General features: G+C 38.6%; 1 protein-coding gene across 1 annotated transcript; it reads right to left on the bottom strand.

The window, feature by feature from the left end:
• Positions 1-15,568: 15,568 nt before the first annotated feature.
• On the bottom strand, positions 15,569-53,462 carry si:dkey-245p14.4 (uncharacterized protein LOC563576 homolog). The gene is made up of 3 exons (XM_039752757.1): positions 53,342-53,462; positions 51,490-51,620; positions 15,569-15,829 (listed from the first exon to the last, which is right to left on the bottom strand). The coding sequence occupies exons 1-3, from the start codon at positions 53,460-53,462 to the stop codon at positions 15,569-15,571; spliced, it is 513 nt and encodes a 170-aa protein (XP_039608691.1).
• Positions 53,463-58,179: the final 4,717 nt, after the last annotated feature.

Genomic DNA, 58,179 nt, shown 5'->3' with positions numbered 1-58,179 from the left:
TTCCAAATATCCTAACATATATTTTTGAATGTAGAATAAGAGACGAAAAAGACTAATTGAACAATTTTATAATTTAGAAGCGAGGTTGAAATATGTATTCTTTTTTACTCTGCTCTACCAAATATTAATTTCATTAGTTACTCCTTTCTAACATGTTGCAAGTCAGCCCAAGCATACAGGGAACCTCCATTGTGCTTCACTTTTGGCTGTAGACATTTATCCATCTACCATTCTCCAGTCCTTTAGTGGACAAACTACATTCTGTTAGAGCCAAACATTTTGTACTGTGACTCATCAGTTTACAGCACCTGCTGACGTTTTTCCACAGTGCAATTCTTTTTTTGGAATTTATTTCCACCTCAGATTAAAGGCTTTTTGGTTGTAACTCTTCCATAAAGACCACTTCTGATAAGACTAATAAGAATTTCTTACACTGTAGATCGGTGTTCCAGGCAGTCATGTTCAAAGAAGTGACAACCATCCAACCAACCATCCAAGTGGTAGGTGAGGCGACAATGATTTTTTTGGCAAGTGTACTTTCAGTTGTGTGTGGTAGGTGACTTGTTATGTCACTCCAATAAAATGTCACTCCTTTAATACAGTATTTATGTCACTCCTTTGTTATGTCACTCCTATGAAGTGTCACTGCTTCGATACAGACCCGTTCCAGGATATCAGTAATTTCTTCCTATTCTCAGCTGATAGTGTTGCTGGACAATGTGTGATTTCAAGAGGAAGGAAGGCTGATATAATTCTTATTTGCTGCACTCAGTTTCCATGGTTAAACACCACATGCATAGTCCTCAATCTTGTCCATTTGTTTGTGCCTTTGTGAAAAAGCTTGGCAAGCATGTCTGGAAATACTGTCTGCTATGAAATTTCTACTCAGGAGAGATCTTGATGATGCAGGATGGCCACCTTGTGTCTTTTTGAAGGGCTGGGAAAGCCAATTTGGAAACACCAGACTGATGATGCAGAATTGCCACCTCCTGTCTTGTTGAAGGGCTTGGACAGCATATCCAGAAACATCATTCTGCCATTTCTACTTATGGGAGACTTTGATGATGCAGGATGACCACCTTGTGTGTCATTGATTTGCTCATTTGTACCAAGGTGTAATATTTGTAGGTTAAACCACCACATCTACTGCAACCTCACCTTCTTTGTATGCTGTTCCTTTTTTTACACAGCAGCTTCCGCTTCAGTTAACCACTCTGTTTCAACTTACATTTTATGTCATTGATCATTAGCACTCTTTTGTAATATTTGCTTAATCAAGCACTGAGTTATATGTCTGCAGAGATCTTGATTTTTAATTGAAGAGTGTTTTCTTATTGTGCTTGTTTCTTTCTTCAACATTTTGACAAATATCTTATTGTATTACTTCACATTTTGGAAATGGGATGTCTGGAATTCTAAAATAATCTCTTTTCTATTGATATACTAATCCAGAAGACATAAAATAGCCATCTAAAATAAATATTTTTGTGAGCTATCTAAAGTGCCTAGGACCTCAGAAAAGTACTATAGCATCTTTCACTTCGTGTACACTTATAGCGCTACTGCAGATTTACACATATAATAAAGCAATACTAAAATGCATAACTATATACAATGTTTACACATATAAACAAACAAAGCTAGTAAAATGAAAAAATACAGAGCCTTGGTTTAAAGTTTAGTTGAACTTTTTCTAACAGATGTTAATTGAATTAGTAAATGTTTTAAGGGGTTCTCTGTGAGAACACAGGAGACTAGAGGAAGGAAAACCTCATTGTCTGTAACAGTGCGGTCTCAAAGAAGTGATGATGTCACTTCTGCTGCTGCTGCCCAACTCCACGTCTTCTGGATTTAACAGTATATAACCATGGCATCAATCAGAAGAGGTCATCATTTGATTGACCGCCTTAACAGAGGCAACAACCATCTAGTCAAATCACCAGTTAAAAATGGTGCAGTGGAAATTTAAACATACATCTTTACTTTTGGCCCTGTGGCAAATAAATGGGGTCTCTACGTGAAAGTCCAGCTCTTTAATGTTGTTGTTTATATTCTTTTACAATGGATAGTTAACAACAAAAGAGAAGAGAGCAAAACTGCACTTGGCTCATTCTTGGAGAAAATAAAGCTCTGGGTATTTTAGAATAAGCAAAGTCATAATTGTGCTGACATGACATTAATATTGATGTAAATTGATGACCTGTTGTTGTGTCAGTAGCCATTAACGCCCAGTACCTTCAGTCATTGTTATGATCTCATTTCATGTCCAAAAATAGTAACTTGATCCGAGTATCTCAGCAGGATAGCTGGAATTAAGATAGAATAAAAAAAGATCATTAAACTTTTTTTTTCTATATTTTAGAATAAACAACAAATGTGATCAGTGTGTGCTAGACCAGTGTTTCTCAACTCAGCCTGTGAGTCACAATCCAAATATGGGTTGCTGGACATCCTGGATGGATCCCAGGGAGGCAGGGCCTCCCAGTTTTGCGGCTGAGGAACTGTTCCTGCTGTATAAAAGCAGTAGCTCGAGACTGAACTGAATCTTTAGCATTGTGTCTTTGTGTTGACTCCTCTGTTTGATTTTTGTTTCTGTTTGTTATTTACTGGCTTTGACCCAGGATTTGGATTTAAGTTACTTGGAGGTGTTTGCTTTAGCCTTTACCTTTTAGGCAAAACCTATTCTTTGTTAATTTTTCCAGCCTTGCTATTTTGTGCTTCCTTTTTGAATCTCCCTTAATAAATTTTTAAATATTAAATTAATTTTGATTAGTGTTCTTGGGCCAGAGGTTTTTAACAGTTTCTCACTTTTTAAGTTAGAGACTTAAAAGACTTTGCCACATTGTTGGGCTTAAGTTTGGTGTTAGGCTGTTTGGAAGTGGTGAAGCAAACTATTTTGGTGCAGACGTGTGGAGAAGCAATCTAATAAACTCAGTAACCAATCGTTTTAAGGTACAACAAACATGAATTTTAAAATCAACTAAAATCAGTATTTTATCAGACTTAGTCATCATCAATGAGAAAAAAATCTGAAAAATTCCTCAATAAAAGTTTTACATAATTTAAGAGGTCTGTATACGAGAGTGATGAATAGTGGGCTTCTGAATTTGATTTTTAACAATTGTACCTCAAAAGTAGAATATATTTAAGTAGGAAGTGCACAACATTTAAAACCACTTTTACAAGCAACCCTCCCTCTCTGTAATTTTTGACATGCTAACAAAGCTAAAGGCAGCAGGAGAAAGTGCTTAAAGTGGACTTGACTCACCAACTTCCAACCAGGTCCAATCCACGAGACATTCTTTATATTAAAGGTCACTTAAAAATAAAAGCCTTGTTTTTAAGTGATCTCACATTAAATAAAGCAATGAAAGGATGGCATCCCAGCCAGTATGATTGCTTGCTCCATTTCCAGGTTGAGAAACTGGTATAACAGAATGACAGAAGAAGAATGCATCCTGGCATCCTGTGTTCCAGCATCCCTAAAGAAACTGTTGTTTGGACACCAACATTAGTACATGGGAGTTAAAGTACTGGAGGGAAGCCCTTTTGGAGTGCTGGGGGCTGCTATGGGGAGCTTCTGGGAGAAATCTTCCCTTCAGTGGGAGGTTCCACCTGTCTAAAAGGAGTTTCCAGTCTATGGCACTGACGTGGGCCCTCTGCCACACCCAGGAGACGAGAGAAGGTGGATGAAACATGCCAGGAAAAGGAGGAGATAAAAATGGAAGAAACAAATGCATATTGGTGTTGGTTGTATTAACAGAATTGTTCTGGACTATAGGGACTTATGTAAAGGTACTATACTATATTTGAGAGCAGGATCATGCTGAGCACATGTAACAGATATGAAAGAGTCAGGAGACGACATAGTTAATGTTATGCATCCTGCAACATAGAATAACTGATTTGGTAGTGGGTCAGTGTTGGTCTGGGGAGGCATACCTTGGAGGGTCGCACAGACTTCCACATGCTAGACAACTGTACCTTGACTGCTGTTAAGTACTGGGATGAAATCCACAGAGCCATTGTCAGACCTCACACTAGTCAGTGAGTCTTGGGTTCTTCCTAGTGCAGGACAATAAGTATCCATAGCATACATATCCATTATTGAATACTCAGAAGTTTTGTATCGTTGTGTGTGATTTTGAAGGGCAGATCCTACTTTGTCAGAATATATATAGTTGGTAAAGAAATTATACTGTGTATCCATATTACAACATCAAAAGTTGCAAAACTCAAAATCAAGCTTACAAATAAAATCTGAAATATAGAAAGTGTTAAACATAGTAAATGGAATGTGGAATCATTTGAAAGCTGAAACACCTGTCTCATTTAGCAGATAACAGTCTATCCATGTAATTGTATTTAATTGAACTGGCACATTCAGAAAAGCTATGGTGTTGTCAGGGTGGGCGTGAGGAGGTGTTGCTGTGATGTCCTGTCCTGATGATGCAGTTTGGTCATCATTCAGAGAAGAAAGAGAAACGTTGCAACATGGTATTGGGGTATGCAGTGCAGAATTTTAATACAAAGCAATGTACTTTAAGGGGCAGCATGGTGGTGCAGTGGGTAGCGCTGCTGCCTCGCAGTTAGGAGACCTGGGTTCGCTTCCCAGGTCCTCCCTGTGAGGAGTTTGCATGTTCTTCCCGTGTCTGCGTGGGTTTCCTCCCGGTACTCTGGTTTCTGTCCAAAGACATGCAGGTTAGGTACATTGGTGATTCTAAATTGTCCCTAATGTGTGCGCTGTGCGGTTGGTTGGTGCCCTGTCTGGGATTTGTTTCCTGTGTTGGCTGGGATTGGGTCCAGCAGACCCCTGTGACCTTGTAGTTAGGATATAGCAGGTTGGATAATGGATGGATGGATGTACTTTAATCATAGTAGTGATTAAATGAATCATTTTATGCAGCTTTTTAAAATTTTCATTATTATTTGGTTCCTTCAGAGGGTCTTAAACAAAGGAGCTGAGTTTAAGGGGTTAAGAACAAAACATTTTTCAGCCTTGGCTTTATTTTCACCTGTTCAGGCCAGATTCTCAAACCTGGGGCCAGACAGATTTTAGTTTTAGGCCTGGGAAATCAAAGAAGGAAGCAAGCATGTCCTGTGAAGAAGAGGTACCCACCTATTAAGGATTACTTCATACTTTACAGTCAGCACTGACAAGGTGGACTCTAACCTTGGCTGACACAGTATTAGAATAAGTGGCCTAGAGAAATGAATTAACTTTTAGTATTACTGTTATCAAATACTTGAACAACCAGAGCTGTGTATACAGTATACAAAAAATATATTTTTATTGTGTATAAAGACATATGAAATCACAATAGTAAGTTGTTTATTGTTAAAGGCTGTAGTGACTACAGCTTTTAATAGAGAATGTTTGTTTTGTGATACTACACTCATCCATATGAAAACAGCAATGATCAGCAGCCAAAGAAAATTATCTTGAATTTCTTTATTGTCCTGGAGGTCAAAAAAAAAAGTAATCAATAAAAGGTGTTGTGTCATGCTAAAATTAGTGTCCACTTAGAGAGAAACTCAAGATACATCAGGCATTTCCCAATCTGTGTGGAGCTGTATATTCCTGAATATCCTAAGTGGCATTTCAAGATTAATATCTGAATAATTATATGGCAGATAAACAGACAGAAATCAGGCAAGGTACTGTATCAGTGATAACGCTGGGCTCCCAAGCAGCAAAAGGTGCAACTGATTAGAAACAAGTTTGATTCAAAATCACTTCATGTACTGTGTTTGCACGTAACAGCTGTGATAACTTTATACATTGAAAGCTTACTTTGATACCATTTTCAGCATCTGAATATCGTTTCCCTTATCCAGATTATACACATAATTTGCTTAATATTAGATAGAAGTTTATTTGTCCATTAGTTACAGACATTTGACTATATTGTAAACTATTTCATTAACATAAGAAAATATTTTTTCCTTCCTCAGAGGGTTCAGAATTCAAGAAATAGATCATCAGATAGTGTAGCTGAAGCAGCTAATTTTTTGGAAACTTAAAAAAAGGAAATGACAAGCTATGTTTAGTCTCTTATTAAAACTGTTCATTCTGGTTGAAGTGTTTTCTCTTGAAACCACATAGGGGTGCCACCGAGCACCAAACCACAGGCACAATATTTATTACTTAATACAACTTTGGGTTCAAATAAAAGGCTTTTATTTACCACTACCAGTTTTCTAATTAAATGAAAGCTAAATACACAAGTATACACAGATTCTTTTCCTCCTTTTCATCCTCCTGATGAGTGTTGCCCAATACCTCCTAACTGACTCCCCGTGGTGAGGGATTAGTCATCCAGAGCACTTCAGTTAGTCCCTCTCCATCTCCCAGCGACAACACCTTCTGGCAGCACGCAAAGATCCTGTAAGGGTTGTACTTCATGTCTGCTGCGGGTGTCTCAACTAGGTTCAGCCTGGAGGAGCATTGACACCTGCCACGTGGGGGAATGAACTGTGCCTGGCATGCCCTCATTTATTGCACCAGGATGAACAATGTAAGGTGTTTCCATATGGGCAAAAAATTATCCTCCATCTCAGCTGGGATGTCTGTCCTTCCTCTCTGGCACTTACACCATATGATTTATTTTCTTCTTTGCATTCAATTTTAAATCATATGACTTATCCATGGCAGCATAATACACAGCTGTTAACATTTTATTACAGGCAGAGTTGTGTTCTCTGTGAAGTTTCCATGTTCTCACCATGCTGTTACATGATCAGCAAATCTAATTTTCAACTGCTATGAGTCAGGGTGTCTATGTGAGTAGCCCTTACTCACTGGATGAATGTGCTAGTGTATTATCCTTTTCTCAAATTAAATTTAATTGAAGCCTGACACATGGTGACTAACACTCCTGAAAAGAACATGCCTATTTTTCCTACTACTGTTTTTAGTGCTTCAGATTCAGTCTCTGCGGTATAATTTTCTTTTCTGTTTATTTTTCCTATGGTTATTTTTGAACATGTACAATTATTTTCTTTAGTGTCACCTACACAATATGTTTGAATTTCAATTACCCCTGACTTTACATAATCTAAGGTCAGATGTTTTTGGTTGGGTATTTAAAGAGTTAAAAGACATATACGTATGAGCATTTTATAAATAAGGACCAGTGTGCTTTTAACATTAGAACTGGTATTATATTTTTACATTTTTTAATATTTCCTCTCTGTGCATGTCATTTGCCTGTTCCTCATTGATGTTTCCTAATTTGCAGCACTGCAAATGGCCATGTTATTGTAACTCTGAAATTCTGTTCAGAAAATGTGATTGATTGACATTTTTTTCTTTGTTTTTTACATGAAAGACTCCCTGTTATTGCCACAATTGACACCATTGAATGCTGGCACCCTGGTGTGAATTGCTGACTATCTCCGACATGCACTTGACAACATTTGGATATTCCTTTCACTTTGAAAAATTCTATCAAGCTATCTTTATTGAGGTTATTGTATATTGTATCCAAAAGTGACTTTACAATAATGACCCAAAATGACTATACAATAATTACAAAAACAATATGTTTATGTATAATATGCTACCGTGGCTGTTTGTTTGTCTGTCCAGGATTTTAAATCACCTGTAGCTCCAAGGTTATTCCTCTTTTTATTTTTATTTCATTTTATTGTAGAATAAACTCTCGGCAGCGGCCTGCAGGGCGGCTGTGTGGCACATGCGTACGAGTGCTGTTCTCATCCCTACCAGCTTTACTGTCACTTCCCCTAACTCTTCAAATCTTAAATCATTCTTGAGGCAGATTGAAGACTTAAGTGCCAGCTTAAATAAAAAGTTAAAGAAAACATACTAAATAAATGCAACACAAACAATGACTTAATTAGTTTTAATGCGAAAAGATGCTGACGAAAGAAGAGAAGAAGCGGGCCACTAGGGTGGAGAAAAGAAGAGCTGCTCAAGAAGCAGCAAGTGCATCAACCTCTGAGAAAACGAATAGTAAATGTACAGAGAAAGAGGATGAAAACTAGGAATGCTCAAGTCAAGTGTATTCACTGCACGTTATCATGCAGTATGTCGTTACTGGTCACTTATAATCATTCACATTTTTCAGTACATGCAATACAAAAAGATTAGGCTAATCTAAAAACTGACAGTACTCTAGTTATTTCAGTTATCTACAAAAAAGTATATGCACTCACCTGAAACTGAATAGCAATGCTTTCACAGAACTTGAAATACAAAATACAGTACATCACCAACATCAATGTGAGACGTGGAAAGGAGAACACATGAGATAGCCCATTGTGGACCTGCAGTCAGCAAGTGAATATAGCTAACTCACCATGTTTTCACATACATGGCAAACCTGACAATGCATGCAAATGCAAAAATGAACACTGGGCTATCTTTGTGAAAATAAATGAGGTGTCTTTTAGAAATAAAAAATATGGCGAGTACATTTATTGAAATACTGGTGCATGTACTGAATCACATACAAAAATAGTTTTATGGCACATATGTACAGAAGCAAAGAAATCCAACTGTTTATTCCTTCCATTTGCATACATTGTTGGATATTCAGTGTCTGTAGCAACATGAGACTGTCACTTTCCGGTGCTGTGCTTCTCATATGCCATTGTGCCATCCACAATGTGCCACCTCACATGTAATGTTTTCACACAACTTGAACTACAAAGGATTTAGACACTATCATAGTGTGCCAAGTGTCTGAGAGCAGCAAAGCAGTCAGGATACAAAGTAAATACTTTAGCCACCACCAATGTGATATGGGGGAAAGGTGAACATGCAAGATGGCATATTGTGGACAGAGCACGTCGCATGAAAGTAGCACAATACACATCAAATTGATGCTGGTTGCATACTTTTTATTCCAAGGTGTGTGAAAGCATTACAACGCATAGACACTAAAGACATTGCCAAGAATGCAGTGTCTGTAAAAATATTTTGAATGAGCTGCATTAACCCACGGATCACTCCATCCAAAATGTGCCACCTCACACATTAGATTGATGCTGGCCATGTACTTTACATTCCCAGTTCTTTAAAAGGATTACAGCTGTTTTTTAGCTAAATTAAATAAATGGAGTTTTCAGATTAGCATATGATCTTTTTTATTACATGTGCTGAAAAAATATGATGTGATTATAAGCAATATTTTTTCTGTGATTATCGTATAATTGTCTGGAGGAGATTGAGACAGTAATTCACATTTGTGTAGCAATATACAATATGTGCATGTGTGTTTATGTGACAGTATATGCACCAGTATTTCAGTACAGCTGTATTAGGGTTTTGGCTTCTGTATTCATATGTATGTGTTTTCGCATTGATTTCTAAAATTATAAATTCATTTTAGGGGTTTTGATGCTCCTTATTATGAATATGTTGTTTTGTTCCTTATTTTGCATTTCTTATAATTACCACTATGTTTTGTTCCCGTCAGCAAGACCATTTTACACATTGCTAGGGTGTGCCCTTTGAGATTTTGATCTTCGTGTCATGATGCAATGGGATAAAAAGTCATCTTGGCATTTAATTCCTTATCTGAGTTGTGAACACAAAACCCTTTTTCATATTACTTTTTATAAAAGAATTTCTGTATTCTTTTTCCTAGTTCTGTCTTTATTGCCCTATATTTTTCTCTTGATTTGGCCTTGGCACTTATGTCCTCGATCTTCCTGTTTTGACCCTTTTCTGTTACTCAGTAATTCTCCCAGTCATTTCTCAGATCTAGTCAGTTCATCAACATAACAGTAACTCAGATCTTAAAATGAGTGAAAACCCGAGAAGAGATACGTTTATAGAGAGATAAGGAAATTGCAGGGGCAAGTAAATGAATTAGAAGAACAAAAAACTTTTTAATTTTAATTGTGTCTGGGTAAGCTTTTTTAACTAATTGAAATAGCTGCAGCAATAGCTAGACAACTGACTGGACAGTTTTATAATCAGTTTTTCATGATACTTGCCCTTTACCTACATATTTCATTAAATAGCCTATGCATGTATGGCTGTAATTTTCATAATCTATTTATATGAGTTTGATTGTGTTTTTAATGACAACTGAGAAGGTAAGCATTGAATTACCTGAATTAAACATCTCCCTTATTCTAGCAACAATAATCATCTTATTCTTAATGTGAAGTGAAAGTTGCACCAAAGAATATGCAGGTAAGTATAAAAAGACTGAATAATAAAACACATGAAATTCTAAAATGAACTGATTTATTGCATTTTCACTAGACTCTTCATTATAAATTTGAAATTCCTTTTTGCCTTAAGTTTATAACACTTTACATGTAACACTCAGTTAACTTATGTTTAAGGGTAATTAATGTATTGATGCCCTTAGGCTTGTTTTTGTGTTTTTTATTCCCTCAGGCATTTCCATACAGATCCAGTAAGTATTTTCCTTGTAAGAAATACTTTTTGCTTTTCTTTTATGTGACAGAACAAAACATCAATGCTTATATGACTTGTGTGTTCTTCAAAATCACATCCAACAAAATAATTGAGATATGCAAATCAATCACTAATTAGGAGCTCTAAAGAATTGGTTTTCAAGTAGTGTTCTGCGACAGCAAAGACTATGCAATGGATGATGGTGTGGCATTCCAGGCAAGGCTGACATTCATTAAAAAAATCTAATTAAATATCCTAACATAATTTTTAAATAAACATAAAGGTAATTCAAATAGAGCAGTAGTCCTTAACTCATGCAGTATGCAAGCAGCTGTCAGGTGGTACAGTAGGGAATACAAAAAATGGAATTGGGGAGTAAGGGTGAAAAGTGGAACCATTGGTTACACAGCGGCCAGTCCCATGTCCCCATGTGTCTCAGGCAAGTGCTCACCATCTCATCCCCTCCACTCTATGCACTGCACTAGCGTTCCCCCTTATGTCTGGTTAACTACATTTACAAGATTTACAAAACTTGTTTTGTTTACCATTATTTTCAAAACAGTTTTAGAATTTGGCAGACTAAGGCAGAAGGATATACAATGAGGAATAGCTTTAGTGTTGAAATTTTCATTTAAGTGTTAGTATTATTAATCAGCAGTGGAAAGTAGAGTTCCAATGTTCATTAAAATCCATCCTTTCATAAAAAAATAAATAAAGGAATAGGCCGCAAGTAAAAGAAGAACTGTGCTTGCTTAAAGTTATCAAAACTGGGACCCTACATTGAAAACAATGACCCTATTAAGCATAAAGACACTTGAAGCCATGAAGGAGGCTCAGCCTCCACCATTGACCTTGAACTATTTTTCTATCTTTTTTTGACCTGAAGTCATATGGAACTTGAGCGATACTTCCGAAAAGTTGACAAAACACAAATATGAATTGTCTGTGTTTCCATTGAGTGATTTCATGCAAAAAAGTTTGTTTTATCACCTGAAATGAAAAACGTCAACTGATATGATGAATGTTGGTTCTGTTATTTCAACTTTGTCTATAATCGCCATATTCATTTTTAATCGTAGGCGACGAGAGTGAGTGAATACAAAAAAGGGAAGGTGAACTCCCATACTTGGCAGAAGCCAATTTCGTATTAGGGATTTCTTTGAGAATTGCCTGCAGTGATTTTACCGAGGAGCTGTGGGTACAAAATTTTAGGATGAGCAACTCAACATTCTTGGAATTATGCAGAGACATGAGATAATTTCTCTTGCTGTAGCATACATGAGGGAGCGAGTCCCGACTGAGAAGTGCATAGCCATCACGCTTTATAAACTGGCTATCTATGTGGAGGATTGTCGCTGAGATATTTGGTGTGAGTAAAACAATCGTTCATAGATGTGTATATGGGGTGTGTCAGGCCATATGTTCCAAACTAATGAGGCAATACATCACTTTACCTGATGTGGAAGAGGCACAGCATTTTTTGTAGCTCAATTCTGATGCACACAAAATACCTCATGTGTATGGTGCAATCGATGGCTCACATATTATTATTCATGCACCAAGTGATGGGTATTGGGATTATGTTAACAGTAAAGGCTGGACATCTATTGTTCTGCAGGTGGTTGTTGACAAAAGATTAATTATTTAGGGACATTTGTGTTGGGTTACCTGGTAATGCTCCATTCAATGCTTACATGGACTGGGTGTTGGGCAAGGTTGTGGGGTCCAGCGACTGTGGGCCATCTGTTGGTGAAGAAAGATTCATTGATCTTGACTTTGCTGACGATGCTGTGATCTTCACAGAGTCAATGGATGCTCTGATTGGCGCCGTTGAGAGACTGAGCGAGGAATCTGAGTGTCTAAGCTAAAAACCAAGATCCAGGCCTTTAATGACCTCTTAGACACAGCCACCAGCAGTGTGTCTGTCTACGGAGAGAGTGTCGAGCTTGTTGAGAGCTTTACTTACCTTGGCAGTGACATTCACATCTCTGGTGACTCTTCCTATGAAGTCAGTAGATGGATTGGGAGAGCATGAGGAGTTATGAGGTCGCTGGAAAGGGGTGTTTGGAGCTCACAATATCTATGCAAAAGGACAAAGGTTTTTAGAGTCCTGGTGCTTCCTGTTTTGCTAAGTAGTTGTGAGACATGGACCCTATCCAGTGAGCTGAGACAAAAGACTGCACTCCTCCAGTAATGTGTTTCTTTGGAGAATCCTTGGATACCGCTGGTTTGACTTTGTGTCGAAAGAGCGGCTGTTCATGGAGTCCCAAATGAGGCACATTACCCGCATTGTGAAGGAGCATCAGTTATGGCACTTAGGCCATGTGGCGCGATTCCCCAAGGGTGATCTGGCTCGCAGGATCCTCATTGTCGAGGACCCGAGTGGCTGAACCACGGCCAAGGGGACACCCATGTAACACTTGGCTGTGGCAGATAGAGAGTCATTACCAGAGGGTGGGACTGGACTGTGTGTCTGCCTGGGGGGTTGCCAAATCCCGAGCTGTTTTGTCATGTGGTGGGTGCTGCAACACATTGTACCAGTGCATGCTCCCTGGTAGTGCTCATTTTGCACAGGGATTTGAAAATGTATGTCCTGAAAAAAGGGTTTCAATTGCAGTTTTGCAAATTATTGTAAATTATTGTCTGAAAAAGCATATAAATATATATTAGTAACATTTAACCTTAAATTTTGTTGATAAAGGCAAACTCTATGATTTATACCTTACATAAGCACCAGGGTCAGATTTGGACAGGGTGATTGTGGTGCTGGACTATAAAATAAAATCAGTGCTACTCAGTCTTATGGGTGCAGGCGTGTGCTTCTGGAAAGCCGTGCAGCTGTGGGGTGTTCAATGGTAAAACACTTGCTAGCCTGAAGGCACGATCAACTTGGCTTATTGACACTCCACAGTTCGTTAAGCAAAGCACCTATGCCCATAAAATATAAAAGGGTCTTGAGTAGAGAGACAGAATAATTGCAAATGGAAAAGATAGAAAGAAGGGAGTAAAAATCAGGAGAACGGTTGGGAAAAGAGCAGAGAATGGATAGGGACTGCAAGCCAGTGCATTGGCTTGAAGGCAAGTCAGTTGGCAGCATGGGGAACAGCGTTCCAGGGGTGGGTCACTTCTGCTCAGCAATCCGTAGGAGCAGGAGCAATCGATTGCTCCAGGGCCTCTGCTGTACCAAAGGCAGGTGGCAGAACAGTGGCTCAGAGTGACCAACTGAGTGGGAATCATGCTTGCCAGTGCTTCCTCCCCACTGTGAAGATCTGATGGGTGAGTGGAGAGAAAGAGAGAAAGAGAGAAAGAGGGAGAGAGAGAGAAAGGCACTGGGACTCAGAACAGGAGAAGAAGAGAAACTGATTTTAATCTATGGGATTTTTAAACTTGATTTTAACTTTTGTTTGTATTATGTCTTTATTTATTTATGGATTGTTTTTAACTCTGGCTGACAGCGCTTATTTTTGTCATGGATTTTTTTTCTTGGTTATTTATTCAAAGTGGTGGAACTGCACTGTCTTTATTTGGACACTGCATAAATAAAATGCACAAAGCACTTTGATGCACCAATCTTGCTTGCTTCTTTGTCCCCATTGCCATAGTTTATCCCAGCCATGATTATTGATGATCCGGGTTCAAGAAGGTGTCAAGGCTGTGGGCAACTAGGCATCACAGTGACCTTAAATGATAAGTATGGTATTTTTAAAGTTGAAGTTATATCTTCACAATCATGGTATATATTAAGTTGCCAATAAATTGCATTCTACAGTGAAGCATTTTTATAAATAAAAAAAAAAAACCTTGTCTGTTCTTGCAGCTTATAATGGGGATAAAGTGAGCACTGGTCCATGGATAAAGGCAAATACCTTAAAAAGGTATATACTGTATGTTCACTTTGAAACAGCAAAGTTTTCAGTTTAAGAAAACATATCTTTTGCATTTATGAAGCATCCTTGTAGTAATGAAAAGGAAACTAGAAATAATTATTTTAAAGCTTTGAGGGAACAGCAGTTCAGTTTCTAAATGCAACAGTGCTCACTTTGTTGATTGTATGTGCAAAGTTCTCTTCATTTTTCTGTTTAAGGAAATATAAAACATTATATTTTATTGTTATGAATTGTTGCACAAGTGGTTCATTGTCTAGTGCCTATGAGAGTCTACTGTCTTCATTTTATTGTCAGGTGTGCACATCAGAGGGTCACCTTCTGGGCTCATCAGAGGTAAGCACTACCACCCTGGGACACCACAGTGTGTGATCACTGACACTGACACTCCCATCTCTTGGAGAAGACATCCATTGAGGGAAACTGACCCCGTCCCTTCCGGTTCAAGAGCTATAAAAACAAGGCGCTCCCAAAAGAAGCAACATTTGGATTTTGTCTCTTTATCACACCATTGAGTGCCTGTTATTTTCAGTTACTTTATTATTTGAGTAAATGGGGTGGGCTGGTTAGCATTCCTCTTGACTCCTGTCATACACTTGACCAACAACTCTATGTAAATAATTATTTAAACTGTAGAACCTAATAATTTATGTTTTTAATGAAAATATTTTTGAGCTGATATCCTTATTATTTATCATATATTGTTTTATTTAGTGTCAAATTTTATTCTGTCCCATTTCTATAATACAGATTACTGATAGTACACAAAATAATAAAATATGTTTTATATAAATATATTCAAATTTAGTTTGGGAATTTAGCCATTTAATTAAGAAAAACAGACAAATCATGAAGAATAGGGACACATGCAGTTGGTGATAAATTAACTTCTCCAATATGGCTCCACTGATAGCTACCCTATGTATTTCTATTAAAGGCTAATTTTTTATACAAAATTAATAGCTTTATTTTGGCAAACACTTTGGAGAAGCTCAGCATTGTCATTGATGCTAAACTGAATGACATCTCCACAAGACATCATCAAAATCCCAAGCACTTGGAGATCTTCAGAGAGGAGGGCAGAGAAAAGGCATCAAGAAGCATATTTCAATTGAATGAGAAAAGCCTTCACCTTTCTTTAAAACCTGGGCTGGAAAAAAAGATCATTCTTTGCAGATCCATCTTCTGTGAGCACAAATCCAAACTTGTTAGAATTAGTAAAAGAGGAGTGAAAAACTGTGAAATGTTTTCAAGTGTTTGTAAAGGTGCAACATTGTAATGCTTTCTAGGGTACAGGGCAGAGAGACAAACACACAAGATTGAAAGCATAGAAGCAAATCTGCATCAAGAACATACAGTCACCTCTGTTTGAGGAGATGGATGTGGGTTTAATGTACGTAATGTCAAAGTTTGCAATTTTAAGGTCCTTCTTCTGAACCTTTCCACTCAGCTGTACCAAACACCGAGCAAAGGCATACTTTGAAGCACAGCTCATGGCCTCCAGTGTATACACTTTCTCAAAATGCATGTCAAAGAATGAGTTATCCTGCAAGAACAGAAGAAGAGACATGGTTAGGAAAAAACATCTTAATATATACTCTGTTTTAACCCACTAAGAAGATTTAAGTGGTCAAATGCATTAGCGTGCAATTATAAAAGAAGAGATTACAAGAAGCAGACATGGCAGACTTTCTGATTTCTTGGGAAATGCTGGACATCTACTCCATCCATAAAGGGTGATATTACTTTAGTCTGACCACAAAAAGGCTTTCTTCTTCATAAATTCTGCATTAGAAGTAAATGGATAAGCATCCCTTCATGTCTTTAAAGTTGGTTACTTTCTTACTTCTTCACAAGGCACTGTTTAAAAATATATACAGGGCATGCTGAAATAGAGACAGAGAAGAAAGGTATAGTAGCAAAGAATTTTTATTGATAAAAATTCATATAAAGGTAAGTGAAATAAAGTACCATCCATGGCGTATGTTTTAATAATGCGGCACTAACTACTTGTCTCATCCGGAAAAAAAGTAGAGATTCTGGAGCACTACTGAACCCTGACCTACATCCATCTTGTACGTGCTTATTTTTAAAAGACGGAAAGCCATAGTCAGCTAGTGTGAAGGCACCATTCATCAAGGACCTGCAATCTCTTGTCCTCCTCTGCTTCAGAGAAACACACGAAAACGACAGCATAGTGTCTACAGCATGTTCAGCCAATTGAGTCATAACTACTCACATAAAGTATTAAAGTTTTTCTACGGGTATGGGTTAATCAAGCTTCACTCTGGAACAAAGATTGCAGCAATTTGACAAAAAAGAAGGTTAAGTAGGGAAGTTTAAATTGAATTCAAATGCAGGATAATTGGCCAGCTACTTGTAATCGTGCAGTGCCTTTTTGGTAAGGTCCATACATGGCAGTTATAATGTATAGTTTTTGTACTGATGATTGTGCTGTAGTCTTCTTTCATCCTCCTATGACTCAATAAATAAATAAAAGAGATTTGCACAGAGTACTAAGATATTTACAAAATCCTTAGTGATAATATTGTACATTAAAACAGATTTGTTCTAATCACAATCCAATGTGCTTCAAGTTTCATTGCTCATGACAACATTATACCTGTGTAAAGACTCTATTTCAAGACATGTCTTCCTTTTACCCCTCAAAAATGTACAAGATAGGCTGATTGATGACTTGGATTAAGCTAGCACAAGACATTAATGGGTTTTTGGATATTGTGATGGGGTGCCTGGTTGACAAAGGGTTGCCAGATTAGGGGGAACCACTGGAATTACAGGGCTGGGCATTGTCCCACACAAAATATTTTGTTGTTTTACCATTTTATTTTTAGAATATGAGAAAAGCAGACAGGGAACCACAGTAATAATAAAATGGCACAGCATACCAGTCCAAAGCAAACATGGTGTCACGCGTTAACCTAAGATTCTGGTCTTTGGTTTGAAAACTGGAGTAAAAGCATACACAGGCATATGAAAATTTTGGAATCTCCTCATAGTTTAAAATTTCTTGAATTTCAATCTCTTGAAGTTGTGCAACATCAGAACTAGCTATTGAACCACAATGTCACTGACATAAAGTAAATAAAGAAAGAGGAAATATCTTTATTTATTATTAGAATTATGTTAATTTTAGGTAACGTCAGACTGTCGTGGACTAGGAGTCCCAGGCACTAAAACAGTTCCAAAAGCACTTACAAAAGTGCCCACTAGAGGGGAGTATACCCCCAAAAGCCAGTTAGAATAAGGGAAAGAATCTACATAAATAAAAAAAAAAGATTCAGGTGACAAAATCCTCTGCTCAGTAACAAAAAGCCAGCTCTGAAGACCACAAAAGTCATAAAGGAATTGCCTGAAGCAAAGGCAATCCAAGCAAAACAAAGTCACAATACAGCATCCAGAGACATAATCAAAAGAAAGAGAGCAAAAAGTCAAATAATCTATAAATTACAAAACAACACAAGTAAACTAACCACACTTGGACACATTTGAAATGGCCCCTCAGGAACTGTGTGAGACCCTCCAGATTTATAGAGTGAAGGGTAGTCAGTGGTGGTGATTGGCAGGGTGGCCCCCGCCTCTTGTGGGACCACCCACATAAACACATGGAACATAACAAAAGCAGCTTACATGTATAAACAGAATCAAAAACAAAGAATAATGTACATAAACAGCATAATTCAAATAATAAAAAATGTACAAGAGGCGTAAACATGAATCTCAATCCCAGCTAGGGGAGGAACCCTGGCTGAGATATGACACAGACATTCAAAATTACATATGCAAAAATTAAAAAGTAAATGAAGCCATGCATTTCTAATCTAGAGCTATTTTCTTAGCTGCGTTACCCAATTTTGAAACACAGTAAGTTACAGCCTTGTCCAGCAGCACCTGCACAAAGAAGAGCCAAGCAGGAACTGACTGCCAATTCATTACTGAGCTCACTCAGGTTGAATATCCTGATTCACTTTACAGTGGCATTGTGCATTGTACTGCAAATTGTCTTCCCATAATGCAAACCACAAGAAGAAATCCACCCAAAAGCAGAAATAATGTGTAAAAGCCTTTCCAAAGTGACAGAATGGTATTTAATTTCAATCCCTGCATAACAAAGAATAGCAATTAACTCAGATGTCAAAATTTGTTGGAATAGAATGGCATTTGTCAATCTTTTCTTATAGTCTTTCCTTAGCATATCCAGCAGGGGGCACATGTTTCCTGGAAATAGGTTTGTTAGAGATTGCTGCTTTACTAAACCAATCTTGCTCTCTCACTCTCTCTTTCTCTACATACAGTATATATATATATATATACTACGGGGCTCTGCCCCCTACTTGCTTTGCTCGCCAACCCTCGAGTGGGTACTTTGCGCCAGCCACTTTGCGTTTCTGCTCTTCGCGTGCAAATATGCCTCTTCATTGGGAAGAAACACTACTTTTTCCTGATGGCAACATGAATTAGATGATCTACAAGTCTCCAACTTAAACTTTAAAGCAGAATAATATCTACATACTTCTGTCATATCACCTATGTCCATAAATTCAATCTCTTTTCGCTGTTCCGTTATTTCACCGAGTAATAATTTCGATTTGTTAGTGCTAATGCGATCTTTACTATCAGTGTTTTGAGACTTTCGAATTTTGGTACTTTCGTAATCTCTAACCTTCTCTGCATGTGTTACGGTGCCAATGATTTTGAACCTCTTTACGACATTCTACTTGTCTTCTTCTCTTTGTCTTTTATTTCCGACCACGCTTGGAGCCAAGAACGCAGGAACTGTGGCTGACAATAGCCTTCACACGAATGAGAAATGAGTGGACCATGGGTATGGTTGTAAATGTTTAAAAGGAGGGCAGGACTTGTCAAAATCTCTTGGCAAAAAGTCTTCGCTCATGGGACCTGAAATTATCTCTCACAGGAGTAGAAATTATCTCAGAGAAAGTCTCGTCTCAGGATTTCCTTTTATAATAGAGAGATATATATTTTGTATGGATTTCTTCATGTGATTTACATTGTGGGAAGACAACGCATTTGCATTGATTTGCACAGTGGGCAGTACAATGCACAACATCACTGTAAACTTTGTAATTTCTTTTATAAACACTGTAATATATATTATAAAACACTGAAATATTTATATTATATGAAATAAAATATTATATCCTTCCCTAATAATAATAATAATACATTTTATTTATATAGCGCCTTTCCCATGCTCAAGGCACTAGTGGTACAGTGGTAATTATAGGATAACACTACATAAAGGATACACTTATTGCAGGTTCTTTTAATATTAGCTGATGCCCCAGTAAATAATTTGTTAAAGGAAGCTACTGGCAAAGCACGATGGAGTTCCTGGAAGTTGGCTATGTCCACTTCGAGAGAGTGGGTGTCACGTTTTAGCCAGTGTTTCTCTGCAGGATGGGGGTTCAGTCATTTTTCTTGTTTGTTTTGTTCATTATTTTGCCATTTATTTATGTTAATGATTCATTTGTTAATTATGTGCATTAATCAATTGTTTTTGCCTGTGACTCTAAAATGTCTTGAGCATGTCCCATGTGTTTTGTGAATGGTCCCCCAAGAGGAAAGGCCACCTGCCAATTACCATCAGGAACTACCCTCCAGCCAATAAATCTGGAGGGTCTCCCATAGTTCCTGACGGTTAATTTCAAATGTGCTAGGGAGTGGAGTGTTTACTTGTGTTTCTTTTGTGTTGATTAGTGATTTTCTGGATTTTTGATTCTGTGCCCTGATTTTGGCTTCTCCTTGATGTTTTGTTTTGAGTGTATGTATGCCATGGATTGCCTTGTCTTAACAGAAAATTACTTTTGTGCTCTAAGGCGCTTTGTGTACTACAGAACATTTTTGTTAAAAATAAATTTTATTTTATAAAGATTCTTAAAGGCCCTTTTGTTTCTGGGTTTTCCTGGTAATCCCTCTCATTGGGCAACTTTGGAAGTATTTTTGGGACTCCTTGTTCATGACAGTGGGAGGCACGGTCCTAGACACATCTAGTGATGTCTTCCATCTGTCTGTGGGTGAGTTTAAGCATTCATGGCAGTTGCCAGAGCTTTTGTAGTTTTCTTACATTTACACTTTTCCAACATAAGAACACAAAATTACCTTGGCTAACACAGTTCAATTTTAAATAGCACAGAGTTACTTCTGACCATGAGCTGACCATCACCTAACAAGGAGCACATCAGCACTCTTTTAACAGCCTTCTTGTGCTGCTCCATTTTCCTCTCCTTATCTCTGTTTCACTCTTTTTCTATCAGCTTGCTTATATTGCTTAAATGCTTCAGTTTTGTCTATCCATGGTCTCATTTACAAATCTTAATGTAAAATAATCTTATGTGGAATTAAACTTGCAGATCACAGTGGCACACTCAAGACCTTTGGCTACACTTAGAACCACAATCGTGAAGCACTGCTGTACAATGTTATATTAAATATGTATAACATTAGTTCATACAAATACTTAAAACATTATTTCTTCATAATGCTACATGAAGGCAAGATGACTCACCTTTAGCATCATTAAAATGCAGGAGCACATCTTGAACATTTCAAATGATGAAAATGTTACATTTGTTCTCTTGCTTATTATGAGCCTGTAAAAAATTTTCAGAATCATACCAATGTGTATATGGATGGACAGAGTGGCATTTAAAAGTGTCAAATACTGTACAGATTGCACTAATGAGTTGTCTACAAAAGGAACAGAGCAAAAACACATAATAAACTGCAGAATAGAAGAACAAACCATTGGTGAACTTGGTAAGTGCATTTAATAGGTTTTGGGAAAGGACCATAAATTATTAACCATTGAAAAATGCATGAGAGCGGTGCATTGTAGGTTAAGTACATAATGGATAAATGCTACATGAGAAAAGTGGAAAAGGTAACAGAAAATTAACAACTTTGAACATGAAAGTAGGAGTAATTACTGCACATCATCATCGTCCACTACATTTACTGCAAAGAAATGCAATCAGACCCCATTAGAGGTGTTTAAAAGAAGAAAAAAATATGAGTCAACAAAGGGATGCATTGGAAAATGACATATTTTTCAGAGCGTGAAGAAGGCTAAACATGATGACAAAACCATGGCTACCCCCTCCTCGATTTTGAGTTTTCGGCCAACTTGATTAAAATCAGACAATCTGTGAAATTGACAGAACAAAAATGATCCCAGACTCTCTTTTGCCAAAAGGATGGATATGGCTGTAGTGAATACGTATTTTAAGAAGAGGGAGGAACATAGGGTGACGTACAAGAGTGGAGGAAAATGCACACAGGTAGATTACATAATGTGCAGAAGACTCAAAGTGAAGGAGATTGAAGACTGCAAAGTAGTGGGAGGGGAAAGTGTAGTTAAGCAGCATAGGATGGTGGTTTGTAGGATGATGTTGGAGATCAAGAAGAGGAAAAGAGTGAGGGCAGAGCCAAGGATCAAATGGTGGAAGTTGAAAAAGGAAGACTGCAAGGTTGAGTTTAGGGAGACGGTGAGACAGGAACTGGGTGGTGACTCTCTCTGCAGGCCTTCCAAATGTGCCATCGATGTCAGAGTTTCCTTTAAAGCCCCAGATAACTGAAATATGGTGACGTGTGATGAGTTGGCAAAGTTATCTCTGTATCTGAAAGGAGTATTGAATGGAAAGTATTTTCCTTTCTTTCTTCTCCTTTTCTGATTCTCGCTTGTTCAGATATGTCCTTGCTCCATTTTGATGGCCTATTCTGCTCTGCTGACTTCTCTTCTTTATCTTTATTTACTGCTTTCTACATATTTTTGCTTATAGTATGTACTAGTGGTTAGGACTTTGGGCTACAGTTCATAAGGACGTCTGCTCCGCCACCACCACTGGGGCACTGTTACTGTCTCTGTTCCACTTGTATTATCATTATCACTTATGGAAATTGGCATTGTGGCTTGGTAGTATTATGTACTTTGTTAAATTCCTTGTACACGATTCCCTGTGAAAGTACATTGTGTGCATCTGCTGGTCGTTTCTTACTGGTGCAAACCGTGTTTTTGTTACTTCTCTGTTGTTTTTCAATTCTCCATTCAATATACCCCTGGGTTATTGTTGTAACTTTGTTTGGACACTTGGAAACTTGGAAATCTTGGTGCTACTCTGCCACACCACTCCATTCTACACTTTTCCTGCCCTCCGTGAGCTCTGCCTCATTGTGTCTTGCACTTTTGGTGTGGTAAGAGAGTGAGTCTCCACTTTCGTACTTATCTGTGTCTGAATGTTCTTTGTCTGGCGGGCTTGCCACTGTCCTCTCAATGGACCGGTAGGTGTTATGCTTGTTGGAGCCTGACTAATGTAGTGTTGGTAGTACTTTAGTGATGTAGCAAGGTGGTTGTTTCTTCATGGAAACTTTCCCCTGACAAATGCCCTTTGCATTTGCTTGTCAGAGAACAACTGGGTATTTTACGGTGGAATAAATCTCTGGTCCTGTGTTTTTTCAGTGTATTTGCTCTTGGAATATTTGACAGTCATATCACTGCCATGCTGAAGAGATATTAATCATCACAACTGTGAGGTTTGAACTTTCTCCCTCAGTTAAACTTTGCAACACATGACCTCTTTATGGCACGTAGAATTATTTGTCCCTCTCATTATGTTCATCGATGTGCCAGATATTACTGGAATGCATATTGTTCTTCTGCTACTGTGATTCCCTGTACTTGGCCTTACAGTTGTTATGAGATATAAGGTGTCTGATGATTTCTGTTTGATGAAAATGAAACGACTAGGAAACGATAACATAAGCCAAAATTTGCAGTTAGTAAAGGCAAGGTCAAAACACCAAAACAGAAGGTAAACAAACCTTGAGAGCAAAATGGTTTTAAAATTAACGAGAAACAAAACCCAGTTCTAAGGCCTATTTGGAATAGAAGTGAAGATTTTGATTTCGAGGCATGAATCCACTGAGAGATAATATAAACAAGAAACACAGTCGTTTTTATACCATCACCTCCCATGATGTCAAAATGCAACAAATGCAGTCACATGATGCATCCTACTGCATCGCATAAAGAAAGGATAAAAATGGGACAAGAACAAAATTAACTTGATTAACATGGTTCTGAACTTCTGAATGATCAATAAACCCCAAAAATATAATCTACATAATAAATGAAGCACCCAATACATTTGTAAAACATGTTAATGTTGGAGCAGTTATTTACAGGTGATATGTGTTGTCTATTTTCATGATTTATTGATGAACAACATTTTTAATGGACTCAGATAAGATCAGCCCTTCCCATATTATTATTTTTTATTTTCTATTTAAATTTTCTTTTAGTGAGTTGTAGCATCAGTCTATCTGTTGCCTCAGTTACACAGCATTTGATACATGATTCTCGACAGTAGTGTTAACATTTGTCTGTTGGATGCCATTCAGAATCCATGGGGTTTTGTTTAAATGGCTTGAGGATGAAGTAGCTGTGCACTGAGATGGTTCGTGTCCTACCTGAAAGGAAGATCTATGTCTGTTAACACAGATGGGAATTTTTCTCAGTCAATACCTTTCACACAAGACATCCCACAAGGTTCTATCCTGACTCCCCTTCTGTTTACCCTTTATCTGCTCCCCTAGAGGGCCATCTTTTATAAACACGATGTTGTGTATCACTGTCATACTGATGTTATGCAGCTTACCTCAAAGTTAGTGGTGACGTCACTTCATCTGTAAAAAAGTTGTTGAAATGCTGTGATGACATTGAATATTGGATGTCACAACATTTCTTACAATTAAACGAAAATAAAATGGAGGTCGTTATTTTTTGTCTTACCACATCTGCAATTGAAATCGGCACTCAGTTATGTCTCTTGGCAGCAATGACTCATAATGATGTCAGAAACCTAGGTATCATCTTTGAGTCATCAGTAGGTTTTGAAAAACAAACTTCAACAGTAGTAGAGTCAAGGTAAATTTCTGTACTAAAATGCTTTCTTTCACAGAAGCATTTTGAAACAGTAATTCATGCCTTTATTACATCTCAGGCAGATTATTGTAATTCCTTATATGTGGGGCTGTCAAAACCTACTTTGTCAGGCCTTTAGGTGGTTCAAAACACAGCACCTAATTTTTTTATTGGGTCTAGAAAAAAGGATCATATCTCCCCCATTTTAGCCTTTCGCCACTGGCTACCAGTGAGGTGTCGCATTGATGTTAAAATCTTGCTGTTTAATTAAAAAGCCTTGCGTCATCTTACTCCAAAATACATCTGTATGCGGCACAGAGAGCACTGAGGACATCTGGACAACTGCACCTTGTAGTACCAAGGTGTCGGCTGAAGTCAAGGGGAGATGGAGCTTTCTCAGTTGTTGCTCTTAGGCTTTGGAATGACCTGCTTTTTTACATCAGGTCTTCATCTTCATTCAAGGTTTTTAAAAGGAGGCTTAAGACCTACTTGTTCTCTTCTGCCTTTCACTCTGTATAATAGGATTGTGGGGTATGTTTTAATTGGTTGTTTTATTAATCTGCTTCTGTATGATTGTTTGTATTGTGTTTATTTTAATGCTTCTTTGAACAGCACTTTGGTGCAACTTCTGTTGTTTTAAATGTGCTTTTATAAATAAATAATTTTAAAAAATAATCCATTGGAATGAAAAATGACAGACATTTTATAACTAAATGTATTACAAAATACATTTAAATAGATGATGTATCACTATGCTGAATATGCCCAACATATTTTAACTGACAGGTGGTTTATATGATATAGATACTGGAGAGTTTTCAGTTTTTTTTTTCTTTTTTTACAAAGATAAGGAATTGGGAGCATGAAGGGGAATATCACGTAAGCTGTTTTGTGCTTTCTAATAAAAATCAGCCATTACGGAATAGTGGTTAAGGCTTCAGACTTCAAACCCTGAGACAGTTGATTCATATCCTCCTACTGACACTGTGACCATGCACACGTGACCTTGTACTCCTTGTACTTCAATTGAAAAAGAAATGTAGCCAGTTGTATCTCCAATGTTGTAAGTCAGCTTTGATAAAAGCTTCAAACAAATAAAAAAATGTAATTGAAGTTATGTATTTTTACACATTCTTTTTTATTAAGGCGCTAGTGAGTGGCGTCTTGTTGCATGTCTGTTTTACATGCAAACAGTGCTTGAAGTCGATTATTTCTCACTGGTACTTTGGATCAGCACTTCAATATTTTCCTCTTTGAAGTACCAGAGGCATTTAAAATCAGCCAGTATTCATCGGTAAGTAGTACCAGCACTTTTCAAAACCTCTCTGTACTATAATGCCACACATCTTAACCAGCTGCTATGTATGACTGGAAAATCTATTCATTTTGAACTATTTATATTTGCAGTGGGAAGTTAGCTAAAGAAGCTGAAAAACTTGGAGTACCATTGATTCTTTTTTCCACCTAAACCACTATATGAAATAAAGAATTTAATTGTACTCCATTCAATGTGACTACTACTACTACTACTGCTACTACTACTACTATACAGTACCTGTATGAAGGCCTATTTATAAAGTGTCTAAGTATGACTGATTTCATTTGTTCATTTTTGGATCTCACTTAGGCAGAGCTCTAACCCAGCCACAGGGGATGCACAAATCAGTGTGTTTCTTCGTGCCGGTCCCAAGCCCGGATAAATGGGGAGGGTTACGTCAGGAAGGGCATCCGGTGTAAAACAACGACCACCACCAGTACTGTTAGCCAACAGGGTGCTGGCAGAAATTGGGCTACTGTTGGCCGAAGAAGAAGAAGGAGAAGAAGAGGGGGGAGACATGTCCGAAGGCAGGACAAGAGAAGGAAAGTAAAGAGAGTGGAACTGAGGGTAGGAACTTTGAATGTTGACGGTATGACTGGTAAGGGGAGAGAGTTTGCAAATATGATGGCGAGAAGGAAATTTGATATATTGTGCGTGCAAGAGACTAAATGGAAAGGGAGTAAGGCCAGATGGATTGGAGGTGGATTCAAATTGTTCTATCATGGTGTGGATAGGAGGAGAAATGGGGTAGGGGTTATTCTTTAGGGACAGTATGTCAAGAGTGTTTAGGAAGTGAAAAGAGTGTCAGGCAGAGTAATGATTATGAAGCTGGAAATTGGAGGTGTAATGATGAATGTTGTTAGTGCATATGCCATGCAAGTTGGGTGTGCAATGGATGAGAAAGAAGATTTTTGGAGTGAGTTGGATGAAGTGATGAACAGTGTAACCAAGGGACAGAGAGTGGTAATTGGAGAGGATTTCAATGGACATGTTGGTGAAGGGAACAGAGGAGACGAGGAGGTGATGGGTAGGTATGGTGTCAAGGAGAGGAATGAAGACGGTCAGAGGATAGTAGATTTTGCCAAAAGGATGGACATGGCTGTAGTGAATACGTATTTTAAGAAGAGGGAGGAACATAGGGTGACGTACAAGAGTGGAGGAAAATGCACACAGGTAGATTACATACTGTGCAGAAGACTCAATGTGAAGGAGATTGAAGACTGCAAAGTAGTGGGAGGGGAAAGTGTAGTTAAGCAGCATAGGATGGTGGTTTGTAGGATGATGTTGGAGATCGAGAAGAGGAAAAGAGTGAGGGCAGAGCCAAGGATCAAATGATGGAAGTTGAAAAAGGAAGACTGCAAGGTTGAGTTTAGGGAGATGGTGAGACAGGCACTGGGTGGTAGTGAAGAATTACCATTCAGCTGGGAAACTACAGCAGATGTAGTAAGGGTGACATCAAGAAGGGTGCATGGCATGACATCTGGACAGAGGAAGGAGGAAAAGGAAACCTGGTGGTGGAATGAGGAAATACGGGAGAGTATACAGAGGAAGAGGATGGCAAAGAAGAAGTGGGATAGTCAGAGAAATGCAGAAAGTAGACAAGAGTACAACGAGATAAGGCACAAGGTGAAGAGAGAGGTGGCAAAGGCTAAAGAAAAAGCGTATGATGAGTTGTATGAGAGGTTGGACACTAAAGAGGGAGAAAAGGACCTGTACAGATTGGCTAGACAGAGGGACTGAGCTGGGAAAGATGTGCAGCAGGTTAGGGTAATAAAGGATAAATAAGGAAATGTACTCACAAGTGAGGAGAGTATGTTGAGCAGATGGAAAGAGTACTTTGAAAGGCTTATGAATGAAGAGAACGAGAGAGAGAAGAAGTTGGATGATGTGGAGAATCAGGAAGTGCAACGGATTAGCAAGGAGGAAGTAAGGACAGCTATGAAGAGGATGAAGAATGGAAAAGCCGTTGGTCCAGATGACATACCTGTGGAAGCATGGAGGTGTTTAGGAGAGATGGCAATGTTTGCTCGAGGATGTTGATGGAGAAGTATATAGAAGGCCAGAAGGAGTTGCATTGCATCTTTGTGGACCTGGGGAAAGCATATGACAGGGTACCTGGAGAGGAGCTGTGGTATTGTATGAGGAAGTCGGGAGTGGCAGAGAAGTATGTAAGAGTTGTACAGGATATGTACGAGGGAAGTGTGACTGTGGTGAGGTCTGTGGTAGGAATGACGGATGCATTCAAGGTGGAAGTGGGATTACATCAGGGATTGGCTCTGAGCCCATTCTTATTTGCAATGGTAATGGACAGGTTGACAGACGAGATTAGACAGGATTTCTCGTGGACTATGATGTTTGCTGATGACATTGTGATCTGTAGCGATAGTAGTGAGCAGGTTGAGGAGACCCTGCAGAGGTGGAGATATGCTCTAGAGAGGAGAGGAATGAAGGTCAGTAGGAACAAGACAGAATACATGTGTGTAAATGAGAGGGAGGTCAGTAGAATGGTGAGGATGCAAGGAGTTGATAAAGGTGGATGAATTTAAATACTTTGGATCAACAGTACAGAGTAATGGGGATTGTGGAAGAGAGGTGAAAAAGAGAGTGCAGGCAGGGTGGAATGGATGGAGAAGAGTGTCAGGAGTGATTTGTGACAGAGGACAGACAGCAAGAGAGAAAGGGAAGGTTACAGGACGGTAGTGAGACCGGCTATGTTATATGGGTTGGAGACGGTGGCACTGACCAGAAAGCAGGAGACAGAGCTGGAGGTAGCAGAGTTAAAGATGCTAAGATTTGCTCTGGGGGTGATGAAGATGGGCAGGTGATGGGTGTAACAGAACAAGATGCAGAGGACAGAAAGATAAGGAAGAAGAAGATCTGCTGTGGCAACCCCTAACAGGAGCAGCCGAAAGAGGAGGAAGAAGAAGAAGACCTAGGCAGAGCTCTAGGAGCTAAAGCCTATGCTGGTAGCACTGGTTTCAAGGCAGAAACCAGCAATGTAGAGGGCATAGATAGATAGATAGATAGATAGATAGATAGATAGATAGATAGATAGATAGATAGATAGATAGATAGATAGATAGATAGATAGATAGATGATACTTTATTAATCCCAAGGGGTAATTCACATACATCACAGGACACATGCCAATACTTGTAGTAACAGGGATATTTTAGAGTTACCCATTAACCTGACACACATATATTTTGATTTGAAAATAAAACAAGATTTCTTTAAGCTTTTGTTTCATTTTACGTTAATTTAGTTACTCTTAAATTCAGTTTAAAGTGTTTAGCAATGGGTCTGACACTAAAATGTACTGTATAACATTGATTAACATGTTTCAGGATGGTTGCTGTAAGCATACATGCAGGAACTGACAAGAAGTGAAATAGGAGAGCAAGTAAATATACAGCATGTCTGCCTCACATCTTCAGGTTAGTGCTCAGCAGATCAGCCATATAACAACAAATGAGGTGGACATTTGGCATCACTTTATATTAAGTAACATTATTACATTGTAGTTACTCTGTAATCACTCAGTAACTACCTGCCAAACCAGAGTGTAATTAGAAATTATTAACCTCGGAATTCTATGTAAAAATTGTTGATTCCGATTAAGGGCTAATTGATTTTATTAATAATAATAATAAGTTTTATTTATGTAGTGCCTTTCATACACTCAAGAACACTTTGCAATTCAATAAAAACACATTAACAAGACAGTAGAAGTTACATACAAGAAAATAAATAATACTCATTGAAATGAATAATAGATTTTTCCTCATGAAGACTGAGAGGAAGAGCATCCCAAATTTTAGGGGCCATCACACTGAAAGCTCTGCCACCCATAGTTACTAATCTGTATTTAGGTACAGTGAGTAAGTTAGCATCCGATGATCTTAATGCACGGGCAGGAGTGTAAGGAAGCAGCAGCTCAGACAGATAATGAGGGGCTAAACCATGAAGGGCTTTAAAGCTGATGAGAATAATTTTATATTTGATTCTTTAAGAACCTGGTAACCAATGCAAATAATAGAGGACAGGAGTGATGTGAGCAGATTTTTTAGTTTGTGTAAGTAAACGAGCAGCAAAATTCTGAACATACTGTAATTTATTGATATATTTAGTTTGGAGGTCATTAAACAATGCATTGCAATAATCCAGATGGGTAGTGATGGAAGCATTAATGAGTGTTTCAGTATCTTTTACACTGAGGAAAGAAAGAAGATGATCAATATTTAGGAGATGGAAAAAAGCTGTCTGTACTATTGACCAAATGGCACCCAAATTACAGACTGATGCTGAGGGTTCAAACAAGATCCCATCGAAATCAATTTTTAGCCCATGAAGGGTAGAGAGGACAGATTTGGTACCACCTAATAAGATTTCTACTTTACCAGGATTAAGTCATAAAAAAATTATCTGTCATCCAATGATTGATTTCCCAAGCAAAAACACACAATGTGTGTAAACGAGAAGCTGTAAAGCCAATTTTAAGAACAAACTAAAACTGAATGTTGAATCAAGCAATAGTGATGACAATGTGAATTGGTCATCAGATGTTGACATGGATAATGAAACTGATGCATAAGGTACTGTACAACCAAACTTATATAATATAGTGCAAGAAGGTTCATAGTAAAAAAATCGGGAGTGGTCTCCCCTAGACTTTCTTATATACTCAGATATAGGGATGGATATTTGAGGAGTAAATTGCAAGACAATGATTATATTTCTATATTATGTACATTAAAGAACACTCAACAACAAATCAAATCAAATTAATAATATATTGAACAATTATTATAAAAGTAAAGTTGAATATATCGGAGTCTGCTGCTGCATACATTAAAAAGTACCACTTGTTTGTAGCAGAAATAGCTCAAAAGTTGAACGAAATCTATGTTTTGTACCTAATACTTGTATGCAAAATTTGGTTGACCTAAGTGAAAGCATACTCAAGTTATTGTGTTTACATACACACATGCATACACACGCACACAGACACATAGACATAATTCAAAAAATGGTATTTTCAGACTCGGGGAGGTCTAAAACGTCGAGAAAATCTCAAAATCAAATTTTTGGACGATTCCAATACATTTCCTATACTTTGTATATGAGAAAGTAAAAAGACAGGTAACAGACTTTAGTTCAGGTATTGCAAACATGAACTCATTACTCATTTACTCTTACGTGCAAAATTGTTCAGTCCTTTTGTTAAATTCTAAAAGTGTTCAAAAATTGCAGTTTAAAAACTGATCTTCAATAAATAAATAGTCCAATAAATAGATCCCATAAAACAAGGTTAAAATCAAAGGCAGGTTCTTCCTTTATCCTATCAGGACTTTGCAGCATGAGGAGTTGCCTGTCGACAGGTGCAGTCTTCCATTAAACATGGGTATGGAGCACACCGCCAGTCTGTTGGTGTCCGTATTACACTCCTCTGAAACCCAAGCATGTCTCCTGTTGCCAATCTGTAGGCATCTATCTGCTCCTACTCCTCCGAATTGCTCTAAGGAACGTCCCTCTCCAACCCCGCACTCGAGTACAGGCCTGCTGCTTGCTCCATTGAGACATATTCCCAAACACCTGCTTTATTTCCGGATGACACAGGCTCCTCACCATCTCGCCTTTTATCGTAACCTCAATTCTCTCTTGTTGACCTGAACTTTTTCTTCTTTTCCTCTCTTTTTTTTCTTTTTTTTTCTCTTTGTCTTTTTTTTGATCTGATCCTCATTTGTTCTGGTTGCTCTTTGTTATAGTTGTCCATGTCCTCCTCTGCCCTGCAGGCTCCCTTATATCCTGCCCAACTGGGTGCAGCCTATCCTCTGCCTACTCCGCGGTGTGAATTTGGCACCTGATTGATCCAATCGCATTTGCAAGTGACTGTGTGATCAACTAAGGACACACCCACACCTGTCTGGAGCCTATAAAAGACTGATATAAAATTTTAGGAAGCATTTAACTTATTGAACGTGCTGCATCCAAGTATGGGGGCAATTACTTTTTCACTTGGGTGACAAGGGTGTTGGATAACTGTGTTCCTTGAATAAAGAAAGTAATGATTTAAAAACTGTAATGTGTGTTCACGCACGTCCCACTTCTCTAATATTGAATTTTCTTGGAAGATCTTTTTGGTCTATATGTACAACACAAGATGGAAGATTTCAAAAATGAATACTCAGATCAAAGTGCATGATTTTTGGAGTGGCATTTTTATAAATGTGTTTGTGGTCTTGCTTTTGCATCTGCCTTATGCATGCAGCACACATTTACAAGCCTACTCATTGTACAATGATGAAAAGTGCACTTCAGCTCTTTTTAAAATCCTCATCTTCTTTTAGTTGTCAGATAGAAATCCATCAAGTAACAAAAATCCACTCTGCTGAATAAGCAAATTAATTTGGGAGTAAACATTTTTTAGGGGCCTAGTATAAACATTAGGGTATTAAGCATCATTATCAATTAGTACTAAATAACATGAAGGTAAAAGGCACAGAACTGTTTTCATCCTAATTTTAATGGAATTCATGTCAATGTTTTATACCAGTGCATATGGGGGAACAGCTCAAAGGTTCTGGTGCTGTTAATACTCTGCCACTCCAGGGGTTGGTGCTGTGTGCTAATATCCTTTGTCTTCTTCCCTCTTAAGACTGGAAGATTGACGGCTATACCACAAATGACGTCACTTCTGGTTTCCACCTACCTGAACCAGCCCCTTCCTGCCAGAAGTTTTCAAAACAGGAAGATAGGTAGTTCATTGTTGGACTTGCAACTGAGAAGAAGTTCTCACAACTGTATAACCTTGTATTTTGTTGTAGACCTGGGGTGCCCACACTTTTCTGGCTTGCGAGCTACTTTTAAAATGAACAGGTCGAAATGATCTACCTACATTAAAAATTATATATATCTATACTAATAAAAGGCAAAGCCCTCACTGACTGACTGACTGACTGACTGACTCATCACTAATTCTCCAACTTCCCGTGTAGGTAGAAGGCTGAAATTTGGCAGGCTCATTCCTTACAGCTTACTTACAAAAGTTGGGCAGGTTTCATTTCGAAATTCTACGCGTAATGGTCACAACTGGAACCTATTTTTTTGTCCATATACTATAATAGACATCTGCTCGATGGCCGTGGGAGGCGGAGTTACGCCTCCCACATAATTTAGTGCCTGCCCATATAAGGCCGTCCATCAGCAGCAATCCAATAGAAATACTGCCGCTGAATATTCACGGGTGAAGGACTGTGCTTATGCAGACGAAGATGAGATGGTCATGGTGGTGTTTGGCACAAACTCAGCGAAACTGCGAGAGAAACTTTTAAGTGCCGGGTCTTAGCTAACATTACATACAGCCGTGGACATCACATGAGATGGCACCAGCACAGCTGGGAACCTTCGATGCATGTACACCGAGCGGCTCACGTGAACTGACGCAGTGCACAGACAAAAAGCAACAGGTCCAAAGAGTGCTGAACAAAAACCGAATTACACAATTGAGAAGGCAGCAAAAAAATATGAAGCGTCTGACACATACAAGCATATTCATAAGTGCAGCTACTGCGGAAACAAAGCACACGGTGGAAAAAGTCAATGTCCCGCTAAAGGAAGACAGTGTAAAAAAAAATATATATATATATATGCGTGTGTATATGTATATATGTAGATATGTATGTATATGTATATATATGTTTATATATGTGTGTGTATGTATGTATGTGTGTATATGTAGATATGTATATATATATGTGTATATGTGTTTATGTATATATGTATGGATATGTAAATATATATGTTTATATGTGTGTGAGTATATTTATATATATATAGAGTATATATATATATATATATGACAGCAACACTCATCACTCACAACAGTGACTAAACAATTACATTGACAATCATGTTACGTTATTTTCAAAATGTTTCCTTTTCTTTTTCATTACTTCTTTAAAACACTACTTCACCGCTGCGAAGCGCTGGTATTTTGCTAATATATATATATATACTTATATATCTGAGTATACTTTATACATAAAATATATGTTGTCGTACCTTGCATAACTGAATAACCTTTATGGCACAATAACAATTCAATACATTTATGGTCACTACAGTATTTGGATTTAATAATCTTCATGTGGGAAAAGGCTCACTCGCATAAATAAGTAGAACCGAATAATGCAGACAAGGAGGTAACACATTTCCTCATGTTTGGGTACTTTTCCTCAGAGTAAGTTCCAAAACTGTCCAAGAGCCCCAGACTTCAGCTGAATGTCATCCTGTAGTGTCAAAATCTCATCCTCCACTGTAGAGGAGTTTTAGCTGAAACAGTGTTGCAATTTTGATGCGAGTGAATCACCCTCAACATCTTCCCTAAATGGATAGCACTTAAATGTAGCGATTGCTCAAGTAAAGCTGAGTCTTGAAACTGTCTGTCAAAGTCTGACAGGCAATTTTGAATCTGCTCTGTGTGGTGTATGCTGTCAAGTTCCGCACATGCCTTCCATTGCGTCTCCAGCTCTGACGCGAGGTTTTGGATGTTCCCCAAATCAAGGTACTGCAGCTTTGAGGACAGATGTTGAATTTTTCATTTGAACGCATTAACTGAGCTAATCATATTGACCATGGAGTTCTCTTTTCCTTGCAGCTGTAAATTAAGCTCATTCAACATGTTGGTCAGATCGGAAAAAAAATGTCAAGTCTAGCGACCATTGATCGTTATTAAGTTGCTTGTATTCTGCATGTTTAATAACAAGGAGAAACTCCTTTTTCTCCGGCCAGGGGTCTTGAAATCTCAGCAGTAATTTTTCCCTGGCCATCTGTCTCAATGAAGGCCTCTTTTTATCATTTCTCCATCTTGGAAGGACTTCTTATGCTTAATGATCGAGTGACTCGCCTGGAACGATGCTTTGGTGTGTCTACCTTTGCTTTTGAATTCAGCCGAGTGAAAAATGACAGCTGTCCGATTAACTGCGATTTTAGTTCCCTCTACTTTCTCTTTCTCAGATCGCTTTTTGGAAGGAAGTCAGTTTTGCAGTTTTTATGAACAGTTTGAAAGTGCCTTTCCACATTTTCCTTCTTTGGAATAGTAATGATACTGTAGATTGACAGATCAGACAAATGAACTTCGATTGTGACATTGTAAGAAAAAAAATCGTCTTCCAATTCCACATCCAGCCCATAAACAACATTTTTTTTTAAATCCCTTCTTTAGTCGATATAAATTGGAAGGCTAACTAGATTACTTAGATAGCCGGTGTTTTGCAGTAGCTTGCGCATTTGATCGTGCATGCGGGATGACCAGTGTGTTAGAAGAAAAGAGATCTTAGACTGGCCGTCCTGTATGTCAATCAAGTGGCAAATGCAATAGGGAGGCTATATGATAGACTAACGTTTAAAGGAGGATATATGATAGACTAAAGTTTAAAAAAAAATTTTTTTGAATGAAACGCGATCTACCTGCACTACCTTTGTGATCACATATATGCATTGGGCACCCCTGTTGTTGACATATTGTAGTCAATTCAACGAAACATTTCTGTAGAAATGAACACAAGTTCAGGTAAAAAAATAGTGAAAGGGAGTTTTAATGACAATATTTGGAAATACTTGACAACCAACACTGACACAAATGTTTATGTCAAGTACCAAAACAAAATTAGTCAAACTTTATGGTTCACATTGAAGTTGCTTACAATTTTTCTAGCTTTTGAAGGTGTTTTCACTGTAGCAGCCAGTGAATAAAATTTTAATGGTGAACTTTTAGAATTTATGGTGGAATCCCATTAGATATTTACTTTTTACATCTGTAGTTTAACATAAATAAGAATAATCTTATATCATCTTATAGTAATAAATCCCTGCATGCAGCAAACCATCACTACACAATAGACAACTTCCTTTCACTTCCTGATAATAAAATACTATTTCCAATAGATTCAGTATTTCAAATACCTTTACACTAACATTCAACTCATTTATTTTCCATGACAATAATTTCAATTTCATCATTTCACCTCATATGAAAATCCATTGCTTGACATTAATGTAAGAGAATCCTTACATGCCTCAAGCATCCCAGTTCATTTTTTACTGTTTAAACTGTTAAAATGATCCCCTTGATGAACATTAAACACATTTTCTTTTACTATAGAATGACAAATTGTTTCTGGACACATTCATCCAATTGTTGTAATGTATATGTATATGTGTATATACTACATATATAGTAAAACTACAATGCTGCTTCAGTCCCCACCAGCACAGTTCTGGAAACATATTCTCAGCAGACACATAACTATGATTGCCATAGTAGTGGGTAACAGTCATAATGTTTCACTGCACCACTTGGTCCTTGTTTTAATCGACCATCCATTCATCTTTTTCTATTTTGCGGCATGGTAACACATCACATGTACCATCTCATAAATGTGACCTTTAAGGCAAGTGCTCTAATCATGCCCTGAACACTTGTATTTTTCTTTTAAAATCTTTTAATTTTGGTTTTATTAGATAGGTTTAGAATTGTGAGGATCACAGAGGGGCTGGGGTCTGTGGGATAAGTAACAAATTGCTGTGATTGCTGTATTGCAGACAAAAGCATGGACTTTTCCTGTAGGTGGAGAACACTGTCAGGAGTGATTTGTGACAGACGGATATCAGCAAGAGTGAAAGGGAAGGTCTACAGGATGGTAGTGAGACCAGCTATGTTATATGGATTGGAGACGTTGAGAATGACCAGAAAGCAGGAGACAGAGCTGAAGGTAGCAGAGTTAAAGATGCTAAGATTTGCATTGGGTGTGTACAGGATGGACAGGATTAGAAATGAGTACATTAGAGGGTCAGCTCACATCGGTAAGTTGGGAGACAAAGTCAGAGAGGTGGGATTGTGTTGGTTTGGACATGTGCAGAGGAGAGATGCTGAGTATATTGGGAGAAGGATACTAGAGGATAGAGCTGCCAGGCAAGAGGAGAAGAGGAAGGCCTAATAGAAGGTTTATGGATGTGGTGAGAGAGGACATGCAGGTTATGGGTGTATCAGAACAAGATGCAAAGGACAGGAAGATATGGAACAAGATGATCCACTGTGGTGACCACTAATGGGAGCAGCCGAAAGAAGAAGAAATTTTTTTCTCATATATGCGGAGGACTTTTTGCGAGCAGGGGTGCGTACCCAAGTCACCCTATTGGTAGATCTGGCCACATTGCCAGCCCTTTCTGGACTTATGTTTGAAAAAGTAACCTTGCACTAACTGCCTTAGCTACATTAAGATCCCTGTGCTACCACCAACCAGAGAGAGAAGGTCTAGTAACCTCTTATCGGTTCCTACAGCTTCTACTGAATCACCTGCCCTCTAGTGCTGGGTGGGGGGCATTAAATTATTCTCTCCGTCATAGTTGAATGCACAACTGATTACATCAACTTCTGTATGGACATTGTATTTCCAGTAAGAACAGTATGCTGCTATGCTAACAACAAGCCATGGATTACAAGTGACATCAAAGGCCTTTTGAACCAGAAGAAAAGGGCTTTTAAAGACGGTGATCAGCATGAGCTCAAGTGCGTGCAGAAGGAACTCCAAGTCCAGCTCAGGGCAGTGAAAGAGCAGTACAGGAGAAAGCTGGAGCAGAAGTTGCAGAACAACAGCATGAAGGAAGTGTGGGATGGGATGAAGATTATCACTGGCTGCAGCTCGAAGTGTGGTGCCACCTTCGAGACAGACGTGGAGAGAGCAAACCAAATGAACAACTTCTTTAATAGGTTTGATCACCCTAACCCACTCTCACCTCGGAGTACTGCATCCTCCAACCATCCTTCTGCTGATACCAGCATAGGTGAGACATCTCCACCCACAATTATAGCAGCCCATTTGAGCAGAGAGCTGAGAAGACTTCGTGCCAGCAAAGCAGCAGGTCCAGATGGTATATCGCCATGACTGCTGAAGGCCTGTGCATTGGAACTGAAGAGTTCTCTACAGCGCATCTTCAACCTGAGCCTGGAACAGGGTAGAGTCCCAAGGCTTTGGAAAACATCTTGTATCACCCCAGTCCCAAAGATATCACGTCCCAGTGAGCTGAATGACTTCCGGCCTGTTGCTCTGATGTCACATCTGATGAAGACCATGGAGCGGCTGCTGCTTCACCACCTGAGGTCACAGGTCCGCCACGCCCTCGACCCTTTGCAGTTCGCATACCAGGAGAAGGTGGGAGCGGAGGATGCCATCATCTATATGCTACACCGATCCCTCTCCCACTTGGACAGAGGCAGTGGTGCTGTAAGAATTATGTTTTTGGACTTCTCTAGTGCCTCTTCTACGCGGTGGTGTGCTGGGTAGGCAGCATAAAGATGAAAGACGTCTCATGCCTGGACAAACTTGTTAAGAATGCAGGCTCTATTGTAGGAGTAAAGTTGGACAGTTTAACATCTGTGGCAGAGCGACGGGCATTAAGCAAACTCCTGTCAATCATGAATAATCCACTGCATCCACTGAACAGTATCATTTCCAGGCAGAGGAGTAGCTTCAGTGACAGAGTTTTGTCACTGTCTTGCTCCAGCGACAGACTGAGGAGATCGTTCCTCCACCACACTATGCGACTCTTCAATTCCACCCGGGGGAGTAAATGCTAACATTATTTAAAGTTATTGTCTGCTTTTACATGCATTTTTATTACTCTTTAATTTAATATTTTTTTTTGTATCAGTATACTGCTGCTGGATTATGTGAATTTCCCCTTGGGATTAATAAAGTATCTATCTATCTATCTATCTATCTATCTATCTATCTATCTATCTATCTATCTATCTATCTATCTATCTATCTATCTATCTATCTATCTATCTATCTATCTATCTATCTAGTTCTTGCCCAATGTACATGCGTCCCTTCCTGTTACCTTTCTTGGTCACTCTGCAAACATACAATACAAAATATCCTATAGTGGCATCTGCAATCCCATACTGGCCAATACAGGACCTCTACTACAGTGATACCATTTACTGGAGTCGGTGGTAACACAATACTAAGCAACATGATATTGTAATCTAATTACAGTTCCCAGTTATAAATTACTTTATTGTGTTAAAGTTTAAATACTCGTAACCACATTACAGTTACTTAACTAGAATTTTGTTACTTGCATTGCAAATGCTTCTAAGAAAATAATAGGCAAATATCATAAATGTCTTGAAAGACTGGCATAACATTTGAAGAGGTGAGTATGGCTGCTCTTTTTGAGTCCTTTGCACTGCACATGTGCACAATTTTCATGCAGTCTTGCAGTACATTGATTTTTTGACACTGTCAGATTTGTATGTGAGATATTTTTTTATTTAATTATATGATAGCTGCTTTTACTTATGGATTGTGTTGAGGTTAACTGTGTCTTTATCAATAAATAAAGATTATAAGTTTTACTTTGAAAGATACCTTTTCAGCTTTGAAGTGCTTTGAAAAGAATGTGATTCACACAGTGAATTAATTTGTAGTTTAAGGAAAATGGAACATGGTGTGTGCCTAGTAACTTAATAATTAAATATTGTCATTCCTTGTGATGTACAACCTCTTGATCAAAGAGCTCATAGGTAATAAGATTTACAGAATCACAGAGTCTTTGATTTCCAATCAAATAAAAATGCCTTGAGTATCACAGGCCATAAAAGACACTGCCCTATACCTTTCAAGTTTTCGTCTCCTTTTTGCTCCCACAAAATTGAGAAACCTTTTTTAAGGTTTACATAAGAGTAAATAGTAATTTTTGCACTACCTAAACTAAAGTATTACTGGCATTATTTTAGAGAACTAAAGGCATCTGCTGGATGGTTTATATATATGAAATGACACAGTGCTAATGCTAGTAATGTAGCGTACTTGTTTAAATGTTGAATTTAATTTCACTGTTATTGGTTATTAAAATATTGAAAGGATATCTGAGTGTCATCCCTGTACTTTTCAAATAGTGTGTAATTACCTGGGTTTACAGGGCAATGAATGTAAAAATAAACTAGTTAACAATGTAATACTGTTACAATTTGAGAGCATTAAGAAGTATTTTGTAATGAATTGCTTTCTTTGAGCAATTACTGCAAGTCTGTTCTTTGCAAAATAGTGAAGCCATCACATTATCCTTGCTATAGCATTTTTGGCAAATTTAGGTTATGTGTGAACACTGATTTTCTTTATTGTACTTCTAAACATGTTCATGGAGCGAAGCTGTTTTAATAAGAATACCATTTAAACAGAATGATGATCAGACATTGAAGTAATTGTTTAACAGAGAGAATAAAAAATATAATTATGAAGAATTGATATTAGGTATAAAGATAATTCATATTACTGGGAGAAGGTTATTGATAACAAAGCTTCAAAGTTCACTGAAGAAAGAACAAAAATAATAGAGGATAAATAATAGATAAGTCCAGTGTTTTGCAATGGCTGTTTAATAGACAGACTTACTTACAGTATATTTATCAGAATGTTGTGAATGCACTCTGCTTTTCATCATTTTATGATCTCATCTCTCATCTTGTTTTATATCTTATTCTCATTGTGAGAGTCACTCTGGAAAAAGGCTTAGTTGGCCAGATGACTTCAGCTTTTTTGGTAGAATGTTCAGGTATTCCTTTGACAACAGGGAGATGCAATTCCGCCAATTTCACCAGAGTGTCTTGGGTTGGCTATAAGTGAGCTGTGGAAAGAACCAGGATATCTTCTCATTAAATCTGCAGCTTACCCTAACTGAATGGAGTGGTGGCTCTCAGGCTAGGAATCTTTGCTGGAAAGGTTGCCATTTCGAATCCCATAAACACCAGAAGTGACTCTGCTTCATTGGGCCCTTAACCTGCAATTGCTTTGTCCTGGGTATGAGATTAATCTGCATCCAACCCTGCAAGCAGGTCCTCCAACTTACAGGAAAAGCTTGGGGATTGGTGGCAGGATTGGCACTCCAGCCACTGTAAAGAACCACACACTGTTCCAACGTGCTGCTGCGTTTTTGTTCACAATCCAGGTGGTTCATTTTGTGGTGAGTGCAGCAACACACTATCAGTGCATGCTTCCAACATATTCCTCTTTACACTAACTGGCTTCTCTTTAGCTGGAAGAGATCAACACTTCTATTCTGAGAAATTCCTGCACTGTTGAGCTCCTGACTCTATCACTGAGTATGAATCCAATATTTTGCATTAGAACCAAATATCTATAAGTACCTAGGACCAGCTAAAAGGAAAAATGTATATATACTGTAAATGTCAGGCAGAATTATCCAGAATCCAGATCATAAGAAAAGGGGTATCCTTGCCGAGAAGGGAAGCCAGAATAGAAGCAACCCTTACCTCAACAGAAGGACAAAACAAAGGATCAGTGGGGGAAGGCTCCTGTTTCGAAATATGTTTATCCCCCATCCACTAAATGGTAGCATCCCATGAACTTAGCAATCATGTGGACACCTGCAGGGCATGATGGGAGATGTAGTGCCATGAGTCATCTCTGCTGGGTCCTGTGGGTGCTGGCAGGGGTTACTGTGAGAATTCACGATTCCTGTTTTATGGGGCTTTCAAAATGTAATAGGAAGCAGGCCATCCTCCTCCAGCTGAGTCAGAGTCAGGAGGAAGAAAGAAAACAATCACTAGAAGGAGGTGGTCAGAGAGAAGAACAGGAGGAAGAAGAATTGTACTTATACTTGCTTGTGCAACCTTTAGGATTAACCTCTGAGGTATTTTTTATAATAAAAAACACGTGACTGTATTTGTATTGGTTGTACCAGGATTTGGGGCTTGGTTCTACCCTCTACCTCACAATACCTTTTTTGATCCTATCAATAACTAATATTAATTCTGAGTGCTGGAAATGCTAGAAATATTTCTGGTCAATTTTTTTTAGGAGAGAATTCAAAGTTAAAAATGCAAAACCAATAGTTTACAGTAAATGTCAGGGTGTCTTAATAAGGTGTTTTTATGAGCTCGACTTTGTTATTTTTGTTAATTTATTATTTTAACAGTCTTTTCCTTGGTCTCTTAAAATAATGGATGTAATGTTTGGGGAATTTAAAGATCACAAAATTTAATGCTTTGTCTATTTTTTAATTTAGGACATTTTTGAAAACATTCATTTTGAAACTATTCTTCACAAGGTGCCATTTTGTTTTTAGTATTGGCATTAGCATTGTTTGCTGTTTGTAATGCAGAGTTGTCCAGGCATGTGCTATGTAGGACATAATTACTGTCACACATAGCACATCTTGTCAATGAACAGGTTCATGACTAATTCAAGATTTAAAACTTGAATGTCATCATTATTAAAGATCTCTCTGGCTAATGATTATATTTTTGTTCTTCAGCTTTGATTTACATCTTGTGGTTTGGCTTAGGCTAATGTGAAACTAGCTAACGTATTTTTTTGATGTTCTCACTACGTCTCTCGATTTACGATTTTGTCCATGTTCTGATTTGTATCTTGTTCTCCTGATTTTGATTGTGGTTCATCACTACCATTACATTCCATCTCCTATTTCCATCTCAATTAAAATGGATACCACCCTGTACAGTCATTATACAGTATAGATATCTGAATCAGGAATAGTGCTAGGATCAAATTCAAGTATACAAAAGCTTGGCTAAGTGAACATAAGTCAAATGTCCTCTGGGTTGGCCATACCATAAAGACAGAACTGTTGTTACCAAAACTGAATTCCATAACAGAAACAAGGCATCTGCTCCTTAGTTTGAAGATTGCTGGCTGTTGACATAAGTTAACATTTTAACACCTTGGGATTATATGCGTGCTATTTCTGGAATTTTTATAAGCATTCTTACCATGATTTATTATTTTCATCATTAGGATGTTGAGGTGACTGCAACATCATTTTGGATGGATCTTTATAAGCAATATCTGGTCACTGCATTTGCAATGCAATGGCCATATTAATTGTAAACCTGAAAGCAAACTACATTTGGCGATTGGCATATTGGTGTGTTACCCATGCCAAATGTCAAGTTCTAGTTCTGCTTGTTAAAGAACTTGAGACTCAAATGCTACATTTGGTGGTGGTGGGGCATATACAGCACTTGCTGTGTAGCACAATTAAGTTGTGTCACCTCTGAAAACATTTTGTTTTACATTTTTTTACCTTAATTATTCTTATTATTTTATTAAAATCATTTATTTTTGTAGTGATGTAATTTTGTTTGTATTTTCATGTTTGAGACCATATTGCTGATAGCTGCTTGGCTGGTTGCTGACTCCAAGTGACTTCAGTCTTCCATGAGTGGAGAAGATGGTGGCTTGCAATTATTACTATTTTATTGTTAGATAAAAAATAAACAAAGGCATTAAAAGAATCCACTAAATACAAAAATTTGTTAGGGAAACTCTTGTTAGTTTTGTATACAATAATCCTACTGTTATGTTGACAATTTTTAACCAACACTCTTATTTTGATGTATGATTGTAGTTTTTTTCCGTTTTTGTCATTTGCCTATCTTTTTGATTACACATTGAACCTCTTCTTTTTCATTCAAGTTCTGTAATTGTCTTCTCATTACACTGTCATGTTCACAGCACAAAGGAAGGAAATGCATGCTTATCATGAACATGTAAGGGCACACATGGCAAAATAAATCAGTTGTCATATGTGAAACTAAAGCTCAGATTAAAAAATAAATAAATTTAACAATAGAAAAGTGCAAACCTGAAAGCAAACTACATTTGCAATTGGCCCTATTGGTGTGTGTTTTTATAAATGTGTTAGCCATGCCAGATGTCAAGTACCAAAAAATGCTAAACCTCTCCAAAATCCTGAGAACCTCATTCTCTGTGTCAAAAACTAAAGCTTAGAACTGAAGGTGAGGTTTTTGACGTAATAGTCAAACAGTTTACAAACATTATCCAGGACAAGGCTTACTGCTGAACTGGAATGTTGTGATATATCATCAGTCCTGCAGACCGTAAGTTACTTCTCTTCTTTGGGCCTTCTTCCCTTCTCCTATATGAGACATTCTTTTCTGGGATAGGATCATGACCTCAGATTTAAATGTGCCGTCTTATCCCGAATGCGTCACACTTAGAAGCAAGCCACTGTGGTTTCAGGATCAAACACCACTCACCTTGTAATGAATGGCTTACATGGACTGGCATCCTTCCCAGGATTGATCAAGGAACCTTATCTGGCTAGGAGGCCAATGGAAGGATTGGGAGCTGATGAGCACCACTAAATACTTTCTCCCCCAGAATGCTAGGTGGTAGCTTCCTTGAATTTAGATCCCAACACAGACATATGCAGGACTTGATGGAACCTGAAGTCCCATGAGGTAGCCCTGTTTGGCTCTGTGGGGGCTGCCAGGGAGAGTTGAAGGGACTGTCCCTACGTTTTGGGACTTATGATTGACCCAGAAGTATTTTCATCAGGCTATGCCCTAGCACCGGAAGGACACTCGGGTCTGGCATAAAAAAGCCGCTCAACCTCATCCAGACGAATTGGAGTTGGTGGAAGTAGGACAAAGCTGGCCTAGGAGGAGTGGAGAAGAGAAAGAAGGGGGAAGAAATTGTGTTGCAGTTGGTTGATGCCTTGTTTAATGCCTTTTTTATAGATATTTTGTAAAAATAAATCTTTTAGCATTACTTGTGTCTGGGAGGTTATGTCTGGGGTTGAGGGTGCTGCAATGCCCCCCAGGTGGTCACAACCTATATGAGCCATTGTTTTCTGGGATAGGAACATCACCTTAGATTTAGATAGGTAAGACAGTTTCATTTTTAAATGGCAAAGGTGCAACCTTTGTTGCATTCTGGCTGCATTTTGGTACATGTAGAGTTCTGGTTAGCCTGTCCATGCCAGTTCTAAATATATTAAATATGATGCTAAGGAAGCAAACATAGCATTGGCTATGCATTTTCAGAATATAAATGGCATACAACAGTGCTCCTTAATCTTGTCATTCCTTCCACAAGATACCATGACGTTACCATGAGGTTTATTAAGTTGGTGGAAGGTCCAGAAGCTTAGCAACTGCTTTATTATGGCAGATAAAAATTAATTAACAGGTAACTGGATCAAACTAATGTCTCCCTTTTTAAAAAGTGGACCAACACCCTATTCTGTTACTTTCGGAGCACTCATTCCTCTTATATACTGAAGGAGAAAAGTCACCAAAACATCCTTTATTTTTATTTTGTGATAAGAATATTATATAAATGAAATACTACAATAACTGTAACCTTTGTGTAGAAACAAGAAAAACAATAGTGACAGAATAAAGTCAATTTTAAAAATCAAAATAGATAAAAAAGTAAATAAATTTAAGGTGCACATGGTAATAAAAAATAAACACAAATTGCACGTCACATATTTCTAAAATAAATTAAAAGTGCACATAATAGAAATTTTATGCACAAGCAAGACTGCATCTGGAGTGTTCGGTTCTGGTCAAAATGGCACAATAAAGACATAGCAGCACTTGAAGCTGTGCAGGGGAGAGCAACCAAGGGCCTCACAGGACGTAAGGACATGTCCTACTCTGACAGACTCAGAAAATTAAACCTATTTAGTCTCAACCTAATCCAGGTTTTTAAAATCCTCAAAGACATTGATAAAGTAGATCCAGCAACACTCTTTCATCTTAAGGTTAAATCATGTACTCAAGGACATCAGTGAAAATTAAGGAGTAGTGCGTGTCAAACTGAAGCCAGAAAGCACTTACTTCTTTTACGCAAAGAGTTGTGAGACTGTGTAACAAAGACATATAGTTAAAGTAGAAACGCTGACAATCTTAAAGAAGTATCTGGGTGAGATATTGAGACAGCTTAGCTATTAGCTAAACAAACAGGCTTGATGGACTGATTGGCCTCCTCTTGTTTTTCAAATTTCTTATATTTTTAAAAACTGACAAATTAGAAAATGGGAAAATTGCCTTATCCAGGGTTTTCTAAACTTTTTTTTGTCACAACCCAGTCTTCCCTTTTAAGTGTCTGTATCAAATGCCCGGATGATCGTTAGTGTATTCCCCCATGGAGAATTATGCACGATTGGCCGTCGAGGGGAAATCAAGGACAATTGTTGAAGCAATGTCAATAGCTTAATCAATCCGCAGCAACCCACCACGACCTATTAACATTAACTACAATAGCAACTACTGAACCAAAGGTGGCAATCTGTGACCATAGTTTAAAAAACCCTGCGCTAAACAAACCCAGTCAATCCAGTTTTTGCTTCCAGACATGTAAATCCATATCCTGATTTATGAAATTGGCATTTATTACATTTAACATTACTAAAAAATTATAAAATTCATCACAGACACTCCTGCAACAGACATTGGGTTCCCCCTTAAAGGGACTTCCAACTATGATGCACTAGTGTTTCAATACATTTCTTCAAGGGGTGGGTCCTTGCAGATTTGTCATTGCAATGAGTACTTATGTAAACAGATGCCATTGGGGCCCCTCTCCTAGTTGCCTGTCTCGTTGTCCTGTCACTATACCTCTGCTTTTGTGTATATGTCCCATCAAATGTGCATCCATGCAATAACCTCTGTCATAGGTAAGCAACTTAGTCGGCAGCTGGCTGCTTAACTGAGTGGTAGAAATCACTGCTAATGATTCCTAGAGTCCTAAGTACGAATCATAGCTGTGTCTTCTGAAAGATTATCGCTGCTGGGAAGGGAAGCTGACATTAAGCAGTCCCTCAGCAAAGACATCACATCTCTCCTAAGAGATCAATCTTCAGGTAATGGTGGGTTTTTATGCTATCGTTATGCTCCTTCCGACTCTGTGTCGTACTGTGTCATTATTAGTGATGAGCAAATCAATTTGGGCAAAAATAAATTCACAACAAATCTCAAATTTTACTGTGCACAAAAAAAAGTGCAAAATAATTACATTCCGCTTCCAGCGAAATGTATGTCATTCACACCAGAGGAAAGATATTTACTTCCTGTCTGGAAGCATTTTCATGCATTAATTCCACTTTTGTTTACTTTTCAGCTGCTATTCAAATGAAGATCTATAGTAAAAAAAAATCCCTGGAAGTGTGCAAATCCCCAACTAGGATAAGGTGCTGGCTAGATAACGGTTGGAGCGGGTTGGGGGTTCTGTTATTGGACACTTTTCATGTAGTTAGTGTATCTGTTCAGAAAACAAGTAATGTGAATGATGATGTGTTTTGTCTTCCTGTAGAAAATATGCAACATGTCACATTATTTTTTAAAAGTACTGAACTCGTCTGGAATGATTTGAACGGGAGGCACTGAATAAAATTGATTTTACTGGCGTATTATGTATTACATGCTTTATGAAGTTGCGGAAAAGAACACAGATAAACATGAAAGTATAGACAAGGTTTTAGGAAATAATTTTCCTAGATTTCCACCACTACCATAAAAAAAAACTTTTGTAGTGATTTTCACATTTCGCAAGTTTGAATTCTCTTTCGGAGAAGATCTTACTGTCTGTTTTGTGAAACATATGTGAATTGATACTTTCCTATTTTTTCATAAGGTACGTACTAAAGCATTATGTGATTTGCAGATAGTTACATTGATGGCCCATTTTCAGTCCAGATTCTAAGGAGACACATATCCAATATCAATTCTCCACTTAGATTTTGACTATGCAGGTCGTTATCCCCAATTAAATCTCCTGACTTATTTCCCTATGTAAATGTTTAAGTCTTTTAGTATGGCAAAATAGTTACTAGACAAAAGACAAAATTCTCAGAATAACGCTTATCTCTTGTAAGATATGGCCGGCCATGTACCCGCCAATACCCCAAGCCGCCAGGTGGAGCCCTCCTTGCAGCATGGAGGTCCCCAGAAGACCAGCAGGGCATTATGGACCATGTAGTTTTTATGCACCGCCCTGCTGGATGCCATGGGGGCCACGAGAGGGAGCTGCAGGGAGGACCGAAGAGTTCTTCATGCCCTATGACCCGGAAGTTCGTCATAGGAAGAGCGACGGGCTTCCGGGGTGAGAAAAAACATCATTTACCCTGACCCGGAAGGAATAAGGACTTGTGGACTGTTGGGAAGGAACACCTCCGGGTCAGGGAATATAAAAGGACTATGGGAGCTCCCAGACGATGAGCTGAGTTGGGAGGCAGGGTGGCTAAGCGTCTGGGAGTGGAGGATTTGTTATTGTTCATTGTTTATTGGAGTATTTGGGAGTAGAGGGTGCTTTGTGCACTTTATTATAAAATAAATATAATTATTGGACTTTTACCTAGTGTCTGACGTGGTGTCTGAGGGTGCAAGGGTGCGAGAAGCATCTTAATTTGTTACAATTGGCGTAGCTCCGGCAGGATTCTCTGGCCGTCAGTTTGGCAGAGGACCTGTATTTAAAAAATTTTATTGTGGACAGAATACCCCGGGAAGACATCGTCGACACACACAGGAAAAAACACCACTATCCCTGTTTTCAAGTCCGTAATGGGGAAGAAGACAAAGCAGAGCGCCAGTCACAGCGGAGGTCTAAAGCTCGGCATTGCCTACGCCAAGGCGAGCCATGGAGCAGCTACGAGTTTGGAGAGATTTCGAGGAAGACGTCTCCGACGAGGTATGTGCTGGGAATGTACTTTACAATCTTTTTAATTTAACACATGATGTCCCATGTACATACCTCCCAGATGTCCATCCGAAGGCTCTGCGGGAGGCAGAAGACAAACCCGAAAGCGATGGCGCGCTCTCTTTCAGGCAAACGAGCAACCCGAAGGACTTCCGCATTACGGGTGCCGGCAAGGGACACGTGACCTACCACGAAGGATTCCAGGAAGGTGACGTTCCATGTTCAGCTGTTTGTGGCTTCACCCAAGAAAAGACGGACTTGGTTTTCGAAGGGAAAAGGGAGATGAGCGGCACCGCTCTCCCTACAAAAAGTAAGGAGGTCCGGAAATGACTGATCGGTCTGTCGACAAATTGATGCAGACTGATGCAGTCAGCCAAAAGCGGCACCGGGTCCTCCAAAAAGAACTCCAAATCCCAGGCTCCCTTGCGGGACCTGTCGAAGCACGTGCCAGGAGCGGCCGTGTTTATTGGCTCCCAGCCGGAGGGTAAGGCTAATGATGGCTTGAGCGTGCCTCCGGTTGCATTGAATAAATTTTGGGCGTGCACGAGCTGGAGAAGTTGCTTCAGCCCGTGCACAGTTTTACAGGTGGTGCAAACAATCCAGGCGATCGTTGCAGACTTGAGAGGAGCGGCTGAAAAGCCTATGAACAAATTAAATGAGTACCTGCGGCGATTGTCTCGGGAGCCACCTGTCTTAATTGATTTAGCGGTACAGGTAGGTAAAGCCGGTACCGTATATAATGAAATAGGGACGAGTGACATGGGCCCGCGTTTAATCCATAGCGGGTGCCAAGTGGATGCGTGCCCTACAAGAGAGGCCGGTACAATAACCGAGTGGCCAGCGGAAGGGCTAATCGATCCGGGCAGCTACACAGTGCTGACTCGGGCGAGACAGCCCTAAAGATGCCGCCACCGGTAATTTATAAAGTAAAAGGGGTGCAGACAGTAAAGGGTCTCTCTTCATCTAGTAGAGAGACTCAGACTGTGGACAAGCCTCAGATCAAGCAGGAGATCCCGAAAATAAAACGGGGGTCTCCTGACAAAGAAAGAGAGAAAGCACCATTAGAGGCGGCAGGGGTTTCACTCCCAGCAAAAAAAGGGGCGGACCTAACATTTCCTAATTGTTTTCAGTCCCGCAGGGGAGAATACCAGGAGGACGGAGGCAGTGCTACGGGTGCCGAAGGTTGGGCCACATTTGGCGATACTGTCCTTGGAGAGAGGGGACAAGATATCAAACTGGAATAATATTCCCCTAGGTTCTCCAGGGACCAAGATATTCAGATTAATCAAGGCTCAACGGAATGTCCTCTTGGAGGAAGACTTCCCTCTCGGGGCAGGCCGCTCCGAATCTTTATAATTCGCCGCTGGGGGAATACTGTAAGATATGGCCGCCATGTACCCGCCAATACCCCAAGCCGCCAGGTGGAGCCCTCCTTGCAGCATGGAGGTCCCCAGAAGACCAGCAGGGCATTATGGACCATGTAGTTTTTATGCACCGCCCTGCTGGATGCCATGGGGGCCACGAGAGGGAGCTGCAGGGAGGACCGAAGAGTTCTTCATGCCCTATGACCCGGAAGTTCGTCATAGGAAGAGCGACGGGCTTCCGGGGTGAGAAAAAACATCATTTACCCTGACCCGGAAGGAATAAGGACTTGTGGACTGTTGGGAAGGAACACCTCCGGGTCAGGGAATATAAAAGGACTATGGGAGCTCCCAGACGATGAGCTGAGTTGGGAGGCAGGGTGGCTAAGCGTCTGGGAGTGGAGGATTTGTTATTGTTCATTGTTTATTGGAGTATTTGGGAGTAGAGGGTGCTTTGTGCACTTTATTATAAAATAAATATAATTATTGGACTTTTACCTAGTGTCTGACGTGGTGTCTGAGGGTGCAAGGGTGCGAGAAGCATCTTAATTTGTTACACTCTCTACAATCTTCTTCATTATATAAAATCTTTAGTTCAGTTTAGAGGCAACGTTTTAGTCCTGTTCCTTCCTTACCAACAAATCTGTGTTCTCCACTCTTTGAAAATTACATTCTTTCAAATATTCTTTGCATTTATATAGTGATTTTCTCACTACTCAAAGCGCTCAGCAATTGCAAGTTAAGGGCCTTGCTCAAGGGCCCAAAAGAGCAGAGTCCCTGTTGGCATTTACGGGATTAAGGTGCCCGAGTGGTTTTCAGAGCAATGCCATAGTGGAACTATTTTTGGATGCTAAAAGATCCGTCGCTATGAACGTTTCAGAAAGAACCTTTATTGTTTTAGCTTTATAACAGGCTCCATATAGTGAATATCCATGAATTGATGTTGTAACAGATTTGTGAAATACCAATAAATCATAATTTTAAAAGAACTCTTAGTGCATACAATAACACAAGTCCAGACTTTCTTAATCTGTTAGAGTTCTGTAGCCTACCTTTTTTTTTTTTTTTTTAACATATTAGGAAGTTTTTTAAAGCACAAAAATCCAACTTCATATGCCAAGATCCCTTCCCAGAATGAAATGGTGCTTTCTCAAGATTAGGAACCATACAACCCAGTAAAAAACCATAAAATGCCATTAAAGAATAATTATTTTTAAGAGTGCGTTTGTAGTCTAGTATATCCACATCTGTGCCATGCATGCTTGGCCAGCATTTCACTTGAACCCCACTCTTAAATTGCTGGTGAACACAAATCATGGTTCAATACAGCTTTTTAACCAGTCTCATGCCTAGTAAGTATAAATCTCGGGTCATGCGTATGTGTTTATTGGGGTGGTTGTGGGGGAATGCAGGGGTTGACAGTTAATTGGCAGCGAGAAGGCACTTTGCCTCAGTCAGAATTACTTAATGAACAGGCTTTGCTCAGTCACTGACTCATTTACTCATACTTGTATGAGTGGCTAGCAAGTGAATGTGACCCTTAGAACTGGCTCAAGTAGTGGGTCTTGAAAACCCTGTTTTGAGCAAGACTCGATTAAGTGGGAGCCTAATTTTGTGTAGCTCCCTTGTTCGAACAATTTTCCAAGAGGAAATTTGTCAGGAATACAAGACCCTTGATAACATAGCCGTAAGGATCATTGAGGCACACATGTTCTAAGCTGCAGTTCTAGGAAGGGCCATTTTATGATACTATTTAAAACACGATATTAAAACAGCACTTTGCTAAATGTTGAATGTATTGCTACAGAAAGACTCATCCTTGGTACTGCACTGTAAGCTCAATAAGGGCATTGTGCTGTGTCGATTTCTTCTTTAGTAAGTTTGGAATAGAAAACTGCATTTTCTCAATATTCATCGCTTAACTGCTTCCATAGGAGCACAGTAAAGATACATTCACAAACAAACACATTTTAGTCAAGAAGCCAAGAACAATTCATGCTTACTGTATCTGATTCTCTTCCATCAAGCAGCACCAAATCTTTAAGTAACCAGGTTTGTAGTTTTTCATAGCTGTCCTCCACCTCTGATCGGATGTATTTCACCAAAGAAATTTCAACTTCCTGAGTTTTTGTCACTAAAAATAATAAAAACACATTACATTTATAGCCTATATTAAATTATTCTTAAAAGAAAATGTTAACTTCTGAGTGGTTTTCAAAAGCATTTATGAAGTGCACATTTACTGTCAAATATATATTTTTAGCTTGTGTCTATAGATGAGTATGAATATCATTAAAAGAACATCCATCCATCCATTTTCCAACCTGTTGAATCCGAACAAAGGGTCAAGGAGCCAATCCCAGCCAACACAATGCGCAAGGCAGGAACCAATCCCGGGCAGGGCACACACTCCCACACCCACACACCAAGCACAATTTAGAATCGCCAATCCACCTAACCTGCATGTCTTTGGGCTGTGGGAGGAAACCGGAGTACCTGGAGGAAACCCACACAGACATGGGGAGAACATGCAAACTCCACACAGGGAGGACCTGGGAAGCAAACCCAGCCACCATGCCGCCCTTAAGAGAACATAATTAATAACCGTCTACCAGATGGTTGTGGCGAGTGCCCTCTTCTACACGGTGGTGTGCTGGGGAGGCAGCATAAAGATGAAAGACGCCTCACGCCTGGACAAACTTGTTAAGAAGGCAGGCTCTATTGCAGGAGTAAAGTTGGACAGTTTATATCTGTGGCAAAGCGACGGGCATTAAGCAAACTCCTGTCAATCATGAAGAATCCACTGCATCCACTGAACAGTGTCATCTCCAGACAGAGGAGTAGCTTCAGTGACAGACTTTTGTCACTGTCCTGCTCCACTGACAGACTGAGGAGATCGTTCCTCCACCACACTATGCGACTCTTCAATTCCACCCGGGGGAGTAAATGCTAACATTACTCAAAGTTATTGTCTGCTTTTACATGCATTTTTATTACTCTTTAATTTAATATTGTTTTTTGTATCAGTATACTGCTGCTGGATTATGTGAATTTCCACTTGGGATTAATAAAGTATCTATCTATCTATCTATCTATCTATCTATCTATCTATCTATCTATCTATCTATCTATCTATCTATCTAATACAATTCTTTAATCATTGTATAGGTAAACTGACCTACAGTATATGCTAATTCTGCTCAATTGAAAAGTTTCTTCTTTTTGGATGGTTTCATTATAGAGTGCATGATAAAACAATTCCAGTTTTTAGATATTAGTGAGCATTTTCTTGGTTGCTGATGTGATTATAAAGCTTGCAGCGACTGTAATAAAAAATGAATGAATAACTAGATGCTCATATACAAGTTAATTGGCACTAAACCTGTACAGAAATCATGAAAAATATTTCTCAGTTTAATTTTTATTTAAATTTTTACCAGTTCAGAGGAGTTATCTGAATGAATGCAATGCCAATGAAAATCTTTTACTCCAAATATGTCCACACCAGACTAAAAAAATTAAAGTAATTATAAATCTTATATTTACAAATTATTTTTAGCTTCATCTATTGTTGAGCTGAAAGAATAAGCCATAAGAAAATAAACCATAAGAAGGAAGTCATTATTTCTATAATTTTGGGTATTTTGGCAAGTAAAGAGTACATAAAAAATGTTGAAATATAAAACTTTTCATTAAATCTACATTTTAAATGTATTGCCCCCAAGCTGCCTGCACTGCATTTAATGATATTCATAATCTTATTTTTCACTGAATAATTTACAGGGAAAAATACAGTGGATAAAAAAATATTATTTTTTAAAAAAGTTTAAAATTCAACAAGTGTAAATTTCTTACCTGCAACACACAGAAAATATCTCCCTTGTGTCGAATAAACAAGTTCAATAAACTCATCCAGTCGATGGCCATCAGGTCTAAACAACCGTTTTTGCATTTCCTCCTTAAGTAACGATGACATTAGTGTATGCACCAAAAAAATGTAACAAAAATAAAAAATGTTTTTTTTTTTTTAACAGAAATTTGTTTATAGTATTATTTTTTCTTCAGTATCCACTAGCTTTGAGTATTTATGTGAATGCTTCTTGAGATGTGATGTATACAAAAGCTCACTCTTGATTTATTAAGATTAATGTCTTTCCTTTTTGTAAATACTTCCCAGGAGGAACATATACCAGCCACATCTGAGGAATTTATCAAGATTTTTTTTGAACAAGACATTACTGAAGCCTCATTTAAATTCCATTATTATCACTGAAAGCATGGTGATGTATTGATTACTTTAGCCCTCCATTAAGGCCATAATGCAATCATAAACGAAGCCATGTCATTAATAGCCATTCTTTGTAGTACTTTGGATGCTTCAGTGGGGATAATCCAAGAGAATTATGCTTTCATTTTTATTCATGTCAACAGAAATTTAGTTTCAAATTAAGCCGTAAGAGACTTAAAACAACAGTTTTGAAATGAGATAAGCAGTATGACTTTATTAATATAGCTAGTAGTTTAATCCTTTCAAATGATATTACGCAAATCAAAAAATAACACCTTGGGGACTTTTAAACTCAACATTATTTTGAACATATTAGGTCAACATAATATAAAGGCAATACTGGATTGTACAATTTGTAGAAGATATGAAAACTTTTTTTACATTCTTTATTATGAGAAGATCAAAAAAAAAAAAAACATTGTGTGCATAATGATTTTTAGCTTTAGTTACTTTATAGGCAAATGCAGTGACGGTTGTTATGCAAATTGTGCTAATGAAAATGTTGCTGACTGACTTTATATGCTAAATATCTCTTGGGGAATGCTAGTATAACTTTTCAGAGCCAGGAAAGATCAGTCAGTAATGGATATGTGGAAATTGCAAAATGTATTTGACTGATTAGAAGTGGACAATCAGCATCTAATGTGCTAAAATGGCCTAAAAGCTGTTGCCTAGCAATATGGAATGCTGAAAGCTTACATGACAGTTCCTCCACTTACAGCAAATTCTTATCTGATTCTATGACAAGTATGGATTAAGGAGTTTTTGTTTGCCTCATAATACCTCTGTGGGGTCAAACAACCTATCAATTTTAGATCCGTCATTATGGTGATCATATAATTCCTTATGAGTTTCTTTAATGCTCATGCAATGATCAATTTTAAATTATGCCATGGCCTTATGTGGGAGGTGTTTTGACAAGGTAAAAAGTGGCAAGCCACACTAGCAACATGATTCAGAATCAAGAAATGAAAACGAACTGTAAAGCCAGTAGAAGCAATGATCAAAAAAAGGAAAGTCTCAAAAACATATTGCAAGAGTTATTATTCACACACACACACAAGAGCCAACAATCAGGTCAGATTCACCACTAATCTGCCCACAAAAGACTCACTTCCAGGCACCCTGACTGCCTACTTCAATGGCTGGCTGGCTGGCTTTGGGTCTGGACCATGGCCTCAAAAGTTCAAAAATATACAAATTTTCTTCTTCTTCCGAATCTTTTGGTTGCTCCCATTAGGGATCGCCACAGTGGATCATCTTCTTCCATACCTTTCTGTCCTTTGCATCTTGTTCTGTTACACCCATCACCTGCATGTCCTCTCTTACCACATCCATAAACTTTCTCTTAGGCCTTCCTCTTTTTCTCTTGCCTGGCAGCTCTATCCTTAGCATCCTTCTCCCAATATACTCAGCATCTCTCTTCTGTCCATGTCCAAACCAACGCAATCTCGCCTCTCTGACTTTGTCTCCCATCCGTCCAACTTGAGCTGACTCTCTAATGTACTTATTTCTAATCCTATCCATCTTTGTCACACCCAATGCAAATCTTAGCATCTTTAACTCTGCTACTTCCAGCTCTGCCTCCTGCTTTCTGGTCAGTGCCACCGTCTCCAACCCATATAACATAGCTGGTCTCACTACTGTCCTGTTGACCTTCCCTTTCACTCTTGCTGATACCCGTCTGTCACAAATTACTCCTGACACTCTTCTCCACCAATTCCACCCTGCCTGCACTCTCTTTTTCACTCCTCTTCCACAATCCCTATTACTCTGTACTGTTGATCCCAAGTATTTAAACTCATCCACCATTGCCAACTCTACTTCCTGCATCCTCACCATTCCACTGACCTCCATCTCATTTACACCCATGTATTCTGTCTTGTTCCTAAAGACCTTCATTACTCTCCTTCTAGATCATATCTCCACCTCTCCAAGGTCTCCTCAACCTGCTCCCTACTATCGCTACAGATCACAATGTCATTAGCAAACGTAATAGTCCACGGGGACTCCTGTCTAATCTCGTCTGTCAACCTGTCCATCACCATTACAAATAAGAAAGGGCTCAGAGCCGATCCCTGATGTAATCCCACCTCCATCTTGAATGCATCCGTCACTCCCACTGCAGACCTCACCACTGTCGCATGTCCCTCATACATATCCTGTACAACTCTTACATACTTCTCTGCCACTCCCAACTTCCTCATACAATACCACAACTCCTCACGAGGCACCCTGTCATATGCTTTCTCAAAAATATACATATAAAGTCACAAAATATTATCAGGTCACCCTCACAATGGAGAGGATTACTGTAAACCCCTGTTTTGTAGCAACATGGACGACAAAATAATCTTTATAAAAAAAACTTTATTAGCAAAAATAAGAAAAATATAATAAAATGCTCAAAAGAGCAAAAAAGAGGCAAACAGACTTGACAGCAAGGCAATCCAGAAAGAAGTAAGTCCCAATACAGAGAAACAAATTAAAATCCTTCCACAGAAGTAAAAAGAGTTGAAAATACAAAGACAATTGTAATACTTACGATAACACTAACACTCAAAGGGTATTCAATGAACTGTAGGGACTACACTTCCCAGCCTTTCTTTTATGAGGTTGGAAGAAGCCCAAGCAGTTATGCATTGATGTCCCACCTCATGGGAGTCCACCCATAAAATACAAGAAACATAACAAAACAAGGACATGAAGATTGAAGGTTATGTTGACTATTTTTATTTTTTTTTCTGGCTTTTTAAAATCCTTAGCCATGATCTACTGTATACATAGTTTTGGGGGGTTTCTAGATGAAGGATTCTCAATATTCCTGTAGTTTTCTAATGTAACTCTTCATCTGAGAGCTGATTATTTAGTTATTGTTTTCTGCAACGTCCTTTTGAATCCTGACTTGCACCATAATTTTGTGTTGTTCCTGTCTTCTCTATCCATGGGAACATTTCCACCATTCTGCAGGAAGTGTGTCAGTGAGGATGTCTGAATTGGTGACAGTTTAAAGGTCATCCCAGATTATGACGTGGCATCTCACTTCAGGGTCCCAAAACCCTTTCTGTGCTTTGTCTTTATGATTTAATTCTTTTTGATCTCTCAGTATTTGACTTAGGATAAGAAGTGGATAAGAAGTGTGTAATGACCTAAGACACTGTGTACCTTGCAATCTGGGATGGTAAAAACAGAAACATCGATAACTGCAATGACAGTGATGAGCACAGGGAAAACCAGGGTGTTCTTCATGTTCTTGTTCTTCTTCCTCCTCTTCAGTTTAAACTTCTTGTTCCTGTTCTTCCTCTTCATCTTTGCCCACCTCTATGTGGTGTTGATGTGCTTGATCAACCTTCTCCAAACAGCTCAGTCCTGCACCTACTTTCCAGTCAAGCCCTTTTTCTTCAGATGATCTTTTCCTTTATCCATCTAACTCCACTTTGGCCTCCCTCGCGTTCTCTTCCCCTGTATTTCCATTCCCAACACTCTTTTGTCCACATATTCATTATCTCTCTTCATCACATATCCATACCACTTCAGCCTAATTTCTAGTACTTTCTTAGCTATCTCTCCCATTTTTGTTGTACCCCTGATTGTCTAATTTCCTATTTTGTCCTTTTTTGTAAATCCATACATCTATCTCAACATTCTTCACATAAATTTTTTCATCACCCAATACTCCTGATGCCTTCTTCAAATTGTTCCTACTACACTGCACTCTGAAGGTTATCTCTGGATCTAGTTTTCCATTTCGGGCTACCACAGATCCTAGATATTTAAATTGATCCACTCTTTGAAGCTCTCCCTGCAGGCTAACCTCTGAAAATTGATCATCATTAAACTTCATATATTCTATCTTCTTCCTATTTATCTTCAACCCTCTGTCTAAAACCCGTCCACATTCTGGCATGATGGCCAGGGGGCAAACCAGCCCAACTTGGTTGTGATCCCAAGCCCGGATAAACAGAGAAGGTTAATGTCTGGAAGAGCATCAGGCTGTAAAACCTAGCCAAAACCTTAATGATGGAATCAGTCTAATCAGGGAGTACCAGGGTGATGCTGGAACTATATAAAGTCAGAATCAAAACATGTTATACAAACATATTTTAAATTAAAATGAATAGTGTCTTCAACATATTCAGTTCCCAAAACTATTTTTTAATTTTATTCTCTAGAAGTGAAAATCAAAATAACAAGATTTATAAAGCATTCATATGCTTTTGTAAACATACCTTTGCTCAGGTGCTGTGCATTACTTTAGCAATTTACCCAATTTTTCAATGGTCTCCACCCATCATCTAGGAAATAAGTGGATCATCTGTTCTCAAATAATTTATTTGGATACATACCTCTACTTTCACTGAGGTCCAACAATAAAGTAGAGATTTTCCAGAAGGGAAAACAAAAT

This window comes from Polypterus senegalus, chromosome 4 (genome assembly GCF_016835505.1).
Source record: "Polypterus senegalus isolate Bchr_013 chromosome 4, ASM1683550v1, whole genome shotgun sequence".
Classification (NCBI taxonomy): domain Eukaryota; kingdom Metazoa; phylum Chordata; class Cladistia; order Polypteriformes; family Polypteridae; genus Polypterus; species Polypterus senegalus.
This window is presented reverse-complemented; position numbering and strand designations above follow the sequence as displayed.

Bases quoted from the DNA above. Each gene is read 5' to 3' on its own strand.
- si:dkey-245p14.4 (XM_039752757.1), bottom strand. From the start codon at position 53,462: ATGTCATCGTTACTTAAGGAGGAAATGCAAAAACGGTTGTTTAGACCT. The intron at 51,621-53,341 runs GTAAGAAATTTA...TATTATTTTTAG, and splicing joins ATATTTTCTGTGTGTTGCAG to TGACAAAAACTCAGGAAGTT. The intron at 15,830-51,489 runs GTAAGCATGAAT...CTGTTCTTGCAG, and splicing joins ATGGAAGAGAATCAGATACA to GATAACTCATTCTTTGACAT.